The 72,089-nt window shown below is 38.4% G+C and overlaps 1 protein-coding gene across 1 annotated transcript; it reads left to right on the plus strand.

Moving 5' to 3' along the window:
* The first annotated feature begins 42,437 nt into the window (after positions 1 to 42,437).
* On the plus strand, positions 42,438 to 54,720 carry LOC139883136 (pentatricopeptide repeat-containing protein At4g20770-like). The gene is given in 10 exon segments (XM_071867349.1): positions 42,438 to 42,574; positions 48,109 to 48,314; positions 48,317 to 48,786; positions 48,788 to 49,435; positions 49,438 to 50,472; positions 50,963 to 51,023; positions 52,978 to 53,125; positions 53,275 to 53,291; positions 53,385 to 53,494; positions 54,598 to 54,720. Coding segments are annotated over 10 exon segments (2,955 nt in total).
* Positions 54,721 to 72,089: the final 17,369 nt, after the last annotated feature.

Genomic DNA, 72,089 nt, shown 5'->3' on the forward strand with positions numbered 1-72,089 from the left:
GGCGTGTCGGCATTCAAGATTGGAGAGGAGTTGGCGGGGCAACTGCGGAGGACCTGGGTGAAATTGGTCGGAAGAGGTGGGTCTGCTATGGAGCCTCTCGTTGCTGCAGTGTGTGAAGAGCGTGTGGGCTGGGGAGGTGGTGGTCTGGTCAAGTCCGTATACATAGAGTGGAGAGAGTGAAAGAGGCCAAGGAGAAGGAGAGAAGGGGACAAAAGCGGACGGGGGAGGCAAGATCCACGTATGACAGATGCCAGCACTGTCGAGGTCGCCGGCCTTAGGGGAGCCTGTCCTGCCATTGGCGAGGTGCCTTCAGTGAGGTCCCCCCAAGCCTCGCCATGGCTCGGTGAGGACCTTATCATGGTTAGGCGAGGTCGAGCCTCGTTCAACCACGACAAGGCTCGTAAGGCCGGCGAGGCTCCGTCGAAGTCATAGGGCCTCGTTTGGCAAGTGGCTAGCCATCACTAAGGCCATTGACCGGTTAAGGGAAAGAAAAGAAAATGAAAAAAAAAAAAAAAACTTGTTTCTCAAATTATTCTTAGGAACAAGAAACAATATTTCTTTTGTTTCTTGTTTATGTTCTAAATCTATTTCGGGGGCAAAAGTATAGCCCAAGTGCCATAATTTAGCACGGAGGGACACTTAAGTGCCATAACTTTAAAATGGTACACTTGAGTGCCAGTTTTAAAGTTAAATGGGACACTTAATGCCACTTCGGCGAAAATTCGGCCAAACGGCTGACATGGCGACTTTCCAGCGAGTTTGGTCCAAAACGGTGTCGTTTTTGCACGCTGACGTGGCGGAGAAAATGCAAAAACGACGCCGTTTCGTGTCTACGTGTAAATAATAATATTAAAATTAATTAAATTAGATTTAAAATTAATTTTATTTAAAATATTCAAAAAATTTAAAAATTTTAAAAATTTTAAAAAATTAAGAAAATTTTTAAATTTTAAAAAATTAAGAAAAAAAAAGGGGGGGGAGGTCAAAGGGGCAGCTGAGGGTTGGGCCCTCGCCGCCACCGCCTCCCCACCGTTGCCGGGAAGGGCCGGCGACGGAGGGGGGAGGGTCGGCCGGGGGCCGGCGGCAGCAACGAGGGCTCAGCCCTCAGCCGCCCCTTCAACCTCCCCCTTTTTTTAAAATTTTTTAAAATTGTTAAATTTTTCTTAATTTTTTAAAATTTTTTGAATATTTTAAATAAAATTAATTTTAAATCTAATTTAATTAATTTTTATATTATTATTTACACGTAAACACGAAACGGCGTCGTTTTTGCATTTTCTCCGTCACGTTAGCGTGTCAAACGATGCCGTTTTGAACCAAACTCGCCGAAAAAATGGCCACGTCAGCCATTTGGCCGGATTTTCGCCGGAGTGGCACTTAAGTGTCCCATTTTACTCCGATATTGGCACTCAAGTGTACCATTTTAAAGTTATGGCAGTTAAGTGTCTCTCTGTGCCAAGTTATGGCACTCCAGGTGTCCCAACCTCCTATTTCGGGAAACATGTTTTTGAGAACAATATATATATGTTTGAAATTTGTTCCCGAGAATAAAAAAAATTACCAAACATGTTTATGTTCTATTTCTACTCTCGAGAGTAGTACCTAAACGCAGCCTAAGTCTACTTGAGAAAAATAATGAGAAATCTCATTGGTTTTAAATGGCAAAATTCTTGTTTGGATTCGGGTACTAATCTTGGTGGAAAAAATAGAATCAATCGTATCGTACTCAAGAAAAAATAATAGAGATAGAACCTGAGTAAACCTTAGAATCGATCTAAAATTTGTGATAGGATATATTCTAAATTATAAAATATACTTAAATCTATTTCAATGACTAGGTTTTGGATTCTAAGTGGAATTTATATAGAATCCGAAACCACTGATCCTTAATATGTGATATAACCTAAGTTGGAAAGGCAAGTGAGTTGTCAATGGTTCATAATAGACCCATTTTGATCTACTTATTTTGTCATCTTTTTATTTTGTAGGCCCATTATGCTGGCCAGCAAAATTTATTATGATGCAATTGTTTTTGGTTATTAAATGCATTTTGAATCCATTTTGATAGGCCTAATATGGTATCTATTGACCAAGAATTTAATGGGTCTTGTGTATCTTTTGAACAAATCATCCCTGTACATGAATAGTGTATGGCAAATAGCTTATAATATTTGCCCCTCTAGGCATTATCCCTAATTTTCTTTCTTTAATATCAACCATCAATAGCCAATGGTGGACTGAGAATTTGAGCTTAGGGAGGCGAGACACAAAATTTTCATTGAAACAATATACTTATATTTATTCGAGAAATATTTTCCGATCAAATTTTTCATCATATGATTTCCTCAAGTAATTTCAACCAAAAAAAAAAAGATTTCTTCAAGTAAGATACCCATAAATAAAAAGAACTGTTGCGTTTTAAGATACGGCACTGCCATACATCTACTGATCGAGTTTCTTAGTATTACCACATAAGAGATCATTCATCGGATTAATTATACATCCACTTCATTGGGTTGAGGTGAAGTGGGTCGAGGGATAGATTGACAGACATGCACACGGAGCCGAGGTCAGCGGCAGCGCTAGGAGACGACAACGACAGGTTGCCAGCATCCTTGACCCCTAGGATTGGAAATTTCCATGGAGAATTCATTGGAAGGTGCTGATGAGCTAGGCGACAGAAAAAAAAGAACCCTGGCAATACAGAGCAACAGAATCTAGCATCACAACTAATTAGAACTTGAATAGATAGACTCTTTAATGACAAAAGTAATTCACGATTAGCTAATTAACATATCCTCAATTAGTGTTGAATCATATGCATTCAAATAAAAAAAGAAAAACTTACTACTTCATAGGAATAATAAAAGAAACTGTTCGGTCCCAATCATGCTCTCATTTTGACAGTCGCCCGTCACAAACCAATGTCGAAAAAAAGAGCAATATCCTATCGCAGAAACTTTCTAATACAAACTCAAGCCGCTGCATTGCTTGTGCCAGATGATTTATTTGGTAAGACTAGACATGAAGTGATGTGCTAAAACTATCAGATGATTTATTTGATAAGAAGAAAATATTTTCATTGAGGGTTAATACAACGAAAAATTCAAAATTAGTACATCTATAATAAATTTACTCAATATTAATTTTTTGATCACAAAAAATCCCAAACTGATATATCAATGACAAATTTACCATATGTTATTTTCTGTTAAATTTTACCTTTAAATTTCTAAGTTTGATGACACATAATGGTTTACGGGTGTATTAATGTAAGGTTTTAGGAGCCGTTTATCACAAGTATATTAGTTTGTGATTTTTTATAGTAATAATCCACTTTAATAAAAATTAATGGAAGATAAATTCGTCACATAAAACATTATCCTCTAAAACAAAAGGTGATTGGTGTAGACGAGAGATTCTCTGCCAACAAGATAAGAATCCACAATGGCCAACACACCCTTGATGTTATCAAAGTGGTTTAGAACTTTGAAAAATTTTGAGAACCAACCTTAACTAACTCGGTTCCCAATTTCGAAAAAAAAAAAAAAAAACAAGAAGAAGAAGAAGAAGAAGAAGGTAGATCGGTTCTCGTATCGATTTTGGGATTGGTTGTTTTGGTTCTAGACTGATTTTAGGGCCAATCAATTTGGTTCCCCTTCCAAAAATTAGGAAGTGATTCTAAGATGATAGGTTCTAGTTTCCAAATTAATAACCTACTCATTTTCAAATCGATAAACCTAGTTTAAAAAAAAATCAAGAAAAATCATCTAAAAAGTTATATATCTATCATACGTCAGCTAATTCAACCTTAAACTTTTCAATTTTGCCAATTTAATTATAAACATTTTAATGATCTGCCAATTTATGAGTTTCATCCAATTTTCACCAAAAGTCATTGATGTGGATGTCAATCTCGTTGTGGCATAGTAGGCATTGAAGTTGACAATTTTTATAATTTTTTTTTTAAATTAATGAAGTTTTTATATTTTTTTTTTCCGTTGGTTGAGATTCGGCAACCACGCTAGCCCTTCGGCGAGGGTTGTGATGCCATTGTTGTAGTAAGCAAAGGCATCACGGCTCTTGTCAAGATTTGAAGGGAGTCGTCAGTCCCATGGGAAAAGAAAAGGAAAAAATATTGTCACCCAAATTTTTATCAACGTTTCAAGTGTCCATTTTTTGCAAAAATATAAAAATACAAAAAAAGGAGAAAAAGCAGAAATAAAAAAAAATACAAAGAAAGAAAGAGAGAGATAGCAAAAGTTTAATTTAAGAAAATGAAAATGAGAAAAAAAAAATGAAGTCGAGCGGGTGCGGCATGTCCAGCCCACTCCTTTAATAAATTTTCGGCCAGTCCCTTCTTTCATCTGGCCCATCCAATGGTTTCTCTTTTGAGCCAATTTCTCTTATGTTCTTTGAGCCCACTAGAGACCAAGAAAATAAGGCAAAAGTCCAGCCCGCCCTCCAGCCTTTCTTCAGTAAGGACCGGCACGAGAGGGGCGGGTGACGCAAGGAGGAGAGAAGGTACCGAAGAAGTGGCCGTGAGCGAGGGATGAGAAAGGAGCCCGTGACGGAAGCATATCCGAGAGAAACCTTCTAGAAGGCTGCTGAGCTGGAAAGGGCGTAACGGGAAAAGATTCGAGCATGCTAGGTGCGTGAGGACAGGGGTTGGTCTTCGACGGAGGAGCAAGAGAGAGAGCTAGACAGAGAGAAAAGACAGAAAGATAGACAAACAGAGAGGCCCGAGAAAATGAGAGAGAGAGAGAAAGGTCCGAGAGCTTGAGAGAGCGAAAGGACGAGCCAAGGGGAGAGAGTGAGCTCGAAGGAACGTCTTGCCATCGCCGGTCGTCCGCCTAAGATTCACTAGTTTGTTTTGGCCGAAACTGAGGTTCTGGAATTGATCAACAATTTTGTGAAAATCGTGGAAATGTGAGAGTGATCTGTCCTGAGTAATGGTGATGTGAGAGCATGTGTTGTCGCTAGGCCGAGAATCGCTCGGAAAGTGGATCTGAAAACCGCTGTTAAATTAACATGTCATATGTTTGACAAAATGCTTAAGAGGATCTCGAAATGGTTCATGCGTAGCCCGTTTCTCTAAGGTTGCTCTAAGTCTAAGTTGAGTTTGCTTCTCTCAATCCATGTTTCTTGCTTCTGCTGCTTTTTATTGTCCTATTTATTTTGCTGGAAACGCATTGGTTAGAAGTAGGTGGTTCGGAGATCTCCCTTTTGAGCCGGAGAGGGAGAACGTATTTCGGGCGGTTGCTGAAGTAGATGGCCAATAGAGGTATTTCTGATCACCCGGAATCACACAAAGCAAGCAAAACGAACCAAAGCGAAGCAGAACGAATTTGTTAAGAAATTATCAAGTCACTTAATAATCACCCCATCAAGACTTCACTTCTCACCTAGCCAACTAAGATATAAGTAACTAAGTAAATTTAAGTTAAAACACTAGAAATTTCACTTACTCCGAACGAAGGCAGACTGCAAACTACTAATTGCCTTCACCATACTAGTTAGTAGCTCTTGAATATAAAATTTGCTCTCCAAATTCTTGGATTCAAAAGCTGAAATAATGCACGCAGCTTTCTCTTTGAGTTTTGAAGGAACAAAAATGGGTTCTTTGACAAAATAGAATGGTTTTGTTAAAACCAATTAAAATAATTTGATTTCTTGCAATGTTTTGTATAACTTTGCATGTTAATCTTCAGCTTGATGTGGCTTATAATGCAAAGCAAGGCCCTTGCACGTGACCAAGGGGAATGCATAAAGAAAAATGAGTCATTTGGAGAAAAATTTATGATTTAATCCTTGGTGTCAAAATTAATAATAAAATATGGTTTGTTAGAGATATATGACCACGCAATACATGATATAAAGACAAGTGGCACTTAAAATTCAAATTAATAAATTTTTGCGAGGTAAATAGAGTAAGTCATGTAGCCATCTTCTCACCACATTCATTAGCATAGATTAACTACTTTTGTCACGCCTCGATCCTCGGGCACGCACACATCCTTCTACTTGGTCGATTTTATAATGCGATATCCCATAACTAAGTATCGCCGACCCTTTCGTTTATTAAGTATATGCGCAAGCAGTTATAAATCCTCAGATAATAAAACAATGGGATAGAAAAGTAAGGCCATATTTTTCTTAACGAAATTCACAACCAAACTTTTATACAACCACACCTCGAAGTAATTTACCATACTATTTACAAAGGTCTAGTCTCACACTCAACCATCTACAAACAGGGTTCATAAAGAGGATGGGATCATAGTCCTCATTCGGGTCGTACTCGGATCATCATCGGGGTTCTCCTCCAAGTACTCCTCTTCGGTTTCTTTCTCCTCAGGCTCCTCATCAGGGTCCTGAAATGTTTTCCCACGACCAGGATGAGACTATGTCTCAGCAAATTCTACCCCACTAAGACTTGATTAGGAAACCAATACGCTAACCGGATTGTCTATGCACATACGAGTCAGAGGACTTACTTTGGCCTCAAATTCCACCTGCATATTAGCACAATTCAATAGGCACCCAATCAATCACATCACAGATTAATATCTCGATTAATCGACCTAGTCGATTTTCTATCAATCAAACCATTCATTGGTCATTTCAATTCAATAAATCAATTCACGATATCAGATCAAAGCAATGATCAATCGACCTAGTCGATTACATGTTATTACGACCCATGCTTGGTTGGCACATTCAATACTATCTATAAGTCCAACCATAGTACATGACTGCTCACTCTAAGCTGATATATAGATAGTATAGCTTGCACTAAGCTAATAAGGTTAAGGTATACTGCTTTCGCTAAGCTGACATATCGCCCATAGGCTGATATAGTATACCGGTATACTGCTCTCGCTAAGCTAACATATCGCTCGTAGGCTGATATAGTATACCGGTATACTGCTCTCGCTAAGCTAACATATCGCTCGTAAGCTGATATAGTATCCCCCGATACTCACTCTAAGCTGATAAAGTATACCGATATATTGCTCGCGCTAAGCTGACATATCACCTGTAAGCTGATATAGTATACCTGTATACTACTCTCACTAAGCTGACATATTAGAGCCCGTAGGATGATATAGTATATTATCCGACCATTCACTCCATTCCATCTTTTATCCTTCTCGATAAAATAGTCGTGTGTGGGGGACACGGTCGGCCTTAACCAAAATATAATATTTTGCTTTTCATAACTCCCACATTTTTTGTAGTCCACTCAAATATTTTTGGCATTATTAATTGATGTCTGGTTATTTTTCAATTAATAATTAATGATTATCCAATTATATAATAATTCATATTTTCACAAATAATTCAATTCAACATGAAATAAAGCTCAATTAAATAAACGGACTGCGCCACGACAGTAAGCATAAAATTCCAATCGTCGACTATCCCTACCTAAATTCCGGAAAATAAATAATTAAATAATTAATTTCGAAAATTAATAAATAAATACTAAAAATCCAATTTAGGCCTGTATTGCCTAATTGAAGCCCAAAACGGGTTGAGAAAAATTCCAAGATGCATTCAATAAAAAGTATAGGTAGTTCTCTAGCTGAGTACACTAACCACCTAACTAATATGCAATGCAATTAACTAATAATCACTAATCCATGCTAATCTAATCACCTAATTGCACTTAATTAAATCTAATCAACCCTTAAGCATCATTAGTCTACTAAGCAATGATTAGTGAGATTACTCACTTGATTAAAAGTGGGAACCGGGACACCGCGACGGTAGCCGAAATCGGACATTCGACAACACCGGCGGGCTTGGATTGGGCCTTAAATTTGGGCCCAATAAATCTCAGCCCAACTGAGATTTGTTCTTGCACTGGACTGGGCTCACTCTTGGGCTTGGACTTGGCTGCGATTGGGCCTTCTTCACGGGCTGGACTTGGGCCGAACTTGCTGAGTTGGGCTCAATGGAATTGTTGGATTTTTGGGCCAAAGACTTGGGCTGATGGACTTATTTAATGGGCTGAGCTGGGCTGCTGATTCCACTGGGCTTTGCTGGACTCTTGGGCTTGCTGCAGGTTGGGCTAATCGAAATTTACTTGGGCTCATGGACGGGCCTAACTGCTGGACCATTGAAAATTGCGGGGCCGAAGACTGAATTCTGTTGGGCTCAAATTGCGAACTGCCAGAAAAATGGACGTGGGCTTCTTCGGTCTTCGTGGCAGCTCGGTGGATGTTGCTTCGTGGGTTGCTGCAGGTTTGGGCCGAAGATGCTGGGGATGAGGCGCAGACACAGAGCTGCTTCGGTGGAGCAAAACCGAAGATGGTGGTCTTCGGTCTTCGCTAGATTCGCGAACAAGCAGAGGGAAGCAGGTTGGTCTTCGTTGAGGCAGCTGGAGGAGTCAACGTTCGGGGAGGCTTTGGTGGGTTGTTGACCCACACGTGGACGAGGAAGCAGCTTCAACGCCCCGTGGAGATTTCTTTGGTGGACAGCAGAGTGGATCGGTGGGGCTGAAGATGCGGAGATGGGCTGAGCTTCGGTGACGTCGATTCAAAGGGGAAAGGCTTCGATCAGCAAGGCTTCGTTGGCTGAACCGAGAAGAGACAACATTGGTGGGATTGTGGGAGAGGCAGCTGGTTTGGTGGTGAAGCAGCAAGCGAGACCGCGTGAAGGAAGGAGAGTCGGTGGCTTCAGTGGGCTGACTTCAAGATGCGGGCGGTGGAGCAGCTGCATGGGAAATCGGCTCTGAGAGAAAATAAAAACGGATGCTGGCCGAGGGAGAGAACTGCAGCATTCGACGCAAAAGAAAGAGAAACCGGGGCGGTGAAAGAGGGGGAGACAACGACAGGAGGGCAGCTGGAATTTGCTTGCTTAAAGGATTAGGACAAGAGCAAAAGTCCTCAAACATAATCCCTTCCATTTAAAGCTTTGTCCCCTATTTCTTTCTAGAAATAAAATCCCTCAATAATCCAATTTCAAGCCTAAAGTTGCTGTCTCAAGCCAAATTTCGAATTTCACGATTTATTCCAAATTAAAGCCAAAATACAGCCTTTAGTCCAATTCCGGATTTCCTTAATTTTTTGTCTCCAATTCTTCATTCGATTTTCCAAATCGAGATCCAATTTCGACGAAGAAAAATCCCGTATAATTTTCTGTAATTTTCCGACACTCAAAAGCTTGGCTTGAAAGTCCAAACTCGCTTAAATTTGGCCCATACGAATTTCCGTAAATTTTCCGTGACATTCAAAACGGTTTTCCGTAAAAATCTCGGAATCTCTGAAAAATCTTCTGAGACTGAGTCAACGTTCCTAGAATAGCTCGTGGCACCATAGAATTTTCAATTTCTAAAATCGGGTTCGAATTCACGATTAATTTCCATTCGACGCGTTTTTAGTGTGATCTATGCTACTAAGTAACTTTCAGAGATTTTTAGTGCAAATGACCCGTGATCGATTTTCTTCAAACCACAATGAACCCACTCAACTCAATGACAACTCTCAATTGTCGTGAAAATCTCGAGGATTCAAATACGGATACAGGGTACCAAAACGACAATAAAATCATATTAGTGTCGGTCGATGAGAATTTTTCGATTTAGTGGTGTCACCCACGATTAGCCACACATTTCAATCGAACCAACTTATATTTGATCTCCAATCGATTTATATCTGTGTCGTAATGGTCTCGATAGATGAGTACGGTCGAGAAGCCGATTCCTGGTCGAATTCTCAAGTCTATTTACCTTAAAATTCTTAATGGTTTCCCCAGATAGTCTAGTTATCTCTAGAATGATCAGTTTTGAGAACAGCCCTATAGACGCGTCAATGAAATGTTCGATTTATTCAATAGAAAACATGATTGAAAATCTGGGATGTCACAACTTTTATTAATAATTAATTGAAGTTTACACTACTAATACCAACCATCGACTATTAAGACAATACTAATTTAATTAAGCTAGTTCTACTATTAGCACACACATAATTCGATCCACGTGTCAAACTTGAAATGATTTACATTCACGAAAATTATCCATCATGTCCCACGAAATTTTACGATTTCATTAAAGTCCCCGCGTGCTTGCCCAAATATTAAGGCAAATAATACTTAGTTCAAAATCAAAGTATCATTATCATAACACGAATTTCCAAATATTACATAATTAAAAATATAGAAATTCTGAATGTCATAGCCCATATCGCTTACAAAAATAGAATAAGCGAAAAATATTTCCATCGTCCACGAAAATGTTTAAATGTAAATTATTGTTGTTAATAAAAATAGTTTTCATTGATTAATTATTTCAAGCAATACAAGTGATCATTTTTAGAAAAATGATTTTCAAATCATTCATTTTCCGCGAAATAAACGGAACATAAATTTCCTTTCTTCTAGAAAAATCTTTAAAAACTTGATAACTTTGAAATTTGAGTTATTTTACCTAATTTAAGCAACAAATAATGCAATATTTGTGAGAACATATTTGGATTCTCTTCTATTTACTCAAATTTTCCTTATTTATGGCGAATAATGAGAAATTAAGAAGATAAGGAAGAAAGGGCAAAAATAAGGAAATGAAGATTCTTTGATTCGGAAATTCAAATCAAAAGCATTGGAAGGTAGATGCTAAATCAAAAAATAAGCAGTTGCCTAGTGTTATGAGTCTTGGATGTATCCTACAAATAGGATAGCATTGAGAGCTTGAAGAGACAGGCGAGTTTTTATTTTTATATTGTTTTTCATTGTTTTGAGAGTTCTTTTTAGCATTTTGAAGAGTAAACAAACGTGATGATAGAATTTTTGTTCTTTAATTCAAGATGTTGAGTTTAATTTACATTTTCGTTTCTCCTTCTATTATGTTCTAATTTTTTTTTTTTTTTGTTAGAACAACAATGTAGCTTAACCATGATAATATGAATTTCAAGCTTTTTATGTTTTGTAGGGGACTTCATTCATGTGAATTATATATTATTGTGCTTAATGCTTTTAAATGACTAACCACCATTTGAATGACCTAATGTGTATGGTTGAGATTGAGATGTAATAATATGCAATTACTCCTTATAATATATAACCATGAATTAAATGTGGACAGAGATACACAATGTTATTTGTGTGGCTTTTGGTGATAAGATGATCTAAAAGATTCATTGTAAACTGGGAATGTTTACAAATTTTAATGCGCCTATGTTTATTTAAATTCACATAGAGATGTTGTGAATTGATAAAGTAAGTAGGTTTGTTATACCTAGAGATAGAATAGTAAAAATATTAAGAAATTCTGCTATCATATGTTTGATATTGTTATTGCATGCATAATAATTTGAAATTCATATCTAGTAGTTATGATGAAATCGAATACTCTAACATATTTATTTGATTGATTTACTACATTTAATTCCAAAATTTTGCTTCTAAGTTTGTCAATTTTAATTCATTCTCAATTTTATTTTGATATGTTAGATAAATTATAATTAGTCCATTTTTAATATTTAATTGGTTTTAAAATCATCAATCTCTATCGGATGATATCTTTTCTCATTATTATATTACTTATTCGACACGTTCATTGTATTTAGAATTTTACGAACAAAACTCGAGTTAAGCATGAAGACATGTACCTCTAGACTTCGGTATTATTGAATCTTGAAAGACTATATGGATAATTAATGTTAGATGATTGCCCTAATTGAAGCAATCAACATATTATTTTTTCCCTAATCCCATTGATTAACTTAATAGGCCATTTGTTTCACGGAAAATCCACATTTTGAAAAATATTTTTCCTAAAAATGATAGCTTATTTTACTTACAAAAAATATATAAATAAAAGATATTCTAATCAGTCGCAAAAAAGTTTAGGCATAGGTTATTGTTGATAAGTTTTTTTATTACTTAATTATTCCAAGCGATATAATCAATTATTTTTAGAAAAACATTTTTTAAATTATTTATTTTCTCGCGAAACAATTGGACCCAAAGAGTAGTGCTAAATATACCAAGACCAATCTATTGATGATGTGTCATACTCTAAGTGGGCATTTATTCGATACCCAAATTAATATTTTTTTTTCATCATAATAGTAGTGTGTTCATTTTATCTTAGGATCTAGCATTTCTCTTTAATTTGCCGCACTACATGTATTCAAAATCTTTTAATATTTGCTAGCGTTAGTCCCTTCTAGCGAATCATACGATTATAGTGGTCAGTAACTCCAATCCCGCTCGTTATTTGAACTTGGTTGAATTTTCGATGATGGAAATATTTTATCTCAAATCAACAAATATCACTGTGTACCTTTTGTGTATGTTGCGCATCTCATTTTCATTGCTCCCGATTTTTAACATCAAATCATGGCCATAAAATCCTCAATTCAATAATTCAAGTAAGAGTTCGAGTAAGATATTACCGTAATTCAAAAGGAATTATAAATTTTAAGTGATAAATTTACCGAGCAAATTCAAACCTCTCTAGATTACCATGCAAGAAGCCATACCTAATACGAAGTATATAGTCATTTCATTGTGCTCAATATAATAGCTACTATTTCTTAGCGAGAGATTTTATTTATCAAGGCAAAACCAAAATTCCGCACTTGAACTGCAAAGTATTTCCTAAATCAGGTTGGATTAAGAAGGTAATGAATTCGTGCCTGCATGTGCGGTAAGACTATATGTTTCCTAAAATGTGATGATTTAACAGAAACAAAATAGAAAAATTATAAATTTATATGGTTCTCTATTGTAAAAATAAATAAATAAATCTATCAATGGAAAATTTAAGAGGAGAATAATGTACTTGTCCTATAATCCATTAAGGAAAAGAAAGGTAATCTTGCAGTATTAGTAGGAAATCAAGCTTGAATCTTGAAATTTATATCCTTTTTTTAATTAATCACATTAATCCTCACACGACTCAAATTAATCTCTTACCAACGCTGTCTATTTTTTTTTTTATGTAATTTTTGGTAATGTAACTACCCTTGTTTTTTTTTTTTTTTATAAACTTATTACTATACACATTTTAAATTCTTTCTTTTGTTAAAGTAAATCAATTTTTTCCAGCCTTTTAAAGTTCCGTCCTCTTACATGATGAAAATAACGTAACAAAGTAGGAAATAAATTTTGAATCTTGAATTTATTTCCTTTTTTATTAATCTCCACATGCACTAATCTGAACCTGACTCAAATCAGGAAAGAACCACTCTCTCCTCAGAGCGCTCTCGAAACTTGACTGCTAAGGTTGATGACGTCACCCCCCATCCCATTTCCAACGGTAACCTAACTATATAGTTTCCTCTCTGGCCTCCGAGTCTCTGTCTCTTTCTATTCTGTCTAACGTTGTCTTCTTGCTTTAGCTCTCTCCAAATTTATCTGAACCGTGTTGCCTTATGTTGTTCTCGCGAAGCACTTTTCTGTTTCTTCAACCGAAAACCCATGAAGCTCATCGATTTCTCAGGCCCCGGATCGCCTCCTATTGGTGACGACAGCCCTAGAGGCGAGGTCCACTCGCCACCATTGATGGACTCTTCGTTGTGCCTCTTTATCTGCACGATCACGAGAAGAACTGCAACGGAGAGGCCGGAGAAATTTAATCTGCAGCGACAGTGGCGACTCGCGAGTTCTTCCCCCTCACGCCGGATCGGGAGGGTTTCTTGGCCACAAAGGAAATCAACGACCCTCATCAAGAAGCCGTTCCCCCCACCCAACTGAAGCGAAAGTCCACGGCTTCACTCACTGATGACAGAACTCCGATTGTGGATAAGAAGGTGAAGTGCTATAGAAGCCAGATGGAAAAGAAAGAGGCCTCAGAACGTGATGAGCCATGACGGAACTCTGATGACGCAGTGGCGTTTCCACAGAGTTGGTGCTGCTCTACAACCCGCATAAATCAAGAAGAAGCTTAAGAAGCGCGATCTGAGCCACCTGTCAAGGCTCTTGATGCCGCTGGGCGTGCGCGATGAGCCATGTGCTCCCATGCATGAGTGAAGAGATAGTGAGGCGAGTCAAGGGCAGCGAGGGTGCGGACGTCATTGTGTGGGGGTGCGGACACGCGCCCCGAGCACCAACTAGTGTTCGTTTTGTGGGCGTCGTCCGGGTCCTCTGTCCTCACGGGGTGTTGGATCAAGGAGTTTGTGCAGCGGAAGGGGTTGGCGGACTGCGAAGAAATCAGGATATATTGGGATCCTACTGCTGGCAAGTTTCATTTCAACCTTCTTCGGAAGGCGAATTGGTGTTTCGTGAAACTTGCTAATGATCAATTGAATGACAATATTATTCAATTAAACTTAATCCTGAATTGGTATTTCTTTTGTTCAGCGACCAAGGGCAGAATTGTTGATCTTTAGATAAATGATATTAGTGATGAAATTTTGTTGTTACTGCTATCAGGTTATATCTCGAGTTTCCCCTAGAAATTCAAGTCTTGGTGAGTGTTTCTTTTAAAGGCCAGTTCTAATGTCTAAAAATTTTTAGGGTCGTTTCTTTTCTATTGTGGTGAAATACAAAATTTTATGTCTTGTATGGACAAAGTTCATTATAGCAGATTGATCGGTCATACCATCTTGTTCACACTGTAGCTCTCGCTTGAATAGTGACATTCCCATATACTATTAGAGGAATTTAAATACTCACAAAAGATAAATACTTTGGGTTGGATTGGATTGTCTAAGTGATATTTGATTAATTTTGGACATGAAGATCGAGGTTTCCTAATTCATGGTGAAAGCGTATGCGAGATAGAATAGGCAACTGAAGTGCATTTGTGCTCTGAGTGATAAATCGAGCATTCGGCAATTGATAAGAAATGATTTAACGTATACATTTGGCCTATTGAGAAGAAATTGTCTTCCATGGAGCATTATTCCCCAAAACAAAAGGTGATTGCCATAAACTAGAGATTCTCCAACGTCAAGAAAGAACGCTGCGCATTTTGCTGAGAGTCCACAATGGCCGACACACCCCGAATGTCATCAAAGAGGATTAGAACTTTGAAAAAATTTGTGAAGCGACCTCAACCAACTCGGTTCCCGATTCTGAAAATAAATAAATAAGGAAAAAAAAAAACAGACGGAGGAAGAAGAAGGTAAGCCGGTCCTCATATCGATTGTGGAATTAGTTGTTTCAATTCCAGACTGATTTTAGGGTTGATCAATTCGGTTCCCATTCAAAAAATTAGGAAGCGGTTCTGATAGGATAGATTCTAAGTATCAAATTAATAATCTACTCACCTTAAAACCGATCACCCCTGGTTTGACAATCAAGAAAAATCATCCAAAAAGTCTTAAACCAATTATATGATAGCCAATTATGCTTAAACATTTCCAATTTAGTTCTGAACATTTTGATGATTTACTAATTTAGCATTTCCAGTCAATTTTGGCTAGAAAGTGTTGATGTGGATGTCAATCTCCTACATGGTATAACCGGCATTGATGTGGACATTTTTTTAAAAATTTTATGAATATTTTATATTTTCTTTTCTTTATTTTTTCCACTGGCCGAGACCGGCAACCCTCGATAGCCCATGGGCGAGGGCCGTGATGCCATCGCCGTGGTTGGCGAGGGTGTCGTGGCTCTCGCCGAGGTCTGACAAGGGTCATTGGTCCAATGGAAAAAAAGAAAGAGAGAAAATAAGGTAAAAAAAAATTATGAAAATTGTTGGCTTTAGCACTAATTGCTGATTATGTCATGTAGGACGATCGATGTCCACTTTAACAATTTTCGACTAATATGAGTTCTAACAAAATCACTGGATAAATTATTTCCTCACAAAATCGGCATGAAAAAACATATACTACAATATAAGATACGGGGAAAAAAAAAACAAGAAGAAAAAAATCGATAGTGGATCGAATCAACGTCGAAATATTAATATTCAAGCCGTCGATATATAGTCACCAAAGTCCTAGATTTTATACATGCTTGCAGCTGGCGGTCGGGTAGTCATTAAGCACATTTAATTAAAAGTAATCTCATTTTAGTAGGAAGCTGGGGGGATTCCACCTCCGGATCATAATGGCTCTTCGGATGCTGCTGCTTGTCTTTACCTTCTCTGGATCATGATCGCTAGTTTTTTCTTCTTCTTTTTTTAACAGAGATCATGATCGCTACTTCGAAAGCTGCTTGTCTTTACCGTCTCCATGCGCACGCGAGTCCACATGTAGGCCCTCCGATTAGATGGTCCCCACGTGCGTCCGCTTCATCCGACGGTGCCGCTGAGCTGGACTCCACGCTCCGGGATCGGCCTCGGAGATTTTGGCTGCGCATGATAAAATTTCTATTTCTTGATTTCTCTGTTTCTCTGTTCCCCGGAACAGGTTTGGAATAGAAATCCGTTTGGTAACGCAATTTGATTTCTCTATTTCTGAAATAGATTTCTATTCCAGAAATAGATTTGAAGAAAAAATCAGAAGCTAAAATTTTTAGCTTCTCAGTTTCTGAAATAGAAATTGAGAAATCAATTTCTGGCCAGAAATCAATTTCTGTTTCAGAAATTTTGTCATGCACACCCTTTCTCGCTGAGTTCACGTCTCTCATGTCTCTCCTCGTTTTTTTTTTTTTTTGGGGGGAGGGGGGGGGGGCTGGGGGCGGGGGTAGGGTGTGTGTGTTGGTCAAGAAGCTTCCACGTCGGCACGCCCTTTCGGGCTATACGTTTTCGGGCGGGCCCGGGGACTGTCGGGTCTTTTCTGGAGTTGCAAGATCGCAACAGCTCCAACGGGGAACACAGTAGCTGACGGTGCTGTTAGATTCCAAAATCTGAACGGTGAGATTTCCACCCCAAATTATTTCAAGAAATCTCTTAACTTGTTTAACTAGTTTCTTTCAAAAAATTTAAATTGGAAAATTTCATTTTGTGGGATTTCCTCAATTCCCGTGAGATTCCTTCATTTGAAAAAAGAAAAATAGCATAAGAAAATAGATAATTTTAGGATAAACCAAGCGCCAAAACATTAATAATCACCAGTAAAACAATATAATCACTAGCAAAAATAAATAGTTAATGTCATAACAAAAATCAATTCACGTTGAAACATGATAAATCACAAGAGATATTGGCTTTGAGACTAATAACAAAATCATTGTGCATTCGAACGGCTCTTCATACTTTTTGCTCATGACAAGTTGGTCTAGAAGGACTCTCTGGTAACTAGAAACGAAACTAGTGATATTGGTAACACATGATCAAGTGACGACTAACTATACGTCGTTTCTTATCGATTAGAAGTTAATTTTGTAGTATACGTGATTTTCTTCAAAACAAAACAATAACAAGTATAGTAATGATTTCTGCCTCGATTACAACTTATATTTTGAGAATACCTATGGCAGCCCATCTAATCCAATTTCCAAGTGAGATATCAATGAAACTCTCTTGAAGTGATTAGGGGTTACCTTATTCTACATTTGTTATATTTTATATTTGTTGAAAAAGCAATGTAAGACTCCACGTTAGCACTACATTACTATCTAACAGTGACTAGTCAACAACATTAGTATTTTCACTTAATTTTTGAACGCAATGACCAATTTGAAAGAAAAAAAAATAGGGTGTCATAGTCATTTTCTTTCTTCAGCTTCCACTGTAAAAGTAACTAAAGATATGTGTATTTTATAAAATTTATATTTAAATTTCTACACAAGTCCAATCGGTTGCCATGGATAACGATAGGGGTGTGCAACGGAAACCGCCCGAACCGGAATTGGACTGAACCGGACTGGACCAGCCAGTTTTGGGCGGTTCCCATGGTCGACGGTCCGGTTCCCGGTTCCTAATCTTGGAACCAGCGGCCGGTTGGTCTGGTTCCCGGTTCCAAGGAGGGAACCGGACCGACCGGACCGGACCGAATTTTTTTATATATAATTTATATTCATATAATATATAAACACATATAATATATTAATATTATATATGAAACTTATTGCAATCGGAATTGCAATTTAGGTAACAACCAAGAGACCACCAAAACTCTTGTTGTTACTCTTTATTTATAGAAAAAACTCTCCTCATGCTCACACTCTCTCTCTTGCTCCCCTCACTTGCAAACGACAAGGCACTTCAAGCCTTAAAAAGTCTCATATCGACTAAACATTCAAAGTATAGAAGAGAGATTGTCTATAAAACCTAAGCCAAGCACAACCTTTAATCACGTTGTTCATGGGTTTTATGCTTAAAATTAAGCATGAAACACATAAATTATGATTGATATTCACACAAGTGAAGTTTGAATATTTTGCACGTGGAAACATGTGTGAGTAGTTTTATTAGATTGCTCGGAAATCGAATTTGATTGATCGGTCCGGAGCATGATTATTCTTTAGTGAATGGTCATTCTTTAGTGAAAAAATAAAGTGCCAATTCTTTTGGACCGGACCGGACCAGACCGGAACCGATGGTCCGGTCCGGTTCTCGGTCTTAAGACCAACGGTCCGGTCCACGGTTCCCAAAATTGGGAACCGATTCTCCCGGTCTGGTTCCCGGTTCCACTTTGGAACCGGACCGAACCGGGAACCGATCACCCCTAGATAACGACCATTGTCATGATGGTCGTCCTTAATAGGGGGCCATCAGCACATTGTGATGGTGGTTGTCTCGTTGACAAATGGCCACCACAAATGGGGGTAGTTGATAACAATTAGCCACCATGACGGTGGTCACTTATGCAGGTGTGACAATTTCCTTCTTCATGGTATTGAGCATTCGGCAATTGCTAAGAAGGGAGCTCAAGGTATACATTTGGCCTGTTTAAGCTTTTGAGAAGAGATTGCCTTACATCTGTTGACACCTAAATTTTTGGGGTTGATTTAAAAAAAAAAAACACATAGCATATAGCTTAGAAACATTTTATTTTCATTTTTTTTATTTTATTTTAGGCCGCTGGTGAAGGGAAGATTTTTCACATATTCCGTTCATATTTTTCATATTTTTAGGTAATATACACTAAGGGGTGTATTTTGTGCAAAGAGGGAAATTTTTCTTGATAGAATATGCGAGAAATACAAAAGGGAATATTGCGCGGGGTGTGTATATTTCAACGACATATTTAGGAGCATCGTGCGCAAGCAAAAAAGGAAAAAAAAATATATATGTCGAGGATACATTTTTTTGGACCTATAAAATACATCGCGTGCAAAGTAAAATGGGGGGCTCTTTCTTTCGGGTGAAAAAGTACACAAAAGTGAAAAGTTGAAAAAGTGATGTGAGAGAGAGACCAAACCCCCCCAAAAAAAAAAAAAAAAAAAACTCCCCCACACAATTGTTCATCTTCCTCGTGGGGGGGGGGGGGTGCTCGGAGATAGCAAGCGAAGCCTGGGGGAGGGCGTTGCAGGCGAAGAGGTAGTGGTGGAGCAACGGTGGCAAAGTGGCGGTGGCGAAGGCGTGGTGGTGGCTGGCGGGCGCAGTGTCGACACGGTGGCGGGTGCAAGCGCGAGGCCGGTGCGAATGGGGGCTTTGCGAAGAAGACGACCTTGTAGCTCATCTCTCTCTCTCTCTCTCTCTCTCTCTCTCTCTCTCTCTCTCTCTCAAGAAAATATTGGGTGGTCTGGGACCGCCACGTCAGTGTGGTCCCAAACCACTCACGCAGCGCCACGTGTGAGGAGAGGGAGACAGAGAAGAGAAAGAGGAGAGAGAGCGTCAGAGAGATGGGACAGGGGCAGGTCATTTGGTTCCCTCCCCTCACATGTGGCGCCGCGTGAGTGGTCCGGGACCACGCTGACGTGGCAGTCCCGGACCACCCAATATTTTATCCTCTCTCACCTGTCCCCTCACGCCCTCTCTCTCTCTACCGTCGTCCATTCTTCTGGAAAGGACGCTCCTTTTGACTTTTTTTCCCTCCCACAAAGCAAAAGAGTTTTTTTTTTCTCTTGAATTTTAAACTCAAAGAAACCGAAGGAAAAAGCCTCCCTCAATATTTTTACCAAAAAAAAAAAAAAAGCCTCCCTCAGTTTACCGTACATGACTCCTTTTATAGGCTAAAAACTTGATTTTCATGGTATATTTTAATTCCTTTTTTACTACATATGAAAATCAATTTTGCTTGTTCATAGCCCCACTGAATATATCGTTGAAATATATGCCCCCTACGCAATATTCTCTTTTATCCCTTTTTAAATATTCCATCTGGAACCTTCCTTTCTGCCAAAAAATATATCCATCGGTGTATATTACCTGAATATATGAAAAATCTCCTGTTGAATCATTGAATATTGGGAAAATTAACGCTCATCTATGCTAGTCGGTCCAATGCAAATGCAAATAAAAAAAATGCTCCTAAAACTAGATGTTATGCAATTCAATTTTAATATTTTTGTTCAGGGGTTAAAAATTAATCTCTAATTTTTTATGCGATAAATGACTAAATGGGTTGCCAAAATTTAGGTGTCAACATGGGCAATCACCGTACCGACCAAGATGTAAGATCAACATGCCTCAATGTCAACTTAGGACCTTGCGGCCTTGGGCAATTCCCGCACCAAGTGAGACTTGGACCCGACGACCTATTTATGCCGAAACAAAGGCTTTATGGCTTGGGCAACCTTGCCTTGCAATGAACTCAATCCAAACGAACCTCGGCTCCATTCCGAACGTGAACAACTCAAGCACATGTTTAAGCACAGACATGAGCAAAACCATACAAAAGATCCAACATTCTATCAATGGCTTGACGAGTGAGCATCTAACTAGACTTGACAATGGAGACTACCATCCCAGAGGAGACTTAGGGATCTTACTTACCTTGGTGAACCAACTTAGATTAGCTTTAGGGATTGAAGATGCAATGCCGAGAGAAATGAAATAGAAGAGGAAAGGAGAAAGTGAATGGCATGGTGAAAAATGAGGAGGGATCCTCCTATTTATACTACTCGACGCCATCATTATTTATCCAAGCAGCCCAATCACATTTCTTGAAGTGGCACGGCTATGACATTAAGGTGGCACCCCTAGGGTCCTAAGAAAGCCCTTGTCATCTTATTATTGGATCACTTATTGACTTGCTCTCCAAGACTCAATTTAGGGTCACGATGTGCCTATGGTCCTAAGGGACACATAAGCCCCTTCGATGCCTAATGTCCTCTCTTGATTGGTTGGCCTTTGCCGTGCTCACCAAGGCTATCTTTTAGGCTCATCATAACCTAAGATTCTAGAGGACACCTAAGCATAAATTAGTAAACTTCTTCTCCAAGGCTATCAAGCCAAATTGTCCACTCAAATTTTTTCAAGTGTCCCGCCTGAAGTCTTTAGGTGGCAAGTCTATTTTGCCTCATGATTGTACCTAAAAAGTGACCTGGCCAAGCTAAAGGCCTTACTTGGCAATCTAAGCTCCTAGGCTTCATCGACGATGGCCCGCTTTCCACTCTTCCATTGGTTCACCTATATGTTGCATTTAATGGATATTTAATAAAATTTGACATAATCGTACTATAGTTGCCAACTCGGCAATTCTAAAAACTTCTGTCATTAATGAGGGCTTGTGTATCTCTCTCTAATTGGTTCACTTGTGTGCCACCTTTTTCTAGGATCTTCAAAGATATTTTGGCCACCATCATGACTTTTGACTATTCCAAGAACAACTCACCGCTTCATTTAATGAAGAATTTCTAGAATTTTCCATACTTTCGTATTTTTCTTCATTAATGAGGTAGTCTAGAGAATTCTATCATCCAATTTGGTTCCGCAGCCAGAAAAGGGATCACTAGATACATCTCGAAAAATTGAATCACGTACACTCGAGGTTCAACCCTTACATCCCATATTTGCCCAAACTGTTCTTTTGGACGGTCGATTAACTAATAGGGTTGGTTATCTTTTGATCGGTTCAAGACCAATCCTAAGACTATCAATGGCTTAGCACTAAGCCAAAGCACTCATGGACCTTAAAATAAGTGACAGAATAGTTGGGTCTATCCCTAGGCTCATTTCCAATCGGCACCCGATCCACTGGTAAGGTTCATAGTCGATGCATTACAATCCATGATCGGATATCACCAATTCGAGATTCCGTTCCGATCACTAAGAATTAAATAGGGAATGATGCATTTTTGTTTGGAAGACGATCACATTTGGTCAATTTGGATCGTCCATGTACCGGTGCATAACCAAGCAGAATCACCCACGACTAGAAACTACGACTAGTTGAATCGACCTATGACCATCCGCCGATCCAAAATCATCCCACAACCAATCCTCGTGATCAAAACGTCATCTTATAAGCTGGTGATCCTATCACATTGGTATGGTCCATAGAAAATTCATGGCCAACACTTCAACTAATTCGTGATCGGTCGGTTGGTCAGTCATGACCGATCTGTGAGTTATTGCCAATCGAATCGATTGATCCATGGCCAATGGCCTATAATCGATCATTTTAGGACCTAATGGCCAATCCTTACGGGGTCGAAATCGAGGATGTTACATTGCCCTTAGAGTGAAAGGAAGGCCTTATCATCCCTATCCCTGTAGAATTCAGGTGTGATAGAGTTGCTATTCTCAACCTTTGCTGTCGGCGATGACCATGGCTTGTTGTGACCAAGTCGGTTCATTCTTCACTTCTTTAGTATGCTTTTATGCGTTTTCTATGTTGTTTTGTGCAATTTTCGAGCTCAAAATTTCCTCATTTGAATAGCTCGATCAAGGTTGGAGTGGCGGTTGACGGGGATAATTAGTGACGGTTGGTGACGCCAATTATTGATGTTGGACTGGTAAGGATTCTAGCATGAACTTGTGTAGTGAGGTTTAGTCAGAGCTCGTCGTCGTTTGGTGGCTCTATAAAGGACCCCGCTAGGGAGACATCTTGCAGGGAAGAAGATGACTTGCAGAAAGGGAAGAGACATAAAATAATAATAAAAAATGGATATCTGGGTTTGCTTGGAGGAGATGATGGTGTGAAGGATAGGTGGCTTAAAGGGATAGTCCAACCCAAAAAAAAAAACAAAAAAAAAAAAAAACAAACAAACAAACAAAAAGATAACCAAATGGTTTTTTTTTTTTTTTTTAATCTAAAAGCCAACTGGGTTTAACTGGCATAATCAGGATGGGCTCGGTTTGGTCTAGAAGGCTGGGTTATGTTCATGGGGTGATTCGGGCTTGTTTAATTTTTAGTATTTTGGGTTTTGACTTAAATGGGCTTGGACTAAGCCACGGGTTATATTTAAAAGAGGGCTTGAGAGTTTTACCTAAAGTGGGCTGAACTGATAAGCCCACTTGTTGTGCGCCCTTGTGTTGCCAAAATTCGGTTATCACCCGTGGACCGGACCTAGAATTTAGGCTTACGTCCTTGGAGTCCAATTCGACCTGGGCCAGTTCGCAGCCCATTTTCCAAATTAAGAATATCATAAAAATTTATAAAATTCGTAAAATTCATAAAAATATATATATAAATTCAAAAAAAATTCAGAAAAAATCAGAAATCTTTGGAAAATTCTTTAAAATTAATTTTTAACTTTTAAGTAGTTTTCTCTCAAAATGTGTGAAAACCTTGATAAAAAAAAATCATGTTCAAAATTGAACAAACCCTTAGGGTTTTGTAATAGGGTTTGAATTTATTTTTTAGACAAATGCTCTTGGTTGCGCACTTTTAATATATTGATCATGGTTTCCCTTTAACCTAGTTAGGAATGGCATTTTTCCATATTTCTTAGCAGTAGATTCTTGTGTTTCCTTGCAATTCACATAATACTTTCACTGGTTACTAACTGATAGAATAACTTGATTGTGATGGCACAATATTCTTTGTAATTCCTGATACTGTCGAGCATAAGCTAAGATTCTATAAGTGAGTCTTGCAAAAATCTCATTTTGAATAGGTTAGGGTTTATATGTGAATACTCCAACATCTACTAGAGTTTTACACATATTTCCAAATGGGAATTGCAAAGGAGGAATATGTTACAAAATTTCCTTAAGTCTGCGTATAGACTTAGTTTGCTTGCGCACCCACATGAATACTTCACATATTAGCATATAGGTTTAAAATCAATTTAGACTACCTAATAAACATGTTTTTGAAATGAATAAGATTTGAGTACCAAAATGGCACTAATTGATTAATTAGTGTAACCAAGTCCTCAATCCTAGATTCTTTAGTTGTGTAGAAATTGAGGCATATTTCCATACATCACTTGGTTTCTAACCGATCTCAATAAGTGAGCAGTGACTCCTCATTAGAAAATTCCTATAACGTCAACTTGAACACCCAATGTCGCGCGAGGTATGGATTTGGAGGAGTCCACGCCTACATCGAGGGTCGTAAGCCCGCTTTCTAGGCAATACCCCTAAACTGATCATCCTTTCCTTTTCGGATGGAAAAGGTAGATGGTGATAGGCTCTAGCCAAGTTTTGGCAAGGTCTCCGATCCTGTGGAAAAAAAAAAAAAGGAAAAAAGAGAAAATAAAATATTCAATAAAAAATTTGAGAAATTTAAAAAAGCTTATAAAAATTATCCATATTAGCACCGATTGCCGGCTATATCATGTAAGACGATCGACACCCACTTAAACAATTTCCAACCAACGTGAGATCTAACAAAGTCGCTGGACAAAGTTTTTCCACACAAAATCGGCATGCAAGAACTTATAGTGCCACATAAGATGTGGCAAAGAAAAAAAGCTGAAAGAATAATCGATACTTGATCGAATCGACGTCGGAATAGCTAATATTCAAAGCGTAGATAAATACTCACCAAAGTCCAGATCTTATACGTGCATGCCGCTGACGATGGAGGAATCATCAAGCATATTTAATTTAAAGTAGGCTACTTTTACAAGAAAGCAGGGTCGATGTGACTTTGAAGCTGCTTTTCTTTATGTTAGGTGGCAGTCACATTCACATTGGCTTCAAAGAAATCTATTTCGTTGTCTCTGAGCGAGAAAGAAAAGCTTGCTCGAATGTTAGTACAAGGTATCAGTAGGGAAAAAGGTTAAGGCTTAGCTGAAAAAGTAGGGATCAAACGTCTTCTTCACTCCGCGTTGACATCCAAAATTAGCATTACTATCGCGTGTTAATCATGAGGAGTGTTGACATCGGGGCTGGGTGTTGGTGGGCTTACAAGTGGAGATGGGTGATTCGATGGTAAGACAGTTGATTACCATGTGTCCAAGCCAAGATATACTATTATGGATGTAAAATTTAGATAGAATTGGTGTCAAGATTTAAGCGAAAATATTTGGTACTCAAAAGGGCATGCAAAATCAAAAGAACGGTTATTACTTGTTGGACAAGTCATGCAAGCATTGTCGATAAGTCAGGAAACAACAAAATGTGGATAAAGCTGTTAAGAAAGAAGCAAAGAACGTAGGATAAATTAGGAGCTACTTTCAAGGGAGGATTAATCAACTGACAGTTACTAGATTGTCTCATAAGTGTCGCAGGCAATCCAATGAATAGCCCTCCAAACATCCTTAATTATCTTAGCCTAGCCTAGTTTAGTTGTAGCTTTGGATTCCCGTTATTGATTCAATTCCGGCAAATGTCTATATTCTAGGTAGCGCTGTTGATTAGATTCCAGTGTTGTTCTATTGTCTAATATTGTTGATTAGATTCCGACGTTATGTCCTCATATCCATCTAGGAGCAGAGCCTACCCAGTGTTGTTTCCATCGTCCAGTGTCGTTGATTAAATTTAGATGTTGTGTCCTCAAATCCATCTAGGAGCAATGCTTACTTGGTGTTGTTTCCATCATCTAGCATCGTCGATTAGTAGTGCTTACCAAGTGTTGTTTCCATCATCTAGCATTGTCGATTAGATTCTGATGTTGTGTCCTCGAATCCATCTAGAAGCACTGTCTATCCGGTGTTGTTTTCGCCATCAAGCGTCGTTAATTAGATTCTAGCATTATGTTCTCATACCCATTTAGGGGCAATGCCTTCCCGGTGTTGTTTTCATCATCCAGTGTCGTTGATTAGATTCTGACGTTATATTCTCATGCATGTTTAGGAGCAATGCCATCTCAGTGTTGTTTCTACCATCCATTGTCGTCAATCAGATTTTGACGTTGTGTAATCTGCTTGATCTTAATGGGTTATCATTAGTATATTGAGAGATGTGTGAATTAAAGCGTTGGTTAGATTCCGACACTTGTCATCATCGGTTTCAAGTTTGTATTGAATGATTTCACTGGACTCAAGACTATATAATATTTATATCTATTTGTATGTGACCCTCTATGTCTAATATTAGCATAGAACATAAGTCCCTTTAAATAAAAATCAAAACATAACACTTTATGAAAGATATCTCATTGCGGGATTCGAAAGGCGAAACACTTCGATTATTATTTTCGTTACCATCGCTGATGTTGGCAACATTGGAAATGTGGGACAAAAAGACAGTGGATGGTGCCGGCATCGAGTGATATATGATGATCGGAAGAGTTTACGGGTTGAAAGAAATCGAACGTCTTCATGAGTTTCTTCGCTTTCTTTTAATCTATGTTATTTCTTTTTCTGGAGAGATTGCAAGAAATTAGAAGTGTGGAAATCTTATAGATTTTGCACCTTAAATCGTTGAGAGTGATTGAACTACGATTGCAAAATCAAGTTGTGAAGTGCGCACTGCTTTAATACAAAGTATTTATTAATTCAGGTTTTTTTTTTTTTTTTTTTGGTCAGAAACGAAGGAAACTATATTGAAGTAGAGAAACCATTACAACTAGCGGCAATAGCATCCGCACAAATAAGGTCTACCAACTGAAAAGGGGGAAAGACAGTCCAACATTGGACAGAGGAAACACAATCGTGGGCCTTTGCAGCCCAATCAGCAGCAACATTTGCCTCCCTCCGGCAGTGCCCTAGCGAGAGATTAGGGAAATTGGAGAGTAAAGAGGTGGCTTCGAGAAAGAGGGACCGAGCTTCCCATGGCGGCTTGCGGCGACATTGGAGGACCTCAACCACAATTTGGCTATCAGATTTAAAAACAATCGGAGCATCTGATAAAGCCTGGCGCTAGAGATGTTGTAGGGAGAAGGACACCGCTTGGATCTCAGCTTGAAGGGCAAACGATGCAGGAAAGCACTTGGAAAAGCCATCAGTAAGTCTTCCTTGATGATCTCTGCATATACAGGCCATTGTACCTTCTCGTGATCCAAGCTGATACGACCCATCTACATTAACCTTCAAGGAACCTGGATCCGGAGGCCTCCAAAGAGATCCCCTGTTCAGTAAGGAGCGACCCTTTTGAGTCAGCGACGAAGTCAGTAGACGAGTGACATGGGAATCCGCAAGTGCAGCCTCAGCCACCCGAGCCGGCCGAATGCGTTCTTGCCGGAAAATGAAGCCATTCCGGGCGCGCCAAATCTGCCAAAGAACCGAGGCCAAAGTGTCCAAACCAGGTACGATATTAATTCAGGTTGGATTAGAGGAAAAGGATCGAAAGTAGTGTAATGATTGCGTGTTTGTGGGGACAGGGGCAGAAGACTATTTGTTTTCTAAATCATGATCATTTAATATGACAAAGTACAAAAGTTATTATTCCACGTTTGGTTCTCCTATATCTCTAAGGCCACGCATTCAATTAGGAAATAATTGAATATAGTAGTCTTTCCTAAATTGAGGGGTTTCCATTGATTACAGGGGAAATCATTAAATCTTCTTGTTCTTCTTGTCTCTGAAAAGTCGAGCCTTTATGAAATCATCTTTGATCAAAGGGGCAATCATTAAATCTTCCTCTCCTTCTTGTCTCTCAAAAGTTGAGCCTTTATGAAATCATTGTTTGATTAAAGGGGAAAAACATTAAAGAAGCCCATTGGCAGTATACTAGCTTCGTTGTGCACTGCGTTCACGGTTGACACCTAGGTGGGCATGCGAACAGTAGAATATGTCGGCTCCGTACGATTTAGTTGTACGAGGGGTTCCGTATCGCTTTCGTCGATTGTGCTTTAAGGGCAAAATGTTACATCAAATTAGAACTTGAAAAGATCCACCGTTACCGACCAAAAAAAAAAAAAAATCCACCGTTCAATAACGACGAAATAATTCATATTTAGGGTTTCGTCAGAATTATCACTACAGCAAAATATTTTTTATTGAAAATAATTCAAAAAAATTAAAATTTTACCCTAACTCTAAGCGGAGGATATCTCTTGCGAAAGGAGATCAATTTAATCGATTCAAACAACACAATACAATTTCAAATCAAGCCGAAATTTAACTGGCAACAAGATTTAGGAACAGAGACAAACTATACTAGGACTTAATGGGCAACTCGGCTTGACTTTCCTAAAAAAACAGTACATAAGAGAAAACAACAATGGAAAAACAGAAAAAGTAAAATATAGAGAACAAGCTCCTTTCGCCAAAACTTTCCAATGAAAGCTCAAGCCACCTTGTTGCTCGTGCCACGAGCAACCTTGCGATGGAGCGTGAAGTAGAACTTACGATCGTCCTTGTCCCAGAACATGCCGATCTCATCCCCAACCTCCAACCCTTGCCCCTCAAAGAACAGCTCGTTCCAGCCACAGTTCAGCACGTAACTCTTCGAGGATGCCCAGTAGCGGAACACGAGCTTGTGCTCCTTACGTGTGTCCGCGTTCCTCACAACTACCTTCATTCCATCCCTGCTCTTGACCTTCACCGCCATCTCCTTGCCCATCAACGGGAGCAACTGGTCCTCCACGCAGCCCCGTGGAAGCATAAGCCGTGACAAGCGACCCCTAAGGTCACTTTTCGTTAGCCTCTTCTTGATTGTACACTTGTCCTCATAGAGGACCAACTCAGTGGACGGAAGGGTTGGGGCTGAGCTTGATCCTTCCATTGCGACAGTGCGTGTGGGTTAGGAGTGTGGTGGTGTGAGGGAGCAAATTGAAGACCATGAGTTTGCCTTTTTTATAATTGCCGAGACCAAAAGAGACAGTGACAGAGCGCAGAGAATTGAAGATAGAAGGTTACCAAAGCCAGGCAAGAAGGGGACCCTTCGTGTTTTTTCGGTGCAAAAATTCCTTGTTTGAATTCAGGTACTGGTACAAAAAAGAAAAAAAACAAATCAGGGAACAGGAGCTAAAGGGACAAGACCAGAGAGCGATAGTTGTGAGCACGAGAGGGAGGAATCTTCTTGTTTTTCGCTGCAAAAGTTCTTGTTTGAACTCAAGGTACCAAAACAAAAAGAAAAAAACTCAGCGTCCTAATGCACAGTCTGTGTGAGGATGAGTTGTTCTCGTAGGGTGTGATGAGCCCTTTGTCCCCGTTAGTAGTAAAGGGCCCCGTTAGTGGTCAGAGAAGGAGCTGATAGTCTCGTGATAGAAACGAGTGAAAACTAGTGGAGGCAGGAGATGCGTTTTTTGGGGATTTTCGGAGATTGATATGTTTCGGATGGTAAGGAGAGTGGAAGAGCGACATGTAATGATGGACGCGGGAGTCCTACCAACGATGGTGCGGAGGAACATGTAGTCCTCTTCCCCTTTCTGGCGAATAATTTTTGAGTTTTTCTGTTTTTGGTGGCTGGAAGAGAATGGAGGTGGGCGCTGCTGCTAAAGGCCTGCTCTTGCGTGTGTGTATATATATATATAATCATTTTCTATGAATTTATTCTCTAAACTAATATTCTTAATCATATATAATCATCGGTGCTCTCCTAATCGTTATTTACTCATTTCTCGATTGGATATAAAGTTTAAGATGATGAATGCATACATGTAATCGAATAGGAAACTAAATTGTACAAGTGTATGTGTTGTGTTGGGATATAATACGCCGAAACGACAGGGTCTTGCAATTTACGTCAACGCAAAATCACTAGAGAAATAAATGAAAAAAATAAGAACACCAGAAATTTACGTGGTTCGGTCCGAGTATCGGTACCTACGTCCACGGGAAGAGTCATCAGCAAATAATCTACTATAATCGGAGTATTAGAGTTTACAATCGCTCAATCACTCAAGTGTTTCCCACACCTAGGTTTAACCTCAAACCCAAAGTATTTATAAATAAACAACTCACTTGAGTATAAGCTTACAACATAAAATTACCGCACGTTCTAGCTCAAAATACAACACTCTACAAAATTACCGCGCATTCAAGCTCAAAATACAATGCTCTACATATGCTTGGTTCACGTACGTACGAAATCGCATATCTCTTCAAGCTTCTAGTGTAGGACTCGCGGCTTCATTGAAATTGAAACTTAAGAGTAAGCGTTGTGAACCTAAAGAGATTATCTTTTTACTTTTTGTTCTTTAAGAAATCTATTGGGTTCACACCGGTTACTCTTAACATGTTGTACGATTTTATTTCCTACTCATAATGTGTTGTATTTTAAGTGGGCATTTATTCAATACCCATTAGTATATGCTATGTCATAATAGTGTATAATTTTATCTTAAGATATAGCGTTTCTCTCTAATTTGCAGCGCTATATGTATTCGGATCTTTTGATATTTCTAGCATTAGTCTCTTTTAGGGCAGTGCAGTGAGTGCAGGACTACATGTTTCCTAAAATGTAATAATATAATATAAGTAAGTAAAAAAAAATTATTAATTCATGTGTGTTAAGTAAAAAAAAATTATTAATCCATGTGTGTTCGCTATTATCTCTTGATAAAATATATTCAGTTTGAATGAAAAGTGTGGAATCCCAAGGATTCACTCCCTTTTTTTCGGATTAATTTGAAGTATACGGCCCCTATAATCTTCCTATTATACAATCCATATTCATCACTCTATCGATAGTTGGTAAAAAAAAATTGGCCAAACTTTGGGATAATAGCCTTCATATATTAATATTTCCCTAATTCCGCTGGAGGTAGGAGATGCCACAAAGATTGGGATTAAACCTTGATGAAGCACTAAATGCATTCCACTCCTTCCATATATCAATGAAGCTTTCTATACATCGGTCTTGAACCGCAGTAACTCAATGGGTGATCGAGAATTTGAGCCTCGGGGAGGACACAAGAGCCAAACCTCCCTTCCAGATCACGATCGCTCCTGAAGCTGCTTGACTGGCCCAGGAGGCAGTCGGATTCACCCGACGCAATCGGGATCTTGGGTTTGTACGATGTCAGTGAAAAAGATTAAATATAATGTCGTCGACGAAACACGCACCATATAAGTTTGGTTCGCGACCACTCGTACGACTACATGTGCATTAGGCTGGAACGTGGCAACGAATCTACTTTCTGCTTCCGATACTCCCTCTATGCCTGTCAATCTGGGTAACATCGGTAACATTGGAAAAATAGGGCATTGATGGTGACGAGTGGTCGATGGCGATGGACAAGGACATAAACTCAAAGCTAAGAAAAAAAGATACCGTGTTCACAGCCAGTTTACGTTCCTCTGCAGTGCAGTGGTTTTCTCGAGGCTGTTCTTCTCTTTAGCGGTTCTTGGCTTGTAGCGCTCGTTCGGTAGGACAGTGACCACAGAGGTGCATATGTGGGGGCTCTCTCATTCAAACCCTTATTGGCCGATCCCCACTAAAGGAAGAAGTGATGTTACTTCTCTCCTTCCACTAAGATAAGAGACCTACCTTTCTACCCCCATATCAGAGCCCCTTATTTTGTCCTAGTGACAATCGTACCCTTTTGTTTTAACCCAATCGGGTTCCGGAGAAGGTTGCGAGTGATCCAACCACAGTTGGACAAGATCAAGTTATTAAGTAGGCGCTTGAACTACGAAGTGTTGCCCAATTCGGGTCGGATTAAGAGATGTGTTTTGGGTAGGGATTGCTTAAATAATCTTTGATTAATCTCAGACATGGAGCTCAAGGTTTCCTAATTTATGGTGAATGCATATGCGAAATAGAATGGGAAACTGGATTGGTACGTGTGTACGTGTTGTACCATTTTATTTCCTGATTAAATATAATCCAGCATATTCCTTAACAAAAACAAAATAGAAAGATAATCTTTCTCTCTCTCCGATTTTTAGTCTTGGGTTTCAATTTCTTGAAACTTGCTATTATTGCCGGAATAAAATTGATTGCGCACGCAGCCAAAATGTACAAAGAGCAACAGGGATGTCAGTGGATTATATTATAAAATTGGTGTTAGATGTACCCGTTATAATATATGATTTCTTTTTAAAGGAATTATATACAAATTTGAAACAAATATATGATTCTTCCACGTCATGATATGATTTGCAAACTGACAAATTTAACATGTGAAATCGATCAGCAAATATCTCCCCAAATTTATTATTTTGTTATCGTTAAGAGTGGACATGGAGTGATGCGTTAAAATAGCCAGATGATTTATTTGGTGGGAACACATGCTTTAATTAACCATTGTAAAACACAAATGATATACAGCCAATTAGTAATGAAATACGCGCTTGCTAATTAGGCAATTGTTAAGGTATACGGTACGTATACATTGTTGGACTGTTTAAAATTTTATTTGAGAAAAAAAAAAATATCTTGCATGAAGTGCAAAGCGAGATAAAAAATGACATTCTCCTTTTATTTTACGGAAAATAAATGATTTGAAAAATATATTCATTAAAAAGATCTACTGTTTTGCTTACAAAAAGGGACAAGTGAAAAATATTTCCACCGTTCACGAAAATGTTTAAACATAAATTATTGTTGTTAATAAAACTATTCATTGACTAATTATTTCAATCAATACAATTGATTATTTTTTAAATTATTTATTTTTCGTGAAACAAACGGAGCGTCCTTTTCCCTTTCTTCTTGAAAAATCTAAACAAACTCAGGTTAAGCATAAAAATACAACTCCGGAACTATTGAATCCTCAAAGACGATGCAGATAATTAACACTAAATGATTGCGCTAATCGAAGCATGCTACGCATTAGTTTTTCCCTAAGCCCATTGGAGTTAGGAAGGTAGAAAGATTGGGGTTAACTTAAGAGATCGTTTGTTCTTGAAAAATTTACATTTTAAAAAATATTTTTCCAAAAAATAATAACTTAGGTCGCTTATAACAATGTAAGGCTAATACCACGAAGAACTCCAAATTAATACATTTATGAAGAAATTACCCTAAACTAATTTTTTTACTACAAAAACCTCCCAAACTAGTATACCCGTGATAAATTCATCCTAAACTATATATATATTTTACCTTAAAAAACATGCCTATGGCAAATTTACATTTTGTTAACTTCCATCAAATTTTACCATTAGATTTGTTGGTGTGGATGACACGTGGTGACGTGTTATGATGACGTGACAAATCTACATGGAAATCATAGGGTTAATATCACGAAAAATCCCAAATTTGTCACAAGTGTATTGTTAAACATATCATGGGAGTACCATTAAATTTGTCATGGGTGTACTAATTTAGGTTTTTTCGTGATATTTACCTTATGGATTTCTATGTGAACTCGCCGCGTCATAATATCATGTCACCATGTGTCATCTCGGCTAGCAAATTTAATGATTAAATTTGACGAAAGCTATCGGATGATAAATTTATTACAAGTGTATTAGTTTGAGATTTTTTGTGGTCAAAAAAATTAATTTATGATAAATTTATCATAAGTGTACTAGTTTGGGTTTTTAATAGTCAAAAAATTAGTTTGGGATAAATTTATCAATGGTGTACTTGTTTGGAGGTTTTTTATGTCAAAAAATTAGTTTTTGGTAAATTTATTATAGGTGTACCAATTTGGAGTTTTTTTTGTAGTATTAACCCAAAAATGTATAAGCTAAAAATATTTTTGTCATTCATAATAAAATTTAGGCATAAATTGTTGTCAATAATAAAAAATTGTTTTGTTGCCTAATTATTTAAGACTATATAATCAATTATTTTTAGATAAACATTTGCCATTTGCAATTTTTAGACCAATCTACTAAGGATGTGTCTTATTCAAAGTGGGCATTTATTCAATACCCAATTAATATATGCTACGTCATAATTGTGTACGGTGTATCGATTTAATCTTAAGATCTAGCATTTCTCTTTATTTTGCAGCACTAGATGTATTCGAATCTTTTAATATTGGCTAGCATTAGTCTCTTTTAGGGAATAGCATTAGTCTCTTTTAGGGAATCGTAGGATTGTAGTAGTCTGTAACCCCAATCCCACTTGATATATGAACTTGGTAGAAGTATCAATGATGGAATTATTTGATCTCAAATAGATGAATATCAAGTTTTGTACACAATCGTGGATAGCTACGTTGGTTAAGAGTCTCTCCTTCATTGCCAAGGTCGATAATTCGAAACCCACATTTGCTAATACATTGTAAGTGGGGGGTCATGGTGTTGGGGTCCTAATCTTGAATCTTTTTTATTTCCTTTTTATTGGTTGCATGGTTCTATTTCTTGATAATCACATCATCGTCTCAGTGACAAATCTATTGTAATTAGGCAATAATTAAAAATGAGTTAACGTATGCATTTGGCTGTTTAAGCTTTTGAAAAAACAAAAGGTGTAGAATTGATCTGCAAACTGACAAATTTAAGATGTAGAATTGATCGGAAAATTTTTCCCCAAATTTATTTATTTTGTTATTGTTAAGAGTACACATGGAGAGTTGTGTTAAAACACCCAGATGATTTATTTGGTAAGAACAAATATTTTAGTTTACCATTTTAAAACAAAAATAATATCTTGCCAATTAGCAATGAAATACACACTTGCTAATTAGCAATGGTTAAGAAATATGCTATGTATATATTGTTATATTTTCTTTGAGAAAACAAAACTGTCTTGCATGGAGTAAGATGCAAGATAAAAATTGACACTCTCCTTTTGTTTCGCAGAAAAATGAATGGTTCAAAAAAAATTCCTAAAAATAATCACTCTTATCGCTTTTAACAATTGAAAGAGTGAAAATTATTTTCACCCTCCATGAAAATGTTTAAATATAAATTGTTGTTATTAATAAAAATATTTTTCATTGACTAATTATTTTAAGGGATATAAGCGATCATTTTTAGGAAAATAATTCCCAAATCATTTATATTCTGCGAAATAAATGGAGCATTTCTTTTTTTCTAGAAAAACCTAAACAAATTTGGGGGAAGCATATTATTGAATGTTGAGAGACGATTTGGATAATTAACACTAGATGATTGTCTTAATTGAAGCACTCAACACATTAGTTTTACCCTAATCCCATTTGAGTTAGGAAGCTAGAAAGATTGTGATTAACTTAAGGGTCCGTTTGTTTCGCAGAAGATCCACATTTTGGAAAACATTTTTACTAAAAAAAAATAGCTTGCGTTGCTTACAAAAATGTATAAACGAAAAATATTTTCATTGTTCATGAAACAGTTTAGATATAAGCTATTGTCGATAATGAAAATTTTTTTGTTGCCTAATTATTCCAAACAACATAATCAATTATTATTTGGAAAATATTTTTCAAATCATTCATTTTCAAGTAAAACAAACAAATAGTAGTGTATCAAATTTTATCTTAAGATCTAGCATTTCTCTTTAATTTGCAGCACTAAATGTATTCGAATCTTTTGATATCGCTAGCATTAGTCTCTTTTAGGGAATCGTACAATTTTAGTACATAGTAGGTCCAATCCCACTTAATATTTGAATCCGGTTGAGGTTTGAATGAAAATCAAGTTTCGGGTGCCTCTTGTATACATTGTAGATCTTATTTTCATCCCTCCCAATTTTTAACATCGAAACATGGGAATTAAAATCCTCAATTCACTTATTCAAGTAAGGGTTCGAGTAAGATATATCTGTAATTTAAAAAGAATTATAAAATTTAGGTGATAAAACTACCTTGCGAATTCAAATCTCTCTAGATTATCACACAAGAAACCATACCTAAAAAGGAAAAAAACTGTCCAAACTGTGCTACATTTACCTCATTTTTTTTTTTTTGTGATACAAAATATTCTAAATTTGTACCCACGTAATATATTTACCCCAAACTTGAGGTAAGTGTATCACATAGATGCATGTGTCATAAAAAAGAAAAAAGAAAAAAGAAGAAGAAGAAGTTTAGAGTAAATGTGTCATATGAGTATAAATTTAAAGTTTTTGTGTCACCAAAAAAGGTTCATGTAAATGTGTCACATGAGTATAAGTTTGGAGTTTTTTGTGTCACAAAAAAAAAGTTTGAGCTAAATATGTTACAAGGAGCATAATTTAGAGTTTTTAGTGACATTTTCCTACCTAAAATAAAGTATTTACTCATTTTATGTGCCTAGTAAAATAGCTATAATTTATTTTCGCAAGATTTTTTTTATTAAGACAAAACCCAAAAACCGGTGTGTGTATGTGACCTGTACACATTGCTCGGAGTGATCGAATTACAACTAGAAAGAATCAAGTTGAACTACAGAGTGTTTTCTAAATCGGGTTGGATTTAGAGCGCGTGGTAACGAGTGCGCGCGGACATGTACGGTAAGATATGTATTTCCTAAAGTGTGATAATTTGACAGGAATAAGTAAAACAATCACAAATCCATGCGGTTCTCTATTATTGAAAAAAGAAAAAACCATTAGTGGGAAAATTTAAGTGGAGATTAATGAATTTGTCCTTCAATCCCTTACGGAAAAGTGAAAAAAAGGCGATCTTCATTAGAAAATCAATCTGGAATCTTGGATTTATTTCCTATTTTTTTAATAATCCCCGACGTACACTAATCCGAACGGGACTCCTAATCCCATTTCCAACAGCAAACGACGGTAAACTATATATTCTCTCCAACCTCCTAGACCTCGTCGTCTTAATCTTAATTCCAACGTTCTTCTCTCTCTCTCTCTCTCTCTCTCTCTCTCTAAAAAATTTCTCTGCACCGTGTTGCCCTCTGTTGTTCTTGCGGAGCGCTTTTTCCTGTTTCTTCGACCAGAAAACCATGAAGCTCGTTGATTCCTTCACCCCGGAATCGCCTCTGGTTGGCAGCGTCCCAAGAAGCGAGGTCCACATGCCGCTGCAGTTGATTGATTCTTCGTCCTGTATTTCATATCTGCATGACCACGAGAGGAACCACGAAGAAGAGGGTGAAGAAACTTCGTCTGCTGCAGTGGAGGTGCCGGCTCGCGTCTTCTTTCCCCTCACACTGGATCCGACAAGGGGTTTTTTGGACATGAAGGAACTCAGTGCCGCTCCAGCTCGACCGGAGCAAAAGTCCACGGCCTCACTCACAGAGGACGGAACTCTGATCGTGGATAAGAAGGCGAAGCACTGTAGAAGCCAGAAGGAAAAGAGAGGGGCCTCAGAATGTGAAGTAGAGGAAGAGAGATGCGGGGATGTTTCCACGGAGTTGGTACTGCGCTATGACCCTTACAAGATCAAGAAGACGCTTAAGAAGAGCGATCTCGGCCACCTGCCGAGACCCTTTTGTTTACAGAAGAGGGAGAGGAATAGGAACATAATCAGAAGTAGATAGTGAATAAAAAGGAGTCTCGGTTCTTCTCAATTGATTTCTTCTCCAAACATTGCATGAGATTGGAAAATGTAGATATCCAATATCTAGCGGATACCGAGGTAGGCACCCCCATATCGCCACCTCAACGAAATTGCACTATCCTCTTGATAAAAGAAAACATAATTTCGGATGAAACAGAAGTAATCATCTCAGAAGCAGAACAGTAGGAAATCTGTAATCACCTCGGCTGTAACCTTCCAGGCATCCAACAAATCTGCTTTATTTCCAGTGAGAGCCATAACCATGTTAGGGTTACCTTTGACAAGAATGGAGACAACTAGTTAGCTCAAATTCTAACCATGAAATTATTGTCAGATGATATATGATTATTGCTGAAGAAAGATACTGAGGTCCCATCCAAACACCTCCACAATAAATTACACACGATAATGGTGTGTACCGGCACCCCAAGGTCACACTAAACATAAAAAATGTCTCTTTTAACGCATGAAAAGAAGAACAAAAAGTCACAAGCATATTGGAGATCAAGAAGTTAAAAAAGTCTACCCACTTAGAAGCCATCAAACATAAATAGACGTGAACGCCAATGGAAAAGCCAAACATATAACTATAACACAGAGAAGCTAAGCAAAAAGATTAATCACTACCATGTGCTTGAAGTTCTTGCACCCACTGTTTGGCTCACTCAAATGATGCCTACAAGCAAGAAAACAGTCTTGTCACTTTGCTAGGAAAACATCTAAGCCAAAAGAAAGCACTAAGCTGCAGAGCACCGAAGCAGATGCAGAACCGTACAGGTGAAGTCTTTTGATATGGACATGGATCTTTAGCAAGGCAGAAAAATAGAACCATATTTGAACACGGTATATGTCATTGTCATACAAACAGTCAGATCAATGCCTCACCTCCATATATAAGCCTACACTTAGGTAAATATGAACAGAGAGAAAAAGAAAAGCAAGATTATAAGGGTAATACGAGTAATTAGCAAGAGGAACTGGTAATGTCATGCAAAGGCATAGGTCAAGTAATCCCTTTTTGAGATAGGGGACTTCCCTCCTTTCCCTAACCGTATGCTTAAAGAGTGCACTTTCCAAGTAATACTATCCTGTAAATATTTAGCTAGGGAGTGCACAGCAACAAGATCGACCGTGAAAAAATGGGCAATATATAATAAGGAAAATTGGATCACACACCATGATTAGAATAATACATCAACAACCAATTTCAGGTATATCCTGTGGAAGAGAATTGAAGACAGTCGAAGTTTACATCAACATAAAGGACAAAAATATAGTATGCCTCTAATAGAGATATACTCAAAACAAACTCACTTGTGACACCACAAGATCATTAAAATGCAATGCCGATATCAAAGAACAGAACAATTGTGAGACTGCCAATATTATCATCATTGATGTGAGATTGCCAATATGCAACGTCTTAAGAAACAAGAATTCTACTCATTGAATTTATTATAAGCCGCCGCCTGCCTTGATACATGGCAAGAACAAGAAGCACCTTCACAACCAAGACCAAACAATTAATCACAACTCCAACCCAACAAAGGTTAGCCAGGCTTCTAGAGAAGGATAAATTGGTTTGCTCTCTGATAATTCCACAGAAAACTCATACCATGGGAGCAAAATGGAAATTAAATAATATGTAATGACCTCTTGTGGACACAAACTTGTACGTGGAAAGTCGCTGATGGTTCCCAAGAATCAAAAGTAAAGGACCAGCATATGCAACTCCATTATGAGAAAATGAACGTCATTTGAAATGCTAAAATTGGAAGCCAGAAGAAGCCAATTCACATATCACATGAATTCCTTGTAGTGAAAACTATTACTTTGCATGACAATCTCGCGCAACAGTCAAAGATTAGTCGACTGAGCAACGTCATTAATAGGTTTGTCATTAGCTTCACTTACTAGGTTTGTCATGTCATACACAATGATTGCCGCGGCAGTTCCTCCATAGTACATGGGAGCCAAGCTGTGGTATTGCTCTTGGCCAGCTGTATCCCAGATCTCAAACTTCACAGTAGCATCATGTATGGCCAAAGTATGAGAAAAGAAGGCAGCGCCGATGGTGGATTCCTACAACATCAGAAGTACTTCATAGTCAAGCTGCTATGATAAGAAATGAAATCAGCTGAATATTATAAATCAATACTCTAGTTTTGTGAACTACAAATTCAAAGAACTAGCCTTTGACAAACCGCAGTACTAAGCTAGATCTTCCAGCTCCAACATCTCCTAGAAGCACCTTATAAACAAAAAACAAGCAAAAACAGAGGGTTTGATTAAATAAGTAATCAGCTCATGAAGAAGCACAGAAGGAAATAGATCACAATACCTAATCATAACCATTTCAAGTTAAAGCAAGCACGAAAGCTTAAGGAAATAAATATGGAGATTATCAACAAAAGCCTGCAATTTTGAAACAACAAGATGATAGGCTTTTCACTATGCAAGTTTTCTAAGTAAGCAGAGGAAACAATATAATATGCTCATTACACTTATCCTTCCAGTGCCAGGATCACCATTAGTAATGAATAGATGCTTCTGCAACCAGGTAATATAATAGATCACCATTAGTCACAGAGAAGTAATGCAGAAAAATGATTGCATAAGGGCCTCTAGCCCCTAATTTTTATTTTCTCATTAGCTTTCTATTGTATACAAATAAGCACTTTCGATCAACTATGCATCGACTTTTTCAATCTAGCCTTACCAGAATTTCACTTTTCTACCCTCCTATTTTCCCCTTTGATTTTGTTTCCCCGCTGCACCTCTTTAGCACTATCATCTCGAGTTGATAACCTAACAAAGCACAATAGGGCATTCTGGAGGTTTAGAAAGATGAAACGAGGTGTAGACCTCCCAAGAACCAGAGAAACAAAGCATGAAATGATCAAATAACAATTTCATGTCTAATTTTGAAGTCCAATAAAGCTGCATAGCACTCATTGCGTGCAATATGAAGCAACGCATATTTAATATAAGCAAGCAACAACACAAAGTACAGAACAGAGAAGCTGCAATATGAAGACTATCGAGGACATCATCAATGCTCAAACACACATTAACAGCAAGCAGCATCACAAATTGCTCCACAAAGCTATCTCAAATGGAGAAATTGACGGTCAGAGGCCAAGTAAAATGAACTCTTCCTTACTCAAGTATTTCAAAGCCCAAAGGGGGAAGCAAAAGGATAACAAGCAAACCACTTTTCTGCAAACCAACAGCAAAGCCAAACAAATAACTCTAACATAGAGAAGTCAAGCAAAAAAGATTTATCACTACCCTATGCTTGAAGTTCTTGCACCCACTTTTTGGCTCGCCCAAATGATGCCTACAAGCAAGAAAGCAGTATTGTCACTTTGCTCGGAAAACATCTAAGCCAAAAGAAAGCACTGAGTTGCAGAGCACCGAAGCAGATGCAGAATTGCAAAGATTAATTTCACTAAATTCTTATATGGACATAGATCTTCAACAACACAGAGAAATAAAGCCAATATTACATGCATTTTCTTGTAGTGGAAACTATTACTTCACAATAAGATCTCTTGCCATAGTCAAAGATTTGTCGACTTAGCAACTTAATACAGCATTGGAGCCCATAATTGGTTGCTTATTAGCTTCACTTACTAAATTTGTCATGACACACAATGATTGCCACAGCAGCTCCTCTATAGTGCATAGGAGCCAAGCTGTGGTATCTCTCTTGGTTAGCGGTATCTCAGATCTCAAACTTCACAGTTGCATCATTTACAGCCAAAGTCTGAGAAAAGAAGGCAGTGCTGGTGGTGGATTCCTACAACATCAGAAGTACTTCAAAGTCAAGCAACTATTATAGAAAGAAACAAAATCAACCTCATAAATCAACAATCGAGTTTTGTGAACCTGAAATTTAATGTAATGGCCTTTAACAAACTGCAGTACTAAGCCAGATTGTCCAGCTCCTACATCTCCAAGAAGCACCTAATGTACCAAAAACATCAAGCAAAATCACTTGGTTGGATAAAATAAGTAATGAGCTTCTGAAGAAGCACAGAAAGAAACACATTACAGTACTGAGTCATAACCATTTCAAGTTAATGCAAACATGAAGGCTTAAGGAAATATAGTCAGAGGTCATCGACAGAAGCCTGTCAATTATTAAGCAATTAGACGATAAGCCTTTCACTGTGTAAGTTTTCCTAGTAAGCAGAGGAAGAGATATAATGTGCTTATCGCACTTATCCTTCCGTTGTCAGGATCACCATTAGTGATGACCTGGATTCTTCTGCAACCAGATGATTAGCAGCAGGCCACAAAGTCTCAGAGAAGCAATAAATCAATATTTCTGCATTGTTTCTTTCTCAAGGTAACTTGAGGAAAGAGAGAAATGTAATTGAGAGCAGGGGGGCCTCTAGCCACTAGTCTTTATTCTCTCTTAGCTTTCTATTGTGTACACATAAGCACTTTCGATCAACAATACATTGACTTTTTCGATCTAGCGTTACCAAAGTTTCACTTTTCTACCCTGCTATTTCCCACTTTGATTTTCTGTTTGTGTGCACTTCCTTTGCTCGGTCATCTCGAGATGATAACCTAACGAAACAGAATAGGGCATTATGGAAGTACAGAACTCTAAGAACTAGAGAGACAAAGCAGCGAATGACCAAACAACAATTTCATGTCGAACTTTGGCGAATCCCATGGTTCACCACCTGTAAGAATCCCCAATCTTTAGCAGCCCTGCATATGGCCTCTGCACACGACTGCCTCTCTGCCTCACACTCACTGCTCACCCCATCCAGGCCTATCACTGGGAGCTCGCAGGGGTGTCGCCGTGTTGGCATTCAAGATTGGAGAGGAGGAGTTGGCGGGGCAACTGCGGAGGACCTGGGTGAAATTGGTCGGAGGGGGTGGGTCTGCTATGGAGCCTCTCGTTGCTGCAGTGTGTGAAGAGCGTGTGGGCTGGGGAGGTGGTGGTCTGGTCAAGTCCGTATCCATAGAGTGGAGAGAGAGTGAAAGAGGCCAAGGAGAAGGAGACAAGGGGACAAAAGCGGACCGAGGAGGCAAGATCCACGTATGACAGATGCCAGCACTGTCGAGGTCACCGGCCTCGGGGAGCCCGTCCAGCCACTGGCGAGGTGCCATTGGCAAGATCCCCCGAGCCTTGCCATGGCTCGGCATCCAACCACAATGAGGCTCGCGGGACCTCACCGATGGTCAGTAAGCTCAGGGTCACCTCACAAAGGCTGGCGAGGCTCCGTCGAGGTCGCAAAGCCTCGTTTAGCCGGTCAATGGCTATCACTAAGGCCATCGATCAGCTAAGGGAAGAAAACAAGAGAAAAAAAAGAAAAAAAACTTGTTTCTTGAATTATTCTCGGAAGCAAGAAATAATATTTTTTGTGTTTCTTGTTTATGTTATAAATTTATTTTAAGAAACATGTTTTCAGGAACAAGAATCAACTCTTTATATATATATATATATTTTTTTGTTCGGAATATGTTTCCAGAAACAAAAAATTACCAAATGCATTTATGTTCTATTTCTACTCTCGAGAGCATTACCAAATGCAGCCCAAGTCTACTTGAGAAAAATAATGAGAAATCTTATTGGTTTCTTGTTTGGATTTAGGTACTAATCCTGGTAGAAAAAATAGAATAAGTTGCATTGCACTCAAGAAAAATAATAAAGACAGAACTTGGTTAAACCTTAGAATCGATCTAAAACGTGTGATAGGATAGATTCCCATTATAAAATATGCTTAAATCTATTTTAATGAGTAGGTTTTGGATTCTAGGTGGAATTTATACGGAATTTGAAACCGCTCACCCTTAATATGTGATATAACCTGAGTTGGAAAAGTGAGTGAGTTGTTAATGGGTTCATAATGGATCAATTTATGATCCAATTTTTTTGTCATCTTTATTTTGTAGGCCCATTATGTTGGCCTGCGAAATTTATTGGGACGCAAATTGTTTTTGGGTTATTAAATTGGGTTTTGGATCCATTTTGATAGGCCTAATATTGTATCTATTTACCAAGACTTTAACGGGTGTTGTGTATCTTTTGAACAAATCATCCCTGTACATGAATAGTGTATGACAAATAGCTTATATTATTCGCCCCTCTAGGCATTATCCCTAATTTTCTTTCTCTAATATCAACTATCAATAGCCAATGGTGGACTGAGAATTTGAGGTTAGGAGGGCGAGACACAAAATTTTCATTGAAACAATATACTTATATTTATTCGAGAAATATTTTCCGATTAAATTTTTATACCCATAAACAAAAAGAACTGTTGCGTTGTAAGACACGACACTGCCATACATCTACTCATCGAGTTTCTTCGTATTCCCACATAAGAGATCATTCATCGGATTAATTATACATCCACTTCATTGGGTTGAGGTGAAGTGGGTCGAGGGATAGATTGATAGACATGCACACGGAGCCGAGGTCAGCAATAGCGCTAGGAGACGACGACGACAAGTTACCAGCATCCTTGACCCCTAGGAAAGGAAATTTCCATGGAGAATTCATTGGAAGGTGCTGATGAGCTAGGCGACGGAAAAAAAGAACCCTGGCAATACGGGGCAACAGAATCTATTATTGCAACTAATTAGAACTTGAATAGATAGACTCTTTAATGACAAAAATAATTCACGATTAGCTAATTAACATCTAACATCTCCTCAACTAGTGTTGAATCATATGCATTCAAATCGAAAAAGAAAACTTACTACTTCATAGGAATAATAAAAGAAACTTTTCAGTCCCAATCGTGCACTCATTTTGACAGTCAACAGTCACAAGCCAATGTTGAAAAAAAGAGCAAGATCCTATCTTAGAAACTTTGTAATACAAATTCAAGCGGCTCCATTGCTTGTGCCAGATGATTTATTTGGTAAGAGTAGACATGAAGTGATGTGCTAAAACTACCAAATGATCTATTTGATAAGAATAAATATTTCCATTGAGGGTTAATGCAATGAAAAATCCAAAATTAGTACTTCTTTAATAAATTTACTCCATATTAATTTTTTGATCACAAAAAACCCAAAGCTGATATACCAATAACAAATTTACCATATGTTATTTTATGTTAAATTTTACCTTTTGATGACACATAATAATTGACGAGTGTATTAATTTAAGGTTTTAGCAGCCATTTATCACAAGTGTATTTGTTTGTGATTTTTTATAGTAATAATCTACTTTAATGAAAACTAACGAAAGATAAATTTGTCACATGAAACATTCTCTCTAAAAGAAAAGGTGATTGGTGTAGACGAGAGATTCTCCACCAACAAGATATGAAAAATAACGTTATGAATTTTGCTAAGAGTTCGCAATGGCCAACACACCCCTGATGTCATCAAAGTGGTTTAGAACTTTGAAAAAATTTGAGAACCAACCTTAACTAACTCGGTTCACAATTTTAGAAAAGAAAGAAAAAGAAAAAACAAGAAGAAGAAGAAGAAGAAGAAGAAGAAGAAGAAGAAGAAGAAGAAGAAGGTAGATTGGTTATTGTATCAATTATGGAATTGGTTGTTTTGGCTCCAGACTGATTTTAGGGCCAATCAATTTGGTTCCCCTTCCAAAAATTAGGAAGTGATTCTAAGATGATAGGTTCTAGGTTCCAAATCAATAACCTATTCATTTTGAAATCGATAACCCTAGTTAGAAAATCAAGAAAAATTGTCCAAAAAATTATATATCTGTCATGCGTCAGCTAATTCAGCCTTAAACCTTTCAATTTTTTGCCAATTTGATTATAAATATTTTGATGATATGCTAATTTACCAGTTCTAGCCAATTTTTGCCAAAATTCATTAACGTGGATGTCAATCCCTATGTGGCATAGTAGGCATTGGAGTGGACAATTTTTATATATTTTTTAGAAATTTTATGAAGATTTTATATTTCATTTTTTTTCCTTTTTTTTCCTTTAGTTGAAATTCAGCAACCTTGCTAGCCCATCAGCGAGGGTTGTGATGCCATCGTTGTAGTCAGCAAAGGCGTCACAGCTTTTGTCGAGATTTGACGAGAGTCGTCAATACCGTGGGAAAAAAAAAGGAAAAAATATTGACACACAAATTTTTATCAACATTTCAAGTGTCCATTTTTTCCAAAATATAAAAATACAAAAAAAAGGAGAAAAAGAAGATATATAAAAAAAATAATAATAATAAAAGAGAGAAAGAGAGAGATAGCAAAAGTTTAATTTAAGAAAATGAAAATGAGAAAAAAAAATGAAGTCGAGCGGGCCGGCATGTCCAGCCCACTCCTTTAATAAATTTTCGGCCAGTCCCTTCTTTCATCTGGCCCATCCAATGGTCTCTCTTTTGAGCCCATTTCTCTTATGTTCTTTGAGCCTACTAGAGACCAGGAAAATAAGGCAAAAGTCCAGCCCGCCCTCCAGCCTTTCTTCAGTAAGGACCAGCACGAGAGGGGCGGGTGACGCGAGGAGGAGATAAGGTACGGGAGAAGTGCCCGTGAGCGAGGGATGAGAAAGGAGCCCGTGACGGAAGCACATCCGAGAGAAACCTTCTAGAAAACGAGCACTCGGTCAATGGGTGTTGAGTATTAGATTAGGGATTTAAGATTTTTATTATTTAACAATTTTTTGCAGGAATTCTTTTAAAGATTAAATATTATATATATATAACTTACGGATCCGATCCAAGTGGGCAATACCACATGTGGAATCGGAACCAGACTGATTTCCTTGGGAACCATCAATTCCAAGCAATATGGACAATTCTTGGTTCCTTCATACATCCCTCTTCCCAATATTTCCACTTGTAGGTTGGATTAGAGTAATTAAATATTAAACCATGTTTTCATCTATGACAAGTACTCAATCAATGGGTGTTGAATATTAGATTAGGAATTTTAGGGTTTTCAATTTTTTTTTTAAATTTTTTGCTTGAATTTTTTCAAAAAAATTAAATATATTATATATATTAAAGGTCTGGTATGAGTGGGCAGCTCCACGGGACAGATCGATTCCCTTAGGAACCACCTGTTTTGGATAGTCCAAGCGTCTACTAGTTCCTTTACATACCCTTATTCCTAATATTTCCATACATAGACTGGATTAGAGTAATTAAATATTAAATTATACCTTCATCTAAAATTTAAGTTTTTATAACAATTGACAATGATCTCACAAAATATAAAAACTAATTGGGTTCTCGTCATTTTTGGGAAAAGAGTTAAAACTTATTTTGATGACAAGTTAGCTTTTGAAGAGATCCCTAATTTGGGGAAGAATCTAGTAACATTCTATCCTATTTTTCTTTAAATCTTTTCATAATGGATCACGATTTTTATGTGCTTTCACAATGCTAATTAATCCTAAATAATTTCCTACACCATCAAAACTTTCCATTAATCCACCATTCTTCATTCTCGATCTCTTTTTGGATTGATTACTTTGATTTTTCTGATATATGTTTAGCTAGGTAATAAATTTTTTTGTGGTCGGATAGATTATAAAGGTATGTAAGCTATAAAAAAGCTGTTAATGCCGCTTTCTTTAGCAATTTGATTGACTGCTTGTATTAGGAGCGAGAATAACACGGTTCAAAACATTTGATCAAACCGAGGCAATTTGTTTTTATCGGTTTGGTTCGCTACAAAAATGCCTTTTTTAGAAAAAAAAAATAGTTCACAAACCTAATCGAATCAATCTTTTGTGGTTCGGTTCGGTTTCAACTTTTTTAAAAATTGAACCGCGGACTCGTATCATGTAGCTTGTTAATTTATTAATTTCTCTACTATTTATACATGAAATAACTTAATGGAATAAGTCTGACTTTCATTTATTATGAATCTATAAGCTGTTGCGAACCTACAATTCTATTTTATTCATGAACTTAATGCTCCTTGAAGCTAGTTATTGAGCTTACAAGGAAGGAACTAAAAAAGAATATTTCAACCAAAAACTTAAAAAAAAGAAGAAGAAGAAGAAGAAAAGAATAATATTCCGTTTGCTTCACGGACGATTAATGATTCAAAATATTTTTACAAAAATAACTTATAAAATTAATGAAAGAAAAATATATATTATTGTCAGTAATGAAAAGATTTTTCATTAACTAATTTTTATTGTCAATACTTGACTAATTATTTTAACTGATAATCATTTTTAGAAAAGAAAAATATTTTGCAAATTATTTATTTTTCAAAAAATAAATGGAGAATAAGAGAAAATATTTTTGTCACAAAAAAAATATGATTTAGCTCCGTTGTTTGTTTCGTAGATTATGAATGATTTGGAAATTATTTTTCTAAAAAAGATTATTTGTATCTCTTAAAATAGTTAATCAATAAAAAATGCTTTTATTATCGACGACAATTTCTATCTTAATATATTTATTGGCAATGGAAAAAATTTCATTCGTTTATTTTAATAAGTAATATAAGTGATTATTTACAAAAAAAAAAAACTGATTTTCGAATTCTTTATTTTTACGAAATAAATGGAGTCATTAAAAAGATATAAAAAAAAAAAAGGACCGTTGAATTTTCTTTCTTCCGTTTGAACGCAGAGAGGATGGTCGGGACCTTTTCTTTTCCGCGCATCTTCGTCAACAGAAATCTGCCGTGAGCCAAAGAAAAAGAACATGGAAATCCCCGCAACTTCAGCATAATGTAACTCTAGCGCACCAGCTACGCCCATCTCCTAAGCCTCTTGTGATCCTGTGTTGGAAGATACACGTGAAGATTCACAATATCATTCAAGGATCAATCACGTTCATTTAGTATCGGATCTAATCGGATCCAAATATTGTAAAATATTTACTTGCTTTTCTTATACACACTTTGTATTAGAAACAATGTGAACATTGTACATTGCGGAATATACAAAATACAAAGAAAATTCTTCTCTCGACTACTTCGTTTTCATCTTCTTTCATCCTGCATCGAAGCCAAGTCCTACTCGACCGGCAAGCTCCTCCACGCCCGCGTCCTCCGCCTCGGCCTCCTCAACGCCACCTTCCTCTGCAACCGCCTCGTCGAGCTGTACGCCGCGTGCGGCGAGACGAGGGCACGACCCGCAAAGACGTCTACACATGGAACGCCATTCTGGGTGCTTACTGCAAGGCCGCAGACTTGCAATCCGCGCGCCGGCTGTTCGACGCAATGCCCGAGAGGAACTGCTTCTCGTGGAACAACGTGATTAGCTCGTTAGTCAGAAATGGGTTCGAACGGGAGGCCGTGGAGGTTTATCGTTCGATGAGATTGGATGGTTTTGGGCCTACCCGTTTCACTTTGGCCAGCGTGTTCAGCGCCTGTAGTGCTTTGTTGGATGTAGAGGTTGGCAGGGGGAGTCATGGGCTTGCTGTGAAGATCGGTCTTGAGAAGAATATTTATGTCGGTAATGCTTTGTTGTGCATGTACGCTAAGTGTGGGCGCATTGAAGATGCCATTCGGGCTTTTGGAGATTTGCCTGATCCAAATGAGGTTTCTTTTACGGCAATGATGCATGGCCTAGCGCAAACTGATAAGAGTCACAGAGGCTGTTGACATGTTTAGATTGATGTGCAGACAGGGGATGCCTATCGATGCCATCTACCTATCAAGTGTTTTGGGTGTTTGTTCTAGTGGGGGATATGATGAATCTTCCCTAGATAGTTGTGGTGGTGGGCATTCGTGCATACTTCAGGGCCAACAAGTGTATTCCCTCGTGATTAAACTTGGATGTGGGAGTGATCTTCATTTCAACAATGCAATAATAATTCATATGTATGCGAAGAACGGAGACACGAATACCGCAGAGATGATTTTTAGAAATTTGTCAGAGATTAGTGTGGTTACGTGGAATCTGATGATTGCTGGGTATAGGAACAAATTTGAAAGTGACAAGGCCATAAGATATATGCAGAGAATGCAGTGCTGCGGTTTTCAACCGAATGAAGTCACCTTTATAAATGCGCTTGTGGCATGTGTAACTTCTGGGAATGTTGAAATGGCTAGTCAAGTTTTCGCTGGGATGTTGTTTCCAACAGTTAGTTCCTGGAATGTCATGCTGTCAGGGTATTTTCAGAGTGAGAACCACATTGAGGTGATAAAGCACTTCCAGAAGATGCAATTTCTAGGTGTGAGACCCAATCGAACATCTTTAGCAACTATTCTTAGCTCATGTGCAGCGCTTGAGGTTTTCAAAGTTTGGGGAGACAGGTGCATGCAGCCTCACTAAAGGTTGCCGGTAATGCAGATGTATATGTTACCAGTGGACTCATCACTATGTGCTCAAATTGTGGAAAGATAGAGCTAGCGAAGCTCATATTGCCTAAAATACCCAAACTAGATATTGTTTGCTGGAACTCAATGATGGCAGGTCTTGTGCTTAATTCCCTTGGCATAGAAGCTGCTGTATTATTTAATAAGATGCGGCAAATGGAGATGCTTCCTACTGAATCTTCTTATGGTACTATGTTGAGTTGTTGCAGCAAATTTCGTTCTTCAGTTTATGGGAGGCAGGTTTATGCTCAAATAGTTAAAGATGGATATGCAAATAATGTATGTGTAGGAAGCGCTCTTGTACATATGTATTGTAAATATGGTGACATAGATGATGCTCAGAGGTTTTTTGATATGATGCCCTATAAAAACACTGTTACATGGAATGAGATGATACATGGATATGCACAGATCGGCTTTGGACATGAAGCTGTTTGCCTCTTTGAAAATATGATTGGTTTGGGTGTGAAAACAGATAGCATTACGTTTGTTGCTGTTTTAACTGCCTGTAGTCATGGTGGGCTCGTTGATGCCGGAATCAGTATATTAAATTCAATGCAGCAAGAACATGGCGTAGAACCTCTTTTGGATCATTGTGTATGCATAATTGATCATTTGGGTCGAGCTGGGTGCTTCAGTGAATTGGAAGTGCTCATAGATAAGATACCATATAGAGATGATCCAGTTTTGTGGGAGGTTATACTTAGTTCTTGCAGGGTCCATGCTAATGTGAGTTTAGCAAAAAAAGCAGCTGATAAATTTCTCCATCTGAACCCACAAAATTCAGCCCCTTATTTGCTTCTTGCCAACATCTACTGTTCATTAGGAAGATGGGATGAAGCAAGGGCGGTAAGAAACCAGATGAATGATAACCAGATTGCCGAAGATCCAGGCTACAGTTGGATTGATATTAAGCACGAGATACAAACCTGCCTTGATTATAATCCTGAGGTTGTCAAAGAGAGAATTGAAGCGTAGCAACCTGTCGAAAACAGAATGAGGTAACCTGTTCTTCGACAAATGGCGTTTTCCAAAGATTTAGCTGGCCAGTGGCCAAGAAGCATGAGATGATTAGATCAGATGCATTCTTGCAGACATCCGTGCAGAATTGCACTGATTTCTATCCCAAGTAAATGAGTGTCCTGCGGAAATAATGATCAGATCAGATGCAGTCTTGCAGACATGCAGTGGTCAATTGCACTGATCTCTATCGGCTTCTCCAGAATTACCTCTATGGGAAAACAAAAGGCACAGTTGAGCATGCAGCTATTCTCTGTTGACATTGGCAGATGACTTGTCTTCCTTTCTGTCATTTTGACCTCTTAGATTCTATAGAAGCAAGTCATATTTTCATGCTTTTGTCAATCTGCTCTTTGATTATTGTTGGAGAGGTTTACTTGTGATAGCTGATGACCATTTTATTATCTCAAAAACATTTCAGCCTGTTGTGAAGGACAGCTTGATGAATAAAGCTATAGCAGCGCTTAGATCTGGCCACCTCAGTCTGAAGCTCGAAGAGACTTATTTTTCAAATACTGAGAGAGTTTTTCAAATTCTGATATTGGAGGGATGCAGTCTTGTGGCGCAGCTGCACAAGAAATGTCTTTCATTATTCTGCCTGTGGATGAAAGAAGTGGAAAACATACCTCTGGTTGGGTTTAACTGACTCGACACTTAAATCAAGTCCTTAACCAGAGTTGGGGGCTCATGTCATAAACCCTTCCAGCAGGTACAACTTGTAGAGTTTTGTCTTCGCTCTCGCTCTCTGCTAGACCTTGTAGTGATAAGTGCTGTCAGTGAAATATGCCCTCTCTGTGGTCGTCGCTGTGACAATTGTATTGTTGCACTACAAACTAACATATTGCATAATAATAAGTAGGGTTTTAACTCTTATCTGTCGTTGGTTGACTCAAGAACATTGAGTCTGACGGTACTTTCAATTGTGGGTATTTTCATCTATCTTTCTCTGATTAGATTTGGTTTCATTTGCTTGAATCCTGGCTCTCGAGAGCTGCTTCCCCACAACCTTGATGCTGTAGAGCTTTTATCATCCAAATTCTGATTCGATGATCTAAGTTTTGAAATTTGTGTGAATATAATTAAAAGAAAAAAGGGCCTTTTGGGGTGTGTCTACACAAGATTTAGATGGTACCACCAACTTTGATCTTGAAGAACTGGTTTATTTATTGCACTCACATTGATATTCTTGACAAACTTAGTTCCCCTGTTTTGAGAACTTATGACCCGAACAGGTCAAGTATTGCCCTTTCTAAATTGGCAGCCATTTTTTCTCCAGCACCATGTTTTATATAGGTCTAATCAACTCAAAAGATCCATCTTGATTTGTCCTCTGTGGATTTTCCTTCCTGACATTCAAGTGCTCTAATAGGGCAGTAATTGATGAAACCTATAGGGGTCACTTTAGAGTATCACAAGAAAACATAAGAACTTTATGAGAAAAGGATGCTGGAAGGTATTAAGCATTTGAAGTCGGGTGCTGGCATCACAGCATACCCACAAAATGACTGTAACCTTGATGAGTATATCACAGTTGGATTGCCATCATACGAGATATAGTATATTAACAAACACAATGTATTGAGGTAAAAATGAGTTCTGCTTGGATGGGAAATGAGATAGGAATCATTAATTTAAGATGTTTGAACATGTACAAGGACGATTCTGCATGCTTCCATGCATGTATCAGGTCCTTTAACTCTTTCGTAATATATATCTTAGTCCTCCAAGTCTCCAATTTTGGAATCATGTCTTTGATGAAGTTACAGAAGTTCATCAAGTTCTTTTACTAGTTCCTTTGGCTAAAGACTTGTAAAAAGCTTTGACTTACCTTTTGTAACTTTCGTTCTAGTAGGTAACTAAGCTGTCCTTGACTTAGTTTTCGTTTTTTAATGAACTTTGCAGGACTGACAGGCTGTGGCACACTTCCAGAACTAGGAAGAGCCACAGTCCTGGTAGCGTGAAGATCATCTTGATCCAACAAACTACTTAGGATGAATAAAAGATGTTAGAATTAGGAAACCCATATTTAAGAATAATAGCCACAACAATGTCAAGTCATATTCTGCAGTAGAACAGTCATGCCATACAAAGATTATTCATCTTCAATTTCAGTTCTAATTTCTATTCTGAAAATTGTATATCTCATCCCTGGTAAATTCTTCCTTTCTATTTGAAACTATGACTTAATGGAAGGGAGCCCTTTTGCTTCTTCCAAAATCAATAACTCTGACATCATCCTCAATACATCACCCTTGAGAATTCACCATGATGAAATATTATTCTGTCAAAAAGTAAGCCTTTATCCAGTCACCCTGAAGCTCCTTCTAACCCCAAAAACCACATGATCCGATGGCTTTGAGCATCCACTGTATTCCAGGACAAGTAATAAGAGGATTTAGTTTGATGGCATTTGATGGACTGGTTGATACGATACAGCATGGAGGGAGGGCGAAGCAGGAATCTTGCCATGCCTCACATTTCAGTCAACGGAGTTGCTTGAGGTCAATTGCCAAGGCATTTGGTGCTACAGCGCTCTGCCTCATCCAGCATTGCTACCTCCTTTTTCAATGAGACTGACTCCGTGGTAATGGATTTTCTAGTTGCATTACTCTCCCTTAGTTTTGCTCTCCTTACGTCTTCATTTCCTCCCCTCCCTCAATAAACAAACAATGACTCTTTGGATGAAGGGACCTTGTTTATTTCAAGAGTAAAGTTTGGTGCTCTCCATTGCAGTGTCATTTATGAATCAGGTACATTAAAGAATATTCTGGAGGGATTTCTATAACGATAAATCTTAAGAGTCTGGCTGAGGAACTCAACTGAATGCTTTCACTCGCGCACAGGACTTCAACCTAAGTCAAACGGGTTGGTGAACCTTGCCAACAACTTATTTGAATCAACCCCTGTGGTTCAACCACCAATTTGGATCTATGATTCTGAAGTCACTGTTCCCGTAACTGTTTAGTTTTTCGTCATTCTATGACGTTAGATGTGTTGAGCCTTGGAACACATCGCTCATTATGTTGTGTGAATTGTGAACATATATTTCATGCCTTTTTTTTTTTTTTTAAAGTTCTGACTTACCTTTCACCCTAGGCTTATATCTAATGACACTATCTCTGTTTCTTAAGCTACTGTTTTCCATCCTAATCTGCCATCGTGCACGATGTCCACAAGATTATCTAAAACTAAACCCTTTCCCACCGCCTCTTTGCTTTCTGTCTACATAGTGCCTGTACACAGAAGAAAAGGGTCTCTTTTGATAGGTTACAATTAGGTTTCAGTTCTCTCTAATAAATCAAGAGGCCAAGTCTATTCATTTTACTGATCTTTCATGTTATATCTGAAGATGTTGAACAAGAATAGTGAATATTCTTCAAGTTGGTAAAGAATGTTGGTTCTGATAAATCACCCATGCATGAGAGCAATAATGTTCCCTCCAGTCACTACTGTGGCTGAGATTTCAGCTAATGAAAATGCTTTTCTCAATTGCCGTCATATGTCCCTTGGATAAGCTCATCTTTGCCTCTGAACGCAATCTCATTTACAATCTGTACGCACAACCTCTTCCCCCGCCCCCTCCTCTTTCGGTTTTAAGCCTTTCACTTAGGCAAGCTTAGTTTGCTTGAGAAAAACGACAAGGTATTTTATGTGGTGGATGCACTATATAATAGTGATGATATGGCGCATCCAATCAATAACCATTACATGTGTGTTTTGAATGTCATCTTACTTAGTGCCATCTAAGTGCACATCTCACTTTTGATGGTTGGTTATATCATGGGAAAAATTGTCCAAAAGTCCTAAACTTATTATTTTGTTTGTCAATTCAATATTAAACTTTTCAATTTTGTCAATTGAGTTGTAAACATTTTCACATGTTACAAATTGAGTCTATTTGGTCCACTTTGGTTGGAATTTGCTAATGTGAACGTTGGTCATCCTATATAGCACAACCGTTGCTAATGTTAACATTTTTAATAATATTTTAATATTTTTTTTCTATTTTATATTCTTTTTTTTCTTTTCTTTTCTTTATTTAATTTGTTTTCCAAGATTGAGGGTCAGCGAGGTTGTGATGCCCTCACTTGGCTTGAATCTGGCGAGGCGTCTAAGGGAAGGCTCGTGCAACTTAGATATGACTGGCGAGGGTCACCAAGCCCTCTTCGACAACTATGAGGGCTTGCAAGCCCTCGTTGGCTAACTAACACCAACATTGACACGTGACATAACATGACACATCATTTTTCAAAAAATGGATAATTATGACATGTTAGGACATGTTTTATATTAAATATATATTAAATATATATTTTTATATAAACATGATAAATTGTCAATTTTATGATTATGTCAATCAAATTAATTTGATTTAAATTCACAAATAAATAATTGTAGAAATAGAGTTTAGAAGGAATTTACACTAAAAACAAGGGAAGTGAGAGCCAAAAAAAAGAGAAGGCTAAGTTTTCTTTTTTCCCTCTTTATTAATTTTTGTTTTTTTACACATTTAGATTTGATCCGTTAGTTATTGAAAAATTTTAAAATTGATCATGTGCATGTTGGAATTCTGGACTCATGTGTTGAAGAATGTTGGGAGAGTTGATCACATATCAGATTTTTTCGATTCCTATTGATTACATGTTGGACATATATTGGAGTGTTGCACATGACACAAAGACTCCCGTGTCTATACTTCCTAACTTATTGGCTATCAATCCAAAAATGAAAATAAAATAATAAAAAAAGAAAAAACTCAAAATATTATTAAAAAATATTTACGTTAGCGCCGACTATACCATGTAGGATGGCCGACATCTACCTCATTAATTTCTGACCAAAATTGACCAAATAGACTTAATTGGTAAAGTATGAAAATGTTTATAACTCAATTGGGAAAATTGAAAGATTTGAGATTAAATTGGTAAAAATGTAATAAGTTTATGATACAATGTGGTTGGATGATCCAACCATCACATGTGTATTTTGAATGTCATCTTACTTGGCGCCATTTATGTGTGCATCTTAGTTTGAACGGTTGGTTATACCAATGTTATGGTCACTGTATGTGTCCACCACACCACCTCATAAAATACCTCCCAAACCCTATAAAATACCCGCACCATCATTCATGTTTCTGTAGGCAGAAGTCCATGTACGTGTTGGAAGACACTGTTTATTTCTTTATATTCTCCTTTAAAAATCTTTTTCCCGTTTGGGGCAAAAGAGGTTGTAAACCATAGATGGATAGCAGATAATATAACTAGAGACTTGACAGCGCTCTCTAATGGCTGCTATCTTTAATTATTTGGACATGGTCTAACCTTGGAAGATATGGTATGGATAGACAAGGTAAAATGTTAGCGCGAAAAGGAAATAAGGATACCGCCCCAAAAAAAGAAGGAAATAAGGATAAATTTCATTAAATGTCCTTGAACTTTATTGCGTTGCAATCAAGTCACTGAACAACGAACTAAACTTGTAATTTTTTGGCAATAAACTTGTAATTTTTTGGCAATCGATGAACCTTGCCAGGATTCAACCGATTCCTCGACGGTATTTTAACACATCACTCCATGTCTACTCTTAACAATAAAATATATATATATATATATATATATATATATATATTTGGAGAGATATTTGTCGATCGAATCCACGTCTTAAATTTGTCAGTTTGCAGAATCGCATATTTTTTTCAAATTTGTATATAATTCCTTTAAAAAGAAATCATATATTATAACGGGTGCATCTAATCCATTGACATCCCTGTTGCTCTTTGTACATTTGGGTTGCTTGCGCAGTCAATTTTATTTTGGAAATAATAGCAAGTTTCAAGAAATTGAAACCTAAGACTAAGAGTGACCATTGTGAACAGAGAGAGCGAGAGAGAAAGAGATCATCTTTCTATTTTGTTTTTGTTAAGGATTATGATGGGTTATAAAATGGTACAACACGTACGCACGTAAAAATCCAGTTTCCCATTCTATTTCGCATATGCATTCACCATAAATTAGGTAACCTTGAGCTCCATGCTTGAGATTAATCAAAGATCATTTAAGTAATCCCTACCCAAAACATTTCTCTTAATCCGACCCGAATTAGGCAACACTTTGTAGTTCAAGCGCCTACGTCGCAACTTCAACTTGTCCGACTGTAGCTGGATCACTTGCAACCTTGTCCGGAACCCGATTGGGTTCAAACAAAAGGGGAGGACGGTGACTAGGACAATATAAGGGGCTCTGCTAAAAGAACTCTTTTATCTTAGTGGAAAGAAAGAAGTAACGCCGCTTCTTCCTTTAGTGGGAGTCGGTCAATAAGGGTTTGAACGTGAGAGGACCCATATATAGAGGGTGTCAATGGTTTGGTTTGCCAGTGAGACTCCGGCTCACCTAATCTGGTGAGGGTTAAGCTCGCCTCTGGCTGGTCGTCGGTTGCTATTGGCCAATGAAGAAGAAAAATTTTAAAAATTTTAAAAATTAAAGAAAAGAATAAAAAAAAATTTAAACAAAAGAACAAAAAAGAAAAAAAAGATTTGATCGGTTTGGTTCGTTTAACCGAACCAATAAAAACCGAATTATCTAAAAAAAATTCAGCTTTTAACAAGAATCGAGCCGAATCGAATTGGAAAAATCTGAATATTTTGATTTGATTTTCAATTGGATTTTTGGCACTCCTAGCCACATGTACACCTCTGCGGTCACTGTCCCCCGGAACGAGCACTACAAAGCCGAGAACGCTAAAGAGAGAAAACTGCCGCTCTGTGACCGTGAAGTGACCGTGAACCCAGGTCTTTTTTACTGCGACTTTATGTCTTTGTCCATCGTCATCAACCACACCCCGCGATCAACGGCCTCTTTGTCCCTACCGATGGTCCCCGAGAAAATTGACAACGATAGATGGAGGGAGTACCGGAGGGAGGGAGGAAGTGGAATAGTCTCACGTTCCTGCCTAATGAGAAAATCTTCAAGTGGTGTGAGCGCCACGTCATCTGCTGTCGGAACACTCCTGCTTAAAATCTCTTTCTCCTCACTTGAATTTCCTGGGTTTTCTCTCCCTTCTCGTGGAAGAACGGACAGAGAACGAGCTACACTTCCTCTGTTTCCTTCTCAGCGCATCCCACCTCTTCCGCCTCCCCAAAAGCCCAGCCGGTCTTCTACCTTTGGTACGTCGCCACCTCCAAGAGCCCCGGCAGTCGCAGCTGGTTCCCGACCCCCTTCGCCTACGACTGTTCCCAACGCGGAGATCGTGCATAAGGTTTGTGCTTGTTGGTCTCTCGGCAACTTCTGGGCCTCTGTCCGATTGCCTCCCTCCGACGAACTCGTCATCAACTCCAACTCCGAGCCGCCGCCACCGCCGCCGCCGATGGCGTCCTCCGTCTCTGGCATCTGCTCGTCTTCCCCCTCCCTCAGGCCAAAGACGCCGCCGGCCTCCGCCTCGAAACCGTCGGCCTCCGGCAGGACGGAGGCGGCCTCAGTCTCGTTCCCGAGCGGCGCCAGGCTCCCCGCCGTTGACCGGGTGCTGTCCCTGTCGCTGGCCCGATCGGTTGCGAGGGAGATCTCGGCGGACCTGGGCAGGGCCGACGGCGCGGCGAAGAAGGTGAGCCGAATCGGGTTCACGGACGAGTTCGCAGAGGAGATGGAGCCTCAGTTCCAGGCCGCGTTCAAGACGATGGAGGAGCTGGAGAAGGGCGCGATCGCGATCCTGGCCCAGACGAGGGCTGCATGGTCGGGCACTACTGGTTGAGGAAGTCGGAACTCGCGCCGGCCCGGTTCCTGAAGGCGCGGATTGAGAGCACGCTCGACGCCGTCTGCAATTTCGCTGCCGACGTGGTCAGCGGTAAGGTCAGTTCTGGAATTCCAGTCGTTGTTGCTCTCCGTGTGGTAAGAGAGTCTATAGTTCCCTGTGTTCCTTTTTTTTTTTTTTTTTTGGGAATTGGTTTGCCGTCGTAGATGCCTGTGTCAGTTTTCTGGTAAATGCCAGGATTGTCCTAGTCGCTCGAGGACGCGTGAGCCGAGGATAAATTGAATTGTTTCCTGGTCGAAGAGACGGAGAGCTTGTTTACGTATTATTCACTTGATCGTGCATGGAAGTTTCCAACTCTGAGACGCAGTAATTTCAAAATTTTCTTCAGGTTTTCCGATTAATGTCAGCATGAAATTCAGTTTTTGATCATTGGTTTTCTTTTAGTGTGCTTAGCTGATTGCATCGGACATGAACAGATTGATTGACTTGATTATGTTTGATGCTTAATTTGCATATTAAGCCCCCTCCCTACTTCTCCCGTGGATCGCTTTACTCAAGTACTTTCAGTTGGAATCGGAGGTTCAGCTCTTGGGCCATGGTCTGTTGCAGAGGCATTGGCTCCCGATAATCCTCCATTGAAGTGTTGAAGACCGGAGTGTCCATCCTCCTCTCGCAATCTACCCTTCAGGTATTCAGCTTCATGGAATGTGCTGCTCTTTCAATGTTTTATACCTTCATTGATCTATCCATTTACGTTGTCGGTCAATGCACATTGCACCGTTGATAGTGGAGGTGAGCATGGCCCTTTTTTCATTCAGTTGGGCACCGAACCAAACAAACTGCATTAATACGGTTTACCAAACCAAACCTCACTATGTTCTTTTTGGTAACTTTTACTCGATACTATTTTTCAATGCAAGTTGAGCTGCTCACTTCCTTCGGTTTTATTGGCAAATTGTGCGGCAAGCCAGACTCTGTTTTTCTTCTTAACGCATTGCTTCCCCCTCAACGAAAAAGAATCCCTCTAAAATCTATGGCATGGACAAATAAGTGCAGTATTTGGTGGTTTAAATCAGCACCTAATCTAGCTTTTCACCGTATGTCATTTTCTATTGTCTTTATTGGGAAGCAGCCTTCCAGGAGTTGGTATTGCTCTATGCTGAAGAAGTGGATGAAACTGATATTCAAGGTGAATCTGAGTTCAAATCATTGGATGTATAGATCTATGAGAGAATCCCTATTTGAGCTTTGCCGTTAAATTCCTTATGATATCTGACATTACCATGTTTGTCGTTTATATAATTTTTCCACATGAATCGATGAGCTCTAAACTTCTAGAATTGAATTCGCTGCATTTTTTTGCAATTGATTAGGATATCTTTCCTCACAAAGTATCATTCTGTATCATGGACACGGTACGTAGAAGATCTCCTCTCATCATGTCTATGCTCTCAGCATGTCCCGAATGAACTTCTTTTATACTTCTCTGATTTTTTTCTTCCTTCAATGAAGTAGTTTAGAGTTTAATAAAGAAAGTGATCTATCTAAATTACTTCCACTCACATCATCTACAGCTTCATGTTTAATTGCCAGAATCAAAATCTGCTACCTGTTTTATCGCATTTCAAGTAACTTCAATGGTTAATTGTAATAATAATAGAAAAACTTTCGTGGTTAATCACATTTAAATTAAAGCGAGGTACAGAGGATGTATATCCACTGGATAAGAAGACCTTAAATCCCAGTACTCATTTCAAATTGTTAAGTTGCTCAACATTTGACGCTCATAATAATCTTTTAATATCAGGGAAAGGTGTTGAGAGATGAGAATATGAGCCCAAAATCTATTATTTGATACTCCTGATAATTGCTTAGTTGTAGGTGGCCTATGGACACATGAAAGAGTTACATAATGCTCTAAGACTTCAAAACTGGCTTGTTGTTGACTACTTATTATTGTTTGTCATCTAATATTCGTGAAATTAGTTGGAGAGTTTGGATTAGCAGTGCGCAGCAAGTCCAGTTCAAGCCAAGAACCGGGCAGAGCCATCCTGATCAAGTCTGGCTCCAGGTCAATTCTCAAAAAAATCGGTCTACTTCTCGATAATGAAACCGTAGAGTCGGCCTTTATCTGGTTTGGCTCCTGGTTCTTATACTAAATCCATCTATTGGAGAGTTTTCTGATTAATGTTAGCATGAAATTCAGTTTTTTATTGTTGGTTTTCTTTTAGTGTGCTTAGCTGATTGCATCGGATATGGACGGAATGATTGACTTGATTATGTTTGACGCTTAATTTGCAGATTAAGCCCCCTCCTACTTCTCCCGTGGATTGCTTTACTCAAGTACTTTCAGTTGGAATCGGAGGTTCAGCTCTTGGGCCACAATTTGTTGCAGAGGCATTGGCTCCCGATAATCCTCCATTGGAGGTATCTTCAGACATTGTAGATAAGTTGGTGGTGGCTTGTTTGTCTTCGTCCTTTCCTGCCTTTTCAACTAGTTAAAATTATTTCTCAAGTCTTGGCAACTCTTACCTCAAGTGAGCAGTTCTCTTAATGTTATTCTCCCTACTTGGATTAGTCGTGATGTCATTCCATTTCGGGCTTTTTGTTGCAAGTTCATCACTGAAGATATGAGAATGATCCTACTACTTCCCTGTATTCTTCTTGCTCACATTTCTCCTCCATTATTTGGAGCAAGTGTATATGCTACTTGATTCACTTATGCGCAATGAAAAAAGATCCACTTTGGTTAATTAAACTGTACTTAGGTCTCTTGTCTTCGTCATTTGATTCGGTATTTGAAAAGCGTTAGTAAATCTTTGATTTTGCGCATCAGATTTAAGTAAAGGTACAAGCTAGGGATGAATGTTCAGTTATAAGTCTCAGTACATTGGGTGAATACCTGTGTTAGCGATTTTTTCACTTTTAACAGTTTGAATGATGTCTGGATTTTACTTTTGGTAGATTAGAATCATCGACAACACAGATCTGGCTAGAATTGACCATCAAATTGCGCAGCTTGGTCCTGAGCTGGCTTCTACCCTAGTAATTGTGATATTAAAGGTGCCTGCATGTATTTGGCTTTGTGATCTCTCCTTTCTGCAGATTCGAAGAATATATAGTAATTCATTTTTATTTCCTGTCGTACAGAGTGGTGGTACTCCAGAAACCAGAGATGGCTTATTGGAAGTACATAAGGCCTTTCATGATGTGGGATTGGAATTTGCAAAATAGGTTTTGGTCCCAGTTTTTTTTCCCCTGCCTATAGAAGTTTCACTGACAAGTCGTTGAGTTTCATGTTTTCTTTAAAGATACTAACTAGAGCAAAGTTGACAACTAATTATTAGCTTCTCGTGACGCTCAAGGGCTATGAGCTTTGGAATATCAGACTTATCCTTTTTATTGTGAAGAAATTAGTTGATCTTGGTTGATGTGCTCATGTGGTTTTCACAGAGTAAATTCCATGGCCTTTCTATTGTTGTTGCACATAAAATAATAATAATAATAATAATAAATCCAACACCCTGTTGATTTCTTTTCTGATTGAGCATTTTCTTTAGGGCAAGCTTCCAGATGTCTCGGGTTGAATACTATTTTGGTGCATGTATTTTATAATTAGGATTATTCAGTTTAATGGCTTTTTAAAGTTATTATTGCTAACGAGGCTTAGTCATTTTGTTAGTCTTGCATGGAAAAGTTATTGCTTGTGATGTATAACAAAATCTTGGGTAACTGGATGTCTTCATTTATATGTCATTCTGATGGTGCACTTGCATGAAGTTATGTCAAAATTAATCTTTTCGATTGTCTGCTTAAGTGAAATTTTGGCACCTTCAATTTTGCAGATATTGCATTGATCACTGTTTTTCCCATCATGAATGCTGGGTGTTGCCATAACACAAGAGAACTTGTTGTTGGACAATACTGCCCGGATTGACGGCTGGTTGGCTAGAATTCCAATGTTTGACTGGATGGGAGGCAAAACATCTGAAATGTCTGTAGTTTGTCTACTTTCAACAGCCCTTCAAGTTCGTAAGCCTAACTTCTAATCTCATTGTGGTTATATTCTGATTGGACTCGAAGAGCATATATATTAGTGACTTCAACTTCAAAGGATTGATATCAGAGAAATGCTTGTTGGTGCATCCTTGATGGATGAGGCAACTAGGACAAATGTGGTAAGATTGCTGTCAACCAATGTTATTTGGTGTTTCTTCGGAACGTTCTGTTATTACCTAAGTCCAGTAAAGGAATTAGTTTCTGTATCAGTGGGACAACTTATGGTGTAAATCCCTGCTCTGTGTGTAGTGCTCAGGATTCTGCATGTGCACTTTTAATGATGTAGGAAGCTGGGTCGCCAGAATGAACTAAGTACGGTTGAGATATCAGTCTTGATTATAGATAGCTAATCAGGCATTCAAGGATGTCAGCTAACAAGTTGAACGGTTGTCTCTGATAGTATACATTGTGATGTATGCAAGAGTAACTTGTGAACTTATATGCAGCAGAATTGTCACTCGTATCCCGTCATTATGCACTGAGAAGATTTTGTAGTATATGTGCTATAGGATGTCACACAATATAATTCACTGTAAACTAGAATGTAGATGATCCATTTGATCCATTTAGGCTCATGACTGGCAATTGCAATTGTTGTTGCTGAGTTGCTTCAAGGCATGTTCATTTCCAGTTGCTGATGCATGCTACAGTGAAGTAAATCAAAGTACAACCTTTTGGTTTCATGCACTTTGATTTGTGCCTTCTCTTGTTGCCTGCTTGTAGTATCAAATTCACCAGCAGTTCAAATCCTTGTTCAGGATGCAGAGTAAATCTGCAATGCAAGTCAGGGAGATGATTCTGTTTCCTTGTCCAAGATATCCGTTATTGTAGGTTGTCTGAAAACGAACCATAGATATGTTCATTTAGGGACTGTTAGCATATCCACACTGTTTGCATTCGTTGATTGTAATTCCTTTGCCTGCTTGCAGTATTAAATCTGGCAGCAAATAAAATTCTCTTTAAGGATATAGTCCAATGTAAGTCAAGGAATTAATTCTGTTTCCTTGTCCAAGACATTGCTAACTTGTATGTCGTGTTAGAAGAAGATCCACAGAAACATTGATGTAGGGATTGTAGATTAACTTAGCATGTCCACACTATTTGTGCTTCCTAGATTGTAAATCCTTTCGCAAGTAACTTATCATGGTACTACTTTCATCAAATAATCACAAACATAAATGTCAAGGCCTGTTTTGGGGTGGTTGTGAGGTTTAGCTTGCCTTTTCGGTTTTAGCTGTGGGTTTGAGTTTTTGGCTTTAGCTTTGACTTTACAGAAATGAAGTTGGCTGAAGACATAACTTCTAACTTGAAAGTGACTACAACTCATTTGAGAATTTGATAGTACTTAACGTTGAACCTTAAATCATAGATGTTTGGATTCTTGGACAATTTTACTTCTAAAATGAAGCATATATACCTGATGCGTAGTCGCTATCATCCCCCACTTCCCGGTGCCAAAAAAAAAAAAAAAAAACATACACACACACACAAAAGAAGAAGTTACGACATAAGAAGTATCGGTAGTTTTCCGTAGCTGTCTAAGTGGCTTCTCTATTGATACTGATCAGAGGATGGTTCTTGCCTTTTGTAGTCCTGCGTCAGCGAAAATAACTCGTTTCTTTTCCTGGTGGAAAACAACCCTGCTGCATTGCTTGCTTTATGTTGGTATTTGGGCTTCTGATGATGTGGGATCTAAGGTATTATATTTGAATGAGAGGGTCTTCTGAATTGTTTTTTTTTTTCCCTTTCAGTTCGCAGTTATTTACAATTGTTTCGCTTTTTAAATTGCGGCTGTCAGGAGATGGTAATTCTTCCGTACAAAGACAACTTTTTTTTTTAACACAAAAAACTCTAAATTTATACCTACGTAATATATTTGCCCTAAACTTGAGGTAAATGTGTTGCACAAATGCAAATGCAATTTAACATTTTTTGTGTAAAAAAAATTGGAGTAAATGTGTCGCACTAGTATGAATTTAGAGTTTTTTGTATCACGAAAGAAGTTTGGATAAATGTGTCACATGAGTACGAGTTTTTGAGTTTTTTGTGTCACAAGAAAACTTAGGATAAATATGTCACAATGAGCATAATTTAAAGTTTTTGGTGCCTAGTAAAATAGCCATTATTTCTTTTCACGAGGTTTTTTCTATTCATACAAAAGCCAAAAACAAATGTTGTATGTGACCAGTACGGATAGCTCAGAGTGATGGAATTACAATTAGAAAGAATCAAGTTGAACTACAAAGTATTTCCTAAATCAAGTCGAATTAAAAGCAGAGTGGCAATGGGAGTGTGCAAGCACGTACGGTAAGACAATAAGTAAATTATACGGCATCTGACAAAGAAAGAAAATGTGCACCACAAAAATTGGCGGGAACATTTCATCGTAGAAGGTATTGTGTAGATTTCACTGTAATCACCGTCCATTGTTGAGAGCAGAGACAAATTATAAGCAACATCCAAATTCGTAAAACTAATTACGGAGTTCAAAGCATGTAGTATTTAAGGCAAAGACAAGTACATGTAAATGAAAACCTATTTCATAGAAAATGTCGTTGACATTTGAAGCAGTTTTTGCAGACGTTTCTATAAAGAAGAGACCGTGTTCTTGGGCATACGTTTGCGCTTCCTGGACCACAAATGAGCAATTTATAGGGGATTATAATTGAAGTGAGTCTGTACATCCCGGTCCTTATCCAACAATCTGGACCCAAACCCACAGTATGTTTCAAACAAACTTTCTCCTTTGACAGATATCAATTATAAAGATGACCAATTAAAACCTTTATACTGATTAAAAACTAAGCCATAGGCTCATTGTCAACAGTGCCATTGCATAATCAATTAACTTCTTCTCATGCCTTGCCTATTGACAGTGAGTTCGACAAGGTTAGGCTTGGCTGATTAATACATAGCTTTTCTTCCAATTGAGCTCCAAAAATGTCGGTCATCCCCATAAATGACAATGACCACTTTGAAGTGGAGTCAACTCAGATCATAAAAGAAATCAATGGAGACACTCGTCCCTCGCTCTGTGTTCACTCTATCTAAACTAATAAAAAAAATGTCCTTTTGATCCCCGTGATTTGCAATAGTTATAAGTTTCCACCTTAAGGAGTTAGTAATCATCAAGTTTCACCTTTCATTAGGAGTCCAGAATGCATAAGGATACCCAAAGGACAGGAATAAGCATCAAAAGCAGCACGAACAATCTCCCAACCTATTATCTTCAATAAGGATGAAACTTCGAAAGTCTTAATTTTCCTGATTTCACACATCTTTGTCCAACGAGATGATTTCTGTATAGGACTGAAGGCTAGGATAGTCATCAGACGGTGCAAAGATAAACACAAATTCAACATTTTGTCTTCAGAGGAGGGAGAGGAATAGGAACGTAATCAGAAGCAGATAGTGAATAAAAAGGAGTCTCGGTTCTTCTCAATTGATTTCTTCTCCAAACATTGCATGAGATTGGAATATGTAAATATCCAACATCTAGCGGATATTGAGGTAGGCGCCCCCTTATTGCCACCTCATTGAAATTGCACTGTCCTCTTGATAAAAGAAAACATAATTTTGGATGAAACGGAAGTAATCAGCTCAGAAGCAAAACAGCAGGAAAACTGTAAATTCCTTGGCTGTAACCTTCTGGGCATCTGACAAATCTGGACGAAACAGAAGTAATCATCTCAGAAGCAAAACAGCAGGAAAACTGTAATTACCTCGGCTGTAACCTTCTGGGCATCCAACAAATCTGCTTTATTTCCAGCGAGATCCATAACCATGGTAGGGTTACCTTTGACAAGAATGGAGCAACTAGTTAGCTCATATTCTAACCATGAAATTATTGTAAGATGATATATGGTTATTGCTGAAGAAAGATAAGGAGGTCCCATCCAAAAACCTCCACGATAAATTACACACGATAATTGTGTATACCGGCACCCCAAGGTCACATTAGACATAAAATAATGTCTCTTTTAACCCATGAAAAGAAGAACAAAAAGTCACAAGCACATTGGAGATCAAGAAGTTAAAAAAGTCTACCTACTTAGAAGCTGCCAAACATAAATAAACGTGAATGCCCACGGAAAAGCCAAACAAATGACTATAACATAGGAAAGTTAAGCAAAAATATTTAATCACTACCATGTGCTCGAAGTTCTTGCACCCACTTTTTGGCTCGCTCAAATGATGCCTACAAGCAAGAAAACAGTCTCGTCACCCTGCTAGGAAAACATCTAAGCCAAAAGAAAGTACTAAGCTGCAGAGCACCGAAGCAGATGCAGAACCATACAGGTGAAGTCTTCCGATATGGACATGGATCTTTAGCAAGGCAGAAAAATACAACCATTTTTTAACACATTATATGTCATTGTCATACAAACAGTCAGATCAACGCCCCACCTCCATATACAAGGCTACACTTACGGCCAAAGTATGAGAAAAGAAGGTAGCCCCGATGGTGGATTCCTACGACATCAGAAGTACTTCATAGTCAAACTCCTATGATAGGAAATGAAATCAGCCGAATATTATAAATTGATACTCTAGTTTTGTGAACCACAAATTCAACGAACTGGCCTTTACAAACCACAGTACTAAGCTAGATTTTCCAGCTCCAGGATCTCCTAGAAGCACCTAATGAACCAAAAAGCAAAAACAGAGGGTTTGATTAAATAAGTAATCAGCTTGTCAAGAAGCGTAGAAAGAAATAGATCACGATACCGAATCAAAACCATTTCAAGTTAAAGCTAGCACGAAAGCTTAAGCAAATATAGACGGAGATTATCAACAAAAGCCTGCAATTTTGAAACAAGATGATAGGCTTTTCACTGTGCAAGTTTTCTAAGTAAGCAGAGGAAACAATATAATATGCTCATCACACTTATCCTTCCAGTGCCAGGATCACCATTAGTAATGTAATAGATGCTCCTACAACCAGGTGACTGGCAGAAGTCTGCAGAGTCACAGAGAAGTAATGCAGAAAATGATTGCATAAGGGCCTCTGGCCCCTAATCTTTATTTTTACATTAGCTTTCTATTGTATACACATAAGCACTTTCGATCAACTATACATCGACTTTTTCAATCTAGCCTTACCAGAATTTCACTTTTCTACCCTCCTATTTTCCCACTTTGATTTTTTTCCCCACTGCACCTCTTTAGCACTATCATCTCGAGATGATAACCTAGCAAAGCACAAGAGGCCGTTCTGGAGGTTTAGAAAGATGAAACGAGGTGTAGACCTCCCAAGAACCAGAGAAACAAAGCATGAAATGATCAAATAACAGTTTCATGTCTAATTTTGAAGTCCAATAAAGCTGCATACCACTCATTGCGCGCAATATGAAGCAACACATATTTAATATAAGCAAGCAACAACACAAATTACAGAACAGAGAAGCTGCAATACGAAGACTATCAAGGACATTATCCCGGCTCAAACACACATTAACAGCAAGCAGCATCACAAATTGCTCCACGAAGCTATCTCAAATGGAGAAATTGACGGTCAGAGGACAAGTAAAACGAACTCTTCCTTACTCAAGTATTTCAAAGCCCAAAGGGAGAAGCAAAAGAATGACAAGCAAACCACTTTTTCTGCAAACCAACAGCAAAGCCAAACAAATAACTCTAACATAGAGAAGTCAAGCAAAAAATAATTATCACTACCCTGTGCTTGAAGTTCTTGCACCCACTTTTTGGCTCGCTCAAATGATGCCTACAAGCAAGAAAGCAGTATTGTCACTTTGCTCGGAAAACATCTAAGCCACAAGAAAGCAATGAGCTGCAGAGCACCGAAGCAGATGCAGAATTGTAAGGATTAATTTCACTAAATTCTTAGATGGACATAGATTTTCAACAACACAGATAAATAAAGCCAATATTACATCCATTTTCTTGTAGTGGAAACTGTTACTTCGCAATAAGATCTCTTGCCACAGTCAAAGATTTGTCGACTTAGCAACTTAATACAGCCTTGGAGCCCATAATTGGTTTGTTGTTAGCTCGCTTACTAAATTTGTCATGAGACACGATGATTGCCACAGCAGCTCCTCTATAGTACACAGGAGCCAAGCTGCAGTATCTCTTTTGGCTAGCAGTATCTCAGATCTCAAACTTCACAGTTGCATCATTTATAGCCAAAGTCTGAGAAAAGAAGGCAGCGCTGATGGTGGATTCCCACAACATCAGAATTACTTCAAAGTCAAGCAAGTATTATAGAAAGAAACAAAATCAACCTCATAAATCAACAATCGAGTTTTGTGAACCTGAAATTTAATGTAATGGCCTTTAACAAACCGCAGTACTAAGCCAGATTGTCCAGCTCCTACATCTCCAAGAAGCACCTAATGTACCAAAAAGATCAAGCAAAATCAGGTGGTTGGATAAAATAAGTAGTGAGCTTCTGAAGAAGCACAGAAAGAAATACATTACAGTATTGAGCCATAACCATTTCAAATTAATGCAAACATGAAGGCTTAAGGAAATATAGACAGAGGTCATCGACAAAAGCCTGTCAATTAACAAGCAATTAGACAATACGCCTTTTACTGTGCAAGTTTTCCTAGTAAGCAGAGGAAGAGATATAACGTGCTTATCGCACTTATCCTTCCGTTGTCAGGATCACCATTAGTAATGACCTAGATTCTTCTACAACCAGATGATTAGCAGCAGGCCACAAAGTCTCAAAGAAGCAATAAATCAATAATTCTGCATTGTTTCTTTCTCAAGGTAACTTGAGGAAAGAGAGAAATGTGATTGAGAGCAGAGGGGCCTATAGCCACTAGTCTTTATTCTCTCTTAGCTTTCTATCGTGCACATATAAGCACTTTCGATCAACAATACATTGACTTTTTCTATCTAGCGTTACCAAAGTTTCACTTTTCTACCCTGCTATTTCCCACTTTGATTTTCTTTTTGTGTGCACCTCCTTTTCTCGGTCATCTCGAGATGATAACCTAACTTAACAGGATAGGGCATTATGGAAGTACAAAACTCTAAGAACTAGAGAGACAAAGCAGCGAATGACCAAACAACAATTTCATGTCGAACTTTGGCGAATCCCGTGGTTCACCACCTGGAAGAATCCCCAATCATTGGCAGCCCTGCATATGGCCTCTGCACACGATTGCCTCTCTGCCTCACACTCACTACTCACCCCATCCAGGCCTATCACTGGGAGCTCGCAGGGGTGTTGCCGTGTTGGCATTCAAGATTGGAAAGGAGTTGGTGGGACAACTGCGGAGCCTCTCGTTGCTGCATTGTGTGAAGAGTGTATGGGTTGGGGAGGTGGCGGTCAGTCTCCAGCCTTGGCCATGGCCGGCGAGCAAGCGGCCAAACGAGGGCTGGCAAGGTCACCGGCCTTGAGGGAGCCTCAGGCAAGCCTGACCGGCCACTAGCAAGGTCCCCTTGATCCTCGCTAGCCATCGGCGAGGCCCCCCAGAGCCTTGCCGTGGTTGGACGAGGCTCGACCTTGCCCAGCCGAGATCCTTGTTAACAACGTGATGTGTATGATGTCAAGAAGACTTTTCTCAATAAACAATGTGGTGTGTATTTTTACTAATGTTAATGGTCGATGCCAAGAATCTTTTCTCAATGAACCATTGCTTTAGGCTCGAAATTCGACCGCTTTATCATTTCTTCTGTAGAGTCCATCCTCTGTGTCCCCCACGAATATGTCTTAACCCCCCTTTGCCTTGGACCTTTTCTAAGATCTTATGCGACACCTCATACACATTATTTTGCTTTGGGAATTCGACCGCCTTCTGATTAATTTTGTACGTCCATCCTGCTGTTTGCCCTTTACTAATATGTCTTGTCCCCCCTTTGGCTTTCGGTACTTTATAAGAAGCTACCCAGCACCACATGCGCGGTACGCTCTTGGGTGCTTGGAAATCGACGGTAGATTTAGTGGGACTCGTCAACTTAAACAAGTAAACAGTCAAATGACAGGGCACAAAAGCTAACTAAGACGGACCAAATTTGGCCTGACTAAGATAGGATACAATGACATATACCAAATAATCTAGTTTCATGATCACAATGTCCATGACGCCGTAGGGTGCAATAGGAATGAACTTTCAGGTCATGCATCGTTACTCATTAGGATCAGATGATACATGAATCGCTTAACTCTTAGCGATCCATTCATGCCGAATGTTTTCTTGATTGCTCGTTGCTTGTTGGCCTGAAGTGGGTCAGGATTGATATTTTGACATGGGTTGCCGCCGATGGTGTTCACGATTGAGAAAGAGGAGCTATCTTGAATGTTATTGCATGTATGAGTAGGGAACGAGCTGAGGGTTAGCTAAGAATGTAAGAATTATTGTGGCCCATATTATGTGATTTATTAGATGGTTTAATAATGATTGAAATGCTATAAATAATATTGGTTATGAGAAGGTACGACTCTAATAAAACGAAAGGGTATATCGCTTTGATGGAAGACACATTTTCAATGAACGTATAAATAGAGTCTGGTCCTCTCTCCACCCACATACGAGCAACAATAACTAAAAGAACGTATTCTCTCCTCCATCAATTGAATACATTAAGGTTTGGTGGGTTAAGGGAGAGAAATCGGATTTCTCCTTTTGGTTCAAGATCATTGGGTTTTCTACAACGATCATCATCAAGCGTAGCGTCATGGATAAAGGTTTGTCTGAATCTATTTGTAAAAATCATGAAGATCAAAGATCATTGATTTGTTATGAATTTCCGCATCAAGTTTTATATGAATTATATTCTAACAAAGAACACATAGATGAATCTACTTTCTGGCTTTGATTCTCCTTATCGTTGTCAATGTTGGTAACATTGGATATATATGACGAAGGAACCATCAGTGATGCCGGCAACGAGTGATCGACGAGGTTGGGAGGAGAATTGCAGTCGAAGAAATCGAAGATCGACAATAATTAAAAGTAGGTCTAATTATAACTATTTCTATGCAAGTTTTGTCAGTAAGTCCGAGGAATGGATATAACATGCTTATCACGCTTATTCTTCCGGTGTCAGGACCAGCATTAGCAATGACCGCGAATCTTCTTCAACCAGTTTGTCTAGTCGTCGTAGTCGGGAGGAGAAAAAAGACTGCACTGGGGCTCTGGCGATTGATCTTTTTGTTCTCTATCATTGCGTGCGCGGAAGCAGTGGTCCCACGGATCAAAAACAAATTGACTTTTTCAATCGAGCGATAGAAAAATTTCACTTTTTGACCCTGCTATCTTCCCACTTTGATTTTTATTTTATTTTATTTGTTGAACTACTTTAGCGGTGGCCTTCTCGAGATGATGACCTAACAAAGCTTAATAGGGCATTGTGCAAGTTTAGAAAGAAGACACAAGGTATAGAACTCTAAGAACTAGAGGGACAAAGCAACAAATGATCACATAACAATTTCTTGCCAATTGCAGTATGGAGCAACACGAGCTCAATATAATTAACTAACAATGCAAGCTCATTTGGTAATTGGATTGGTTTTCGTGAATGATTTAATCAGTTGTGTGGTACATTTTTTTATTCAGGTTAATATTACAAAAAGTCGTGGAGACAGACGTATTTATAAGTGGACTGGAAACTTTTTTTTTTTTTTTTAGCTTCGAAGCCGTTGATGGTTGTACGAGGATATTGTTGGGTGGGGAGGCCAAATTGTGGCACAAAAGAATAAGAGGACAAGAAAGAGGCCCTCGCGCAATTGGCACTTTTCTCTATCGTATGCTCACTCACTCATCGCA

This window comes from Rutidosis leptorrhynchoides, unplaced genomic scaffold (assembly GCF_046630445.1).
Source record: "Rutidosis leptorrhynchoides isolate AG116_Rl617_1_P2 unplaced genomic scaffold, CSIRO_AGI_Rlap_v1 contig36, whole genome shotgun sequence".
NCBI lineage: Eukaryota > Viridiplantae > Streptophyta > Magnoliopsida > Asterales > Asteraceae > Rutidosis > Rutidosis leptorrhynchoides.